General features: G+C 31.9%; 4 protein-coding genes and 1 long non-coding RNA gene across 8 annotated transcripts; 2 read left to right on the top strand and 3 right to left on the bottom strand.

The window, feature by feature from the left end:
- The first annotated feature begins 437 nt into the window (after positions 1 to 437).
- On the top strand, positions 438 to 4,485 carry LOC110651426 (heterogeneous nuclear ribonucleoprotein 1). Of its 3 annotated transcripts, XR_009148141.1 has the most exons (4): positions 438 to 826; positions 1,656 to 2,984; positions 3,454 to 3,733; positions 4,267 to 4,485. XR_009148141.1 is itself a non-coding variant. In XM_021806773.2 (2 exons), exons 1-2 carry the CDS (start codon positions 605 to 607, stop codon positions 2,841 to 2,843), a joined length of 1,410 nt encoding a protein of 469 aa, XP_021662465.2. In that variant the 5' UTR covers positions 438 to 604; the 3' UTR covers positions 2,844 to 3,186. The 3 variants fall into 3 exon arrangements, 1 of the variants encoding a protein (XP_021662465.2); XR_009148140.1 differs by lacking the exon at positions 4,267 to 4,485 and having other exon boundaries at positions 3,454 to 3,994; XM_021806773.2 differs by lacking the exons at positions 3,454 to 3,733; positions 4,267 to 4,485 and having other exon boundaries at positions 1,656 to 3,186.
- Positions 4,486 to 5,428: 943 nt separating this feature from the next.
- Positions 5,429 to 10,297, bottom strand: LOC110651425 (uncharacterized). Of its 2 annotated transcripts, XM_021806772.2 has the most exons (13): positions 9,158 to 10,297; positions 8,970 to 9,065; positions 8,166 to 8,221; positions 7,948 to 8,071; positions 7,431 to 7,493; positions 7,275 to 7,334; positions 7,020 to 7,181; positions 6,710 to 6,783; positions 6,531 to 6,624; positions 6,316 to 6,452; positions 6,144 to 6,224; positions 5,949 to 6,054; positions 5,429 to 5,775 (listed from the first exon to the last, which is right to left on the bottom strand). In XM_021806772.2, exons 1-13 carry the CDS (start codon positions 9,188 to 9,190, stop codon positions 5,740 to 5,742), a joined length of 1,122 nt encoding a protein of 373 aa, XP_021662464.2. In that variant the 5' UTR covers positions 9,191 to 10,297; the 3' UTR covers positions 5,429 to 5,739. The 2 variants fall into 2 exon arrangements, with proteins under 2 accessions (XP_021662464.2, XP_058001181.1); XM_058145198.1 differs by lacking the exons at positions 8,970 to 9,065; positions 9,158 to 10,297 and adding an exon at positions 8,296 to 8,548.
- A 21,591-nt stretch (positions 10,298 to 31,888) lies between these two features.
- LOC110657938 (uncharacterized) lies at positions 31,889 to 35,227 on the bottom strand. The gene is made up of 14 exons (XM_021815387.2): positions 35,066 to 35,227; positions 34,849 to 34,951; positions 34,647 to 34,742; positions 34,461 to 34,519; positions 34,255 to 34,378; positions 34,105 to 34,167; positions 33,975 to 34,034; positions 33,715 to 33,876; positions 33,507 to 33,580; positions 33,341 to 33,434; positions 33,060 to 33,196; positions 32,877 to 32,957; positions 32,197 to 32,302; positions 31,889 to 32,109 (listed from the first exon to the last, which is right to left on the bottom strand). The coding sequence occupies exons 1-14, from the start codon at positions 35,191 to 35,193 to the stop codon at positions 32,011 to 32,013; spliced, it is 1,386 nt and encodes a 461-aa protein (XP_021671079.2). The 5' UTR covers positions 35,194 to 35,227; the 3' UTR covers positions 31,889 to 32,010.
- A 10,525-nt stretch (positions 35,228 to 45,752) lies between these two features.
- LOC110657935 (uncharacterized) lies at positions 45,753 to 55,196 on the bottom strand. Its single transcript, XM_058145197.1, has 25 exons — positions 55,096 to 55,196; positions 54,820 to 55,005; positions 52,845 to 53,062; positions 52,625 to 52,730; positions 52,412 to 52,513; positions 52,249 to 52,308; positions 52,016 to 52,094; positions 51,593 to 51,740; positions 50,730 to 50,853; positions 50,395 to 50,575; positions 49,645 to 49,673; positions 49,183 to 49,331; positions 48,945 to 49,047; positions 48,674 to 48,769; positions 48,525 to 48,580; positions 48,307 to 48,430; positions 47,843 to 47,905; positions 47,666 to 47,725; positions 47,413 to 47,574; positions 47,116 to 47,189; positions 46,944 to 47,037; positions 46,690 to 46,826; positions 46,519 to 46,599; positions 46,167 to 46,272; positions 45,753 to 46,020 (listed from the first exon to the last, which is right to left on the bottom strand). The coding sequence occupies exons 2-25, from the start codon at positions 54,991 to 54,993 to the stop codon at positions 45,946 to 45,948; spliced, it is 2,601 nt and encodes an 866-aa protein (XP_058001180.1). The 5' UTR covers positions 54,994 to 55,005; positions 55,096 to 55,196; the 3' UTR covers positions 45,753 to 45,945.
- LOC110657940 (uncharacterized) lies at positions 54,817 to 55,332 on the top strand. The gene is made up of 2 exons (XR_002495471.2): positions 54,817 to 54,961; positions 55,051 to 55,332. It is a non-coding gene; the product is annotated as an uncharacterized LOC110657940 (long non-coding RNA).
- The last annotated feature ends 5,616 nt before the right edge of the window (positions 55,333 to 60,948 follow it).

The following is a 60,948-nucleotide window of genomic DNA, read 5'->3' as shown; positions in this document are numbered from 1 at the left end:
TTATTCAATTATTTTTTGTTAAAAATAATAAACTAAATCAATTTTTTGTTTAGTAGAATATAAATAAAAATTAATTATTTAAATTAATAGATTACATATTCAAATTAATTTGAATTAATATACTGCGTGAGTTGGTGTAACTCCTTTTGATTTTTTTTAATTTTAATAATTGAATTAAATTAAAAAATTAAATCTTTAAAAAAATTAAAATCAAACCAATTAAAAAAATAAATTAAAACAAATCCATTTGAGTTTTGGAAGATGATCAATTATCGCTAAGGAAAACTCATGTGAACTTCACGTGATCAATTTTCAAGCACTGGCGGAACATTGAAATGACGACCGCACCACTTAAAATCCTGACCGTTCATCTAAATCGGAACGCATCTTTACCCTCCAAACCGCATACTCTACGTATTATTCCTCATATTCCCTCTCTTTAACCATAAAAGTCTCTCTCTCTTAGCCCCAAAAACCAAACCCTCTGCACCAAATCCCAAACCCCAAAACCCCAATAGAAAGTGAAATCTCTCAAATTTCAAAACGAACCCATATCTTAAGCCACTGCAAGACCTTTAGCTATAACTATATAAACAGAAATTTTATGGATTCAGATCAGGGAAAGCTATTTATTGGTGGGATTTCGTGGGAGACAACCGAGGAGAAGCTTAACGACTACTTCTCTCAATATGGCGACGTTTTACAGACTGTGGTAATGCGAGACAAGACCACTGGCAGACCCAGAGGCTTTGGCTTTGTCGTTTTCGCAGATCCTTCCATCCTCGATAGGGTTCTTCAAGATAAGCATACCATCGACGGTAGAACGGTGAGAGATTTATTTTTTTGGTCGTTTTGCTGGTGTTTCAATCCAGTTTCGGTTATGGGTTGGTTTCTTTCGTGGTGTTAATGTTTCAGCGAGTTATTGTTTTTTCTATGTGCTTGTTTATCGTGGATTTATGGTTTCTATTTTTTTTCCAGTTATTTTTATTTGGAATGTGTTATTTATGGTGTTGTTTTTGGTGGTATTGAGCAGTGGATATCTGTTGTTTTAATTTTGAGTGTTAGTGAATCAGTTTCTTACCTCGTTAAATGTTATTAGATTTTTTGTTTTCTGGGTTTTTGATTTTTCGTATTAATTCAGTGACTATTCAGTGTGGCATTTTTTGTCATTGGTAATTTTGTTTGTGTTAATGTTATTAGCTTTTAGAGAACTAGGAGTTAATTGTTTTTAGTAGTTTTTGAGTTTATGGTTTTTTTTTCTTTTTTCTTTTTGTATTTTCTGCCCTACTTCTTGGTTTTTCTGTGTGTCAGTTCTTCCTACTTCTGCAAACTCTTATGACTTGTGGTTGTCACTTGCGACATGCACCTGTTAATACTCACACATTTGCTTGTTTCCTTTCTGTGCCCACCAGCTCTCAGATCAAGGAGAAGGCAAAAATGCTCACAATGACTGAGAATTTAACTCTGCGGATTGTTTCTTTGATAAACAAATGTGTAATTATAAGTGGTTATGTATATATATATAAAAGCACGCAAAGTGCAAACGTTAACTTTTTTTTTTTTTTTTGTTGCGGTTGTAGCATGATTATAGTATTATTTCCATCTACAATTTTAGTTTACTTTTGTCAGTCAATTAATTCCTCTGTTTTTTCCAGGTTGAGGCAAAGAAAGCTTTGTCAAGAGAGGAGCAACAAACAAGTGTCAGGGCTGGAAACCTGAATCCTGCTAGAAACACTGGCAACAGCGGAAATATCAGGACCAAAAAGATTTTTGTTGGAGGGTTGCCTCCCACTCTTACTGATGATGGATTCCGTCAGTATTTTGAAGCTTATGGCCATGTTACTGATGTAGTAATAATGTATGACCAGAACACCCAACGGCCTCGTGGATTTGGATTTATTTCCTTTGACAGTGAGGATGCTGTTGACCAGGTCTTGCACAAAACTTTTCACGATTTGAATGGTAAGCAAGTTGAAGTAAAGCGGGCTCTTCCTAAAGATGCTAATCCTGGTGGGGGAAGCCGTTCTATGGGTGGTGGTGCCAGTGGTGGTGGTGCTGGTGGTGGCTATCAGGGCTATGGTGCTTCTGGGGGCAATTCAAACTCATATGATGGTCGAATGGATTCAAATAGGTACATGCAGCCTCAGAGCACAGGAGGTGGCTTTCCTCCTTATGGTTCATCTGGTTATAGTGCACCTGGTTATGGATACAGTCCTGCCAATAATAGTGTTGGATATGGTGGTTACGGTAGTTATGGTGGTGCCAGTGCTGGCTATGGCGGACCTGCTGGTGCTGCGTATGGGAATCCTAATGTCCCAAGTCCTGGGTATGCAAGCGGCCCACCTGGTGCCCCTAGAAGCTCATGGAGCGGTCAAGCTCCTTCTGGCTATGGTTCCATGGGCTATGGAACTGCTGCTTCTTGGGGGGCGCCAAATACTGGTGCTGGTAGCGGTGGTCCTGGTTCAACTCCTGCAGGTCAATCTCCTAGTGGGACTGCTGGGTATGGGAATCAAGGTTATGGGTATGGTAATTATGGTGGAAATGATGGGTCTTATGGGAATCCAACTGGATATGGGGCTGTTGGGGGGCGTTCTGGGGGTACTCCAAACAGTAATGTTGGGGGTGCAGGTGAACTACAGGGGAGTGGCAGTGGTTACATGGGAAGTGGCTATGGTGATGCAAATGGAAATCCAGGGTATGGAAATGCAGGTTGGAGGTCTGAGCCATCACTAGCTTCTGGAAATTATGGGACTCCTCAGGCAAATGGACCTCATGGTGGGCAAGTTGGTTACGGTGGGGGGTATGGTGGTGGTGCTCAGACTCGGCAAGGCCAACAACAGTGATAACGAACACATTGATGCCAACTGGATCTTCATTGTTGTTTTATGGGTACCTCCTGCTTTTCTCATGAGGTCCTCCAAAGATCTCTTGTTCTCTGCCTGGGAGGAGTGGATCAAATTGGATGCGGACACTCATTGGGACCGGTTGGATTGCTTAAATCCTAGTAGTTTGCACAATCTATTTTGCTAGTCTATAATAACTAGTTCAAGGCATACTAGATGCAATGCCCTTCTTTCTTAGTATTTTTGCTGAGTGTAGTTTAAGTTTGGCGTGCTTATAATTGTCTGCTAGCTTCCCTGAAACTTTCATTTGCTATCGTAGTGTTTAATTTATTGAGCTTTTAAAGTTTGTATGTTGTTTGATTGCAGTTGAGCCTATCATTCATTTTGGCCTTTTTGACTAGGAAAAAGATTGTAAAGGGAATCTAGAATTTAGATATGCTTGATTTAGTATGACAAGTAAAGCATACAGAGAGGATTTACTGATAGCAGTGGAGCTATGAGCCACTTGGGTTGTTCACTTCGTAAATAGGTAGCAATAATCATAGTGGTAGTTGACACTTTGAAGATGTCATAATCATTTTCCCCCTGTATTTGCCCTTGTGTTGTACAGGAGGAGATGCTCGAGTTCTAAGGTGGAGTCACGTGTCCACTCATGGCCCGAGCTTCATAGTGGGTGTGTGTTCAGTGAGGGGGGTTTTTCAGCGTGGACTGGAATTTGAAGAGGGCGTAACAGTTGAAATTGTGAAGTTAACCTGAGAGAGGCTATTTTTCAGCTAGGCGGTGTCACCACTGTCAATCTTGTTTGCAGATTATTGGCATTACAAGTTATAAATTTCTCAATCATTCCAGGTCCTGGTGGCTAGTCAATTTTGTGGGGCAAACATCTTGTGGTACGTTGATTTGAGCTGTTAGATTCTCTGTTGACAAGATGTGGCATGCTGATTGTTTAGGCTATGGTGTGATGCATTGGAGTAGATATGTCATTCCAAAAGTTTAGAGCACCAGAGGCATTTTTAATAACCGAAGCGTTGGTATATTTTGGAATGAAGAAAATGACTTTAATCATGTTAATATCAATTTCTTTTAATAGAAAAGAGGATAAGCAACATGCAAATGGTCATTGCTTGTCTACTGTGATGCATTTTTTAATACTTACTAGTATGTGTTAAAATGGTTGAGGCTTTACTATAGTTACCACTACACATGAATTTCTTCATTCCAATGGCAATAGGAGTGGACATTTAGATTGTGTTCATCACATTTGGATGGGGAAATGATTTTGTTTGCTTCGATGGATACCCTGTACGGTTCGAGGATGTGTGAATTCGCTTCATTTGGGGAATAGACTTAAATTTTGTTTGTAATAGAGAAAATATATTCTCATCAGTGAGTGGGTTATTGATTAGGGTGCATTTACTAATAGGTTGCGGGAGTTCATGTTAGACAACTGGGAAGGATGTCGTGCTGCTGCTGCTGCTTCAGGTTTTTCAAGGGTTAGCAGTGAGTGCGGGCTTCTTCCTGGGTGTGAAATAGTTTTTTAATGGCGTTATAATTTAATTTTACAATGTTGAATACATATTATATTAATTTATTAGTCATTAATTATGTATTGATAATCAAATAATGCAATTAGCTCCTGATACGGATCGATGCAAGCAATAAACTTTTTAAAATTTATTTTCAAATAAATTATTTGGTTCACCTGGCATTTTTTTTCTCTTTCTTCCACAATTACTTATTTTTCTCACATATAATAAATTATTTTATTTTCCAACATTTTATTCCAACCACTATCATATAAAACTTTATATTTGTAGAAAAAATTATTATTTATAATTATTTTATATTCAACATTGTAAAATTAAATTATAACGCAAAAGAATTGATTTATTTATTTTCTTTAGTACATTAGAATATTTTTTTATGTACTTTATTCTTTTAATAAATTAATATATGCGCAACTTTTTTTTTTTCAGAGATAAAGTTAATCCATTGCTAGAAAAAGGATATAAAGCCCAATATAATAATAGCCTATTTTCACAAAGCACTCGGGCTATACTTGTGACAATCCAAATTAAGACGACCAGATTTTTAGACTCGGGATTTTAAGCTTAGGTTTGAATTTAGAACCTTTCTATCAATACTAAAATCTTAATTTGTGATTATTTGTAACCTTCCATTATTAAAAGGGTAAATAGTCAATGAGATTGATTCAATTGTTAAAACTCAATTAGTATTCTCATTAGATTTAAAGTTTGAGCATTAATAATTATTTCTTTTAATTGACTATCAGTAAACTCACTTTTAATTCTTGAATTAGATTGTTATATGTCCTAACCTAGATAAAACAGTCTTATTTTACTTAAACTTTTATTAATTGAAAAAATTAAAGAGTAAGATAAAATCGGTTTAGATAAAGAGAAACTTGCATATATATAAGTCTTCGTTAAATATATAAAACTTGAAATTCTCATTCATAGAATTCCCTGACCTAGAAGGTTCAAAATTCCAATCATTATTGTCTCATTCATTAATTAGACATTAAGATATAAACAGAGAATCAAAAGGAGAGAAAATACAAAAAATATTAAAACAATAATATTATAGATAACTTCACTCTACATAACACAATACCTTAGATGGGTATATGTAGCCCTCCCTAACCATACGTACATCAACACCTCTTAATTAAACGTCCCACATAGATTCCCAAGCACTCTACACTTATCGAAACTTCACGTATTGATCAAAGTAAACTTACTTCACGTAGAAAATTCTGTCTGGTTGTGATGTAACAGTGGCTAAATCAAGAAAGTTTCAGAACAGATTAATGACAAGACAAAAGTAACAATTTCAGCTTTCTTGGTGTGACATTTCTTGAAAATTAACCATCGCCTCACGCCACAAAGCTATCAGGCCTTGAAAAGACAACCTGCATAGTTATCAGACAATTCAGTTCGCTGCTAAACCCAATTGTAAGCCGAAGACAACATTTTCGCTTTCTTGTCAGATACGGGAACATGAACGTCCCAAGTCTATCTGCAAGCCACAGTTTTCCGCAATTATTATCAGTGTGAGGGATAGAGTCTAGTGATCCTTAATTACCTGATAATTTCCAAGCGTCTCGGACTTAAAACCAGCCGCACAATAGTCAAAATAATATTCCCATTTTCTAATGAACTTTTCGTCGAATCCCATACCAAGAATTTTGCTAAAAACAAGAATTGGTAACCTAACATCAGAATCAAGGCAAGTATATATTGCATAGTTGCGGCAATGAAGGTCTATATTCATTTTCACCTCCGGTTCTCCAGGAAACTTTTCCTCCAGCATTTCATCGTCCTGTAGAGATGCCTTCCTATATTTTCCACGCTCTCCACACTGAATATGAAAGCTTCTGTCAGTTCTTAATATTGCTGGGAATATCAGAGTAATTAATTAGATGCCAAAAAAATATATTAATGACTTATACCGTAGTTTCGATGCAGCACCCATGGCAGATGTTATCCTTGTTAAGGAGGGCAAGCATCCTCCTGGGAAAATATGTTCTGTGACAAAACCTGAAGTTCGCCTGGCCTCATCATAATCTTGTTCTGCAACCGATGAGAACTGCAGAAAGATCAACACATATAGCATGATTCATCTCCACCAAATGCATCATTCTTTATTCACACATTTTGTCATCACCTGTAGAACAAAAATGCCATCTTCTGCCAATATAGATTCACAGCAGCCAAAGAACTCTTCCATGTATTCATGGCCAACATGTTCCACCATTTCACTGAAATCTAAGCCCAATCAAACTCAAAATATTTGTTGTACGTGTTGTGGTCAGATGTTAATTTGGTGGAGCAACTGGAACTCACCAGGATAAGATTCTATCATATTTGTAAGTTTCTGGCAATTCACGATAGTCACAGAGAAGAAATCTGACACGATCCTGATAAAAACCAAATGACGACAAGTTAAAAAATGTAGACACCTAAATTAAGAGATCGAATCATTGTTTTTAATCATTTTTCAGAAGCAAGACTGAGTGGCTGCATAAATTCTATTTCTGCAATTAATGTAGATTGAGGAACTGGGATTGACTTGGTTAATAAACCTGTAGTTGATTAAAAGTGGGGTTTGCAGTTGAATGATTTCCCATTTTGCCTCAGAATATAGTAAAGATACCTGGAGGTTAGCTTCCTTAACTTTCATTTCTGCTAATTTTAGCTGCTCCTTCGATAGACTGATGCCAGTGTAGTTGCATCCTGTTTGCTTGACAACTTCAATAGCCAACCCTCCCCAACCACAACCGATCTCAAGAACTTCATGCTCCTTATTGATTTGTGCCTGGATTGGTTAACCCCAAAACGCATAAAACGCATAACTAGCATGAACAAATTTTTCAAGTTTCATGAAATTAGTAGTTGGGGAAGGACGTACCTTTTCAATCAGAAGGGAATATTTCCTCAGTTGTGCTGTGTTCAAGTCTTCATCTTCAGTCTATTTCCCCACACAAATAAATATGTCGCAGGTTAATAACACACACACACACATATATATATATAAGATTAATGACCATAGCATTGGTTGTCTGACCTTAAATATTGCACAGGAGTATGCCATTGTTTCACCCAAGAACATAGCAAAAATCTCATTGCTCTATAAACAAGAAAAAAATGAAAAAAAGAACATAAGCTCCCATTTGAATTCTTTTTTAGTTGCATTTGATTTCTAACAATCTATCAAGTATTTCTTTTTTCTTTTTTTGGATAAAAGCAAGCTTTCATTAAAAAAAATTTAATTTATCAAGTATTTCTAGCAAAATCAAGTAGTGCAATCAAAATTTATAAAAAGATTTTATTCAGGAAGAAAAAATAAATAGTGAAGAAAAATAGAATTAAAATTTAAAAATAAAAATTACCAACTTAATTACCTCTTTCTTATGAATCTCAAATATAAATATATGAGCATCATTTAATTTATGGGTAAATATATATTGTATCATAGATCGATGATGTATTTTTTCTTGCTACCAGAAATTGTCAAGAGATATGATTAAATAAATATGCATGCGATGATTATCAGATGAGATTAACATGTGATTGGGCGATACCATGTCATAATGATGAGAGATATTCCTGCGAGCTTGTGCAAGGGTATTTTGATTTAAAACATGCTTCAAGAAAGCTATTGCAGATGTAATACCAGATGTGAAAAGCAAGGGTGTCCACCAACCCCTAAAGCCAACACAAAGTGCAGTGAGATCAAAGAAATTTAATTTCTAGTAAAATCACATTGTTAGAGTCTACCAATAGTAATAATTAACGTTACCGTTTCTTATTCAATTTTGAGACCGATTTATTTGCTTCTCTATTGGCAATCAGCACCTGAAATATACATCGCCAAGGAAGATTCTCTCAAAATCAAGCAAAAATAAGTAGAATTTGGCACCAGAACTCACGTTCTGCGATGGGACCAAACTTCCTCTAGCAAACTTGGGTGTCCGAGCCTGCCAGGTATACAATACATTGTATCTCTCCGGCATCTCCTGATCATCCTAAATATCCCAGCAAGGTGATTTGTGAGATGAACGAGGGTCCTATGCCGTTATTGCATGGGAGCTCGGCGAGGCGCCAACGCTACGCCTTGTTTTGCCAAGCTAGTTAGTGGGTTCACAAAGCTAGCAAGGGTAGAGTGGACGTTTGTCGGACTCGCACATGTTGTTTGCATACATATTATGCTTACACACCGCCTACTTTGCACCAGTAAGGTCCAAGCAGGTCCACACATGGCCAACGTGCTCTGACGTGGGTGTGTAAGCATGAGAACCATACAAACACCATTGCGAGTCCCAAAAGAATCCAGTCTACCCTTGCTAGCTTCGTGAACAGGCGAAACAAGGCATAGGTAGGAGGCTCGGATATTTAGGACTAATCATGGGTAGATATAAGGTGGAGCAGCACCGGACGAACCACAATATGAAGTTGTACCCAACCCCCAACATGACCATTGATCGCAATGGAACGTCGTAAATTTAAATTAAATTTAGGTGGGTGAGACTATCGCCCACCAATTTCTAAATTGTGTGAGATGTGGAATTGATAAGGGATTTATATAAGGAAGCAATTATCTCACCAAGATTAGATTTAGCAGACCTTCATCGGTGTCTGGAAAGGAAAAATCTCCATTCATATAAGCATCTGCAAGGCCTATATCAGCCCAGGTCATTACCTGAAAATTTTTTTCAGATAATTAACTCTATGGAATAAGGTGTTAGTTATTTTTTTTTTTTATTAATCTCAATGCAGAAAAGCAAGATATACCTTCCAGTAAAACTGGGGATTGTGGACTCTCATAACAACTTTCAGGGAACATTTTTTGCTGGTTCCCTCAAAAATAAAACTTGTGCCTCCTTCCTCTTCTAAACTGTGGTATTACAAAGCAGATTTTAGTCAATAAAACACACACTAACAGAGAAGGTATGAGGTTTCTTCAACATGGGGAAACATTTTTATACTATGTTCCTGATAAAGGAATTCCATGCATATACTTCTGTTAACATTTGGAGGTTTCTTTCTTTCCCTCAGCAAATAATATATATATATGCTAGAGTTTTAATACTCTGAAATTGGTATATTGAAAAGCAAAAAAGGCATTATTGAGATGTAGTTATTGTCCCTGCAAGTTCTAAAGTCATTAATTTGACATTCTAATTTAACCCTCCCACAAGTAGCGATAGGTCATGTCCCATCTCTCTCTTTTCTTTTAGAGAGGGAATTTTTCTCTGTTTAACAATTCATCTTTCTTTCTTGGAAAAGTCGAGGGATTCGTTCTCTGGTGAGCCTTCCTCTATCTCTGGGGATGGGAAAGGCTCCCCTGACCTAGAGGATGGGTCGACCTTCCCTGCCTCTGGTCAGGGTGTACATGATGGGTTTTATTGTGTTAGTTTGTGCATGACAGATCGTGGTATTTCAATTAAAGGTCTAGTTGCCGATCTGTGTGGGAATGTAGGTTTCGAGGAGATCTTTGCTGGATCGGAGCAAGAGAGGTTTGAGCTTTGTCTGGGATGGCATTCAGCTTGGGGGTTAAACACGCTGTAGTTGGTAGGTCCTGTTATGTCATCCAACCCCCCCTGTAACTAGAGTAGGCTCTGCTTTCCCCTCTGATAGTGCCTCAATGGTGTTTTTTAGCGTAGATGGCTCAATTTTTACTGGGCTCAATGCTTTCTCAGGCGACAAAGGAGGTAGCAACAAAGGCTATTAGAGTGTCCTGCCTTAGTGTTTGGGTTGTTCTATGTTAAAACTCTGAGTTTGACCTTGATCGGGCTCTGTTTTGTTGTGGATCTTGGTTTTGTTCCGCTGTTAATGTGGTGGTGGTGAGATGGTGCTCTATAGGTATTTGTTTTGCTTATCGGCGTTAGGTGTAGTGAATCCCAGGTGATGTTTTGTGGGCTGAGTCCTTCATTTAGGTTGTCTTGGGATTTGTATTTGTTGGACTTAGACTGAGCCCTCCTCTTGTATTTTCTCAACTATTAATGAAATTTCACATTTTAGTTAAAAAAAAAAAAAAAAAAAGTAAGGATAGGCCGAAATTGAGATCACTCTCCCGTCCTTATATTGGGGTGGGGTCAGAGTGAGAACTTTTCTCCTAAGAGTGGGTGGAATGGATTATCTTGTATAAATTTTTGAGTTTTAATTCTATCATTATACAATAAAAATTTATTTATTTATTAACAAATAAATTAGAAATTAGAAATATGAATTTTTAAACACAATTTTAATAATATACACATTATTTTAAAAAATATAATATTCAAATACTTAAATACACAAAAGTAAATTAATTTTTAATGAAAAAAATAATATTATTGGGGTAGCAGATTTTTTTTTCCATCCCGTCCCGTGCAATATTGGAAAGGTGGCAACGTTAAAAAAAAAAAAAAAGAAATAACAAATACGAGGCGCTTCAAGTTAAAGTTGCAAATAATTATTTGCTATTTTGAAATAAGAAATTAATTGAAATTAAATATAAAAAATAGTTTAAATAAAATAACCACAATTTATATATTTGTGTGTAGTGAACTCACATTAAACAGCCACTAGAGATGAAGCGTCCAAGAAATCCAGTCACAAAACGGCGGGCCACAGCTTCGAGCAATGAAAGTTCCATGGCAGTCTGCAGGGAAGTAGACCTTAACTTGTATGCCTGTATACCAATATCATAAATTCTTTCAGATTTTTTATGTGGCTTCGTTCTTTGTCTTACATTTTTGGTATCAAAAAATACATATAAAAAATTTTTTGTTAAACTAAACAAAAAGTAAAATATTTTGGTGTAGTTGGTCTTGAGCCTATGCTCCTTCGTATTACCAAAGAATATCGCTAGCTCAACAGTAATTCAGGAGAGCTCAACTACTTTGCTATAGAGCTTATACACACAAATGGGGTTTTTATAATGCTTGATTCTATACAACTTGCACATTAAAAAAATTAAATTTTATTTTCAAGATTATGTAATTGTAAAAGGAATATATTCTGTAGCGTCCTTGAAAGGGTAAGGGCATTGTGATCCAATTTTCGGGTCAGATTAACGTTAAATTTGGGTCGGCATAAAGCTTTTGAAACTCGTAATAAGTCTAAATAGTTTACAATTTAACAACAAAACTCAAAAAGGAAGGCTCAAAATTTAAAAAGTAAACAGACAGAGTCCGGCAATAAAATTAACAATCTAACAGTAAAAAAACTTACCTGACCTGTAATATAAATAAAACTATAATTGGGGATAAAGAAAAATTATAAACCCAACACATGAATTCAAATACATAGCGAACATAAAATCACCTAGTGAGGGTACATTTTTTCTTTATCTTGTAGAGTAACTATAAATGTTTCCTCTTCGATCTCAAAATGACAATGCGGAACATGTACACAACTCAATCATCGTAGTTGAAATTGATAAATTGACTCGTCAATATTTATGTTTATTCACCTTTTTTTCTCCCTTTCTCTCTTTAATTTCTTAGAATTCAGATCACTTTCTCTCTTTTTCCCCTTGCCGGCATTCTATCTTACTGGATAAACTCCAATAATCTGGCCATCTCCTTCTCCTTCTTCCCTTCTCTCTTTTCTTTTTTTCTTTCTTTCCTTTTCTTTCACTTTCCCTACTATCCTTTATTCTTTCTTTCCTTTTCTTTCACTTTCCGTATTATTCTTTTTTTTTTTTTTTAAAGTTGCTGGAGAACACCTCACATGACCCAAAAGAATAGTGGATGTGCTACCAGCTGCCATTAAAAGAAAAATTACCCTTTTGGTCCTCAAATTTTTCAAAAATCCTATTTTTCACCTCAAAACTTCTAAAGCTTTTCTTTTGGATGTAAAATTAAATTAAACTTTTCTACTCAAAACTTTATAAATTATATTTCCATTTCTAATAGCAACCATATTTATATTTCTTCAAAAATTTGGTTTTTACAAAGGGAATAAAAAAAAAAAGGGGGTCTTGTTTGAAGTGAAAGATCTCTTTAAAACTTATGAAATCTTTGCTCATTGCTTTATTGTCAAATATAGAAATGTGAGATTTAGTGACTGCCCAAGTGAGCTAATTAGTTGATTTAATTGGCAATCGGGTCTAGGCAATAATTTCTCAATGGAAAGATTTTTGTTTTCTACACTCCATCTATCATGAATCCAAAACACAAGATATATGATAAAACTCAATACGAGACACATATATTTTTATCTTTATGGTGGACAAAGTATAAAAGTCCATGGTGAACCGAATTTAAGCAACAATTTCCCGTTAGTGGAATTGCCTATCATGATTAGTTAATTTGTTTCTATTTTTGCTTAAACTTAACTAGGCAATCAGGATGCTGGCCAAGTTGTTGCAAAATCAGCAAAGATGACTTGACTTCCATAAGTCTAGGGCCGCATATTATTATTATTATTATTATTATTATTATTATTATTATTATTATTATTATTATTATTATTATTATTATTATTATTTCTAAGTCCAATGTTCCAAAATAAGCAAAGTTAGTCGACTTCCAGAAGTATTGAGGCTGCGGAAGATTTTTTTTTAAGGGTAAATCAAATATGAAACCTTGTATTAATTAAAAAATGTATTTATTATTAGACTAAACAATAAGAGTGTGTATATATATATATATATATATATATATATATATATTACAAGTGTATGGATTCCTGATGGTGCATTCAAGGTTTTTCAATTCTAGAATGTATTTTAAGGGAGTTGAATTTTAATTAGTAAGGAAAAGAAACAACTTAATTAATAAGAAATGAAAACTCTTTGTTATTTTTTTTTTAATACAATTGATTTCAATTGAAACTCAAATTCAAAATCTTACAATTTTGAAGTTGACTTTTATATTATTGAGTTAAAACTATTAAATAAAAACTCTTATTTTTACAAACTAAATTAAATAAATAATCAATCTTCCGTATATCTAGTTCTAAATTGTTATTATATGATTTGTGTGAAGTAAAAGCAAGTACGTCATTACCGGCTGCCACCTTCCTTGAAAGATCGCCTAGAATCCTGATTAATGCTTATGTGAGGGATTAGATAGCTATCAGATAAATTTCAAGAATTTTTCTTAAATTTTAGGAATTATAATAGAATCATTTTTAAACTTAAAAATGTAATAAAATATTTCTTAAATTTTAAAATTTTATACAATAAAATTCTTCTAATTCTCTATAGTCGGTTTATACGATTGAAAGTAATAGTGAATTCTCTCTTTCTCTATGTGATAGTGACAAAACCAACTATAATTTTCTTTATTGATTAACTATAAAAAGAATTTCGATCGTATGAGTTATATGTATAACAATTAATTAAAGGGATTTTATCTTCAAAAAATAATAGCAATTGTTTATATCATCACTTTTAATTATTTATATTAACATGTTACTTATAAATTAATTATTAAGAGTAAAATGATTTGATCGTATAAAATTTTAAAATTTAATAAATTTTATATTATATCTTTAAGTTTAAGAATGATTATATTATAATTTTTAAAATTAAAAAATGACTGTTAAAATTATCAAATACCTGTCATAGTTTTTACAAACGAATAGCAGGCTCAAATATAATTTTTCAATAAATATTAATTGATTGCAGAGTTGACTTGCAAATGGTGAGATCGCACGGTACCACAATTTTTTATTATTCATACCGGGCACAAATTAATGACTAAAAATACTCAACACTATCAACGATTTTTTTTTTCTTCCTATAATTTGGGGCCAATATACAAATATTGCCAATCATAAATATAATTCTTAAACTTTAATTTCTTTTTATTTAAATCTGATTCACATTTTTTTAAATAATTTTGTTGTTGCTAATTAAAAAACTCAACGATTAATTTTTTTATTAATTATCAAATTAAATTGAATATTATTTAATAATTAAATTTAAAAAAAAATATAGTTGAGTGAGAGGAAGTAAGGTTTTTTTAATTTTTTAAATCTGAAGTCATAAAGAAATTATTTATTTTGAGGAATGTTATTTATGCAGAGGGATAAGTTTGCCAGGTCCAATGGATGCAAGTTTTGCAATAATTAGTTCAACCCAAGACGAACTCTACAATATACCCATAATAATTTTATGCATAATAATTCAGATATTTTATAAACTCATTAAATTATTGGATTAATTGTTCAAACAAGGAACGATGACTGACCATCCTCAACCAATTCAACGCGTTTTGCTTATATGTTGCATTCCTGATATTGATTATGTATTAGTGCTTATAATGAATATAATTTTTTAAATAGCCAATTAGATAGAAAAATTAAAATTGATAATTATATTAAAAATTACATATTTTAACCTTTAAGATTTATGGCAATTAATCTTTAATAGAAGAATGAAGAGGTTATTAAATTGTTATTTGGATTTATTTTATTATCATTTACAATAAAATTTATTGACTATAAATTATTTTTTATCTTAATTTGATTAATAAAATTTAAATTTTTATAAACTGATTTTGAATTTTGGTTATAATTATTCACAATTTTTAAGATTGTAACATATGATTCGAAATTAAAACGTTTGGATATAATTCAAATTAGTTAAAAGTTTGACATTTCTATAGATGTCTTTTAATTTCAAAGCTTTTTTTTTTTTATTTCATACTTGTCTCATTCAATATAGTTTAATAAGTTCAAAACATTGCATCAAATAAAACTTGGAAATTGAGAAAATTAACATTTGGCATTCAAGATCTCAAGGGTTAGTGATGTAGGTAATCAAGCGTGTTTACTCTTTATTTTATTGACAAGATTCAGTTCTTGGAGATAGCAATAAAAAATGTAATTTATATATGAAAAATTATTTAGTGCTCTGAGCACATGTCCATTAATAAGAAGAATAGCTGAAATTTTGTTTCTAAAAGCAGCAATAATTTTCAGTGCCCAGTTTGCACGTTAAAAAAATTAAATTAAATTTTCAAGATTATATAATTGCAAAAGAGAATATGTAGCATTCTTGAAAGGGTAAGGTCACGATTCAATTTTTGAGTTGGACTCCTATCAGAATTTGGGCCGGAATAAAGTCCTTGAAATCCGTAATAAACCTAAGCAGTCTACAACCTAATAAAAAGTTCAAAAAGGAAGGCACAAAATCAAGAAAATGAATGGACAGAGTTCGGCTGTATAATTGACAATCCAACGGGGAGAAAACTCACCCGACCTGTAACACAAACAAAACCACAATTGAGGATGAAGAAAAATTATAAACCCAACACATGAATTCAAATACATAGATTATAACCCATGTTTATACAATCCTAAGATCTTCATCATATTTGTTTCACTATTCTATCATATAATCACATGAATAACATGAACTATATAGATTAGTTCATAATCTAAATATGTACCTTATTTGCAGAATAATCAATACTTTACAAATGAATCAAGTGAAAGTCTTTTAAGGACGCCAAGAAAAAGTCAATGCACCACCACTCAGTGCATACATTTCACAGTAAACATTTTTTTTATAATATATTGCAGTATCAAGTATAGATATGTACTTTATGTTTATCTTTTTCCTTGCAACCTGTCTCTGATAAAATTATATTTAGTATCAATATGCTTTTGGATTGGTATCTACTAACCAACCCAAAAACAAAGTAGATATAATTTCATTAGCATAAGTGACTTTTCCCATTTGCTCCATTTTTTATAAATCAACTAATTTCCACACTTGGTTTGATTTCATAAAATTTATGTTTTCTTCTATTGCCTTAATTCATTCATCCTTGGTAAGGCACATGAAATCTTTGCTTATTGCTTTATTGTCAAATATAGAAATGCATGATTTTAGAGATTGCCCAAGTGAGCTAATTAGTTGATTTAATTGGCAATCGAGTCTACGCAAAAATTTCTCAATGGAATGATATTTTGTTTTGTCTATACTCAATCTATCATAAACCCAAAATACAAGATATATGGTGAAACTCAATACGAGTAACACATATTTTTATCTTTATGGTGGACCAAGTATAGAGCCTAAGATGAACCGAATTTAGGTAGGAATTTCCCATTAGTAGAATGGCCAATAATGATTTGTTAATTTGTTTTATTTTTGCTGAAAGTTAACTAGGTAACCTGGATGCTGTCCAAGTTGTTGCAAAATCAGCAAAGATGACTTGACTTCCATAAGTCTAGGGCTACAGATTGTTATTATTATTATTATCATTATTATTATTACTTCTAAGTCCAATGTTGCAAAATAAGCAAAGTTAGTCGACTTCCACAAACATTAAAGGCTGGGGAAGATTTTTTTTTTTTCTAGGGGTAAATCAAATATGAAACCTTTTATTAATTAAAAGATATAATTATCATTAGTGTAACACCCCAAAATTTTAAATTTTATGAGCATTTTTGGTATTTTAATTTTATTTAAATTTTAGAAATTTTTTTGAGATTTTTCGGATTTTAAAAATCGGGTTCGATTTTCCGAAAATATAAACTTTGATGAATTTTAAAAATTAATTTAAAGACCACGTGGCAAAACTAAAAATATATTTGGAGTCTACGTATTTTTCTGAGTTTTCTGAAATTTTTTCAGAATTTTTGGACCTCATTTTCGGTCCCGAGGCAGAGTAAAAATTCAAAATTTTGTATTTCGAATCGAACCGGCCGAATCGAACCGGACCGGATCGGACCGGTCGAATCGGACCGGCTCCCTTCCCTTTTTCTTCCTCCCGCGCGCGACGTTCCCTCTTCCTTTTCTCTCTCTTTTCTCTCTCCTCCCTCCCCTGCCGCCGGCCAGCCACCTCCCCCTGCCACCCCAGCCAGCCGGCCGCCGCCCAGAACGGCCGGAAATCGGGCGCGAATTCCCTCTCTCGCGCTCGCGGCGTTTCGGCTTCTCCAGCCAAAATTCGACCGATCCGGCCACCAATTGGACCGGGTCTTGTGTCTAAAATCATCTACTCGGCGAGAACTTTCCATAGACACCAAGAACGCTGAAATCCATCGAGCGGTTTGTCCGATTTTTGCTCAGGAAGTTTTTAGCCCATTTCGACTTTTGGGCTAGATTTCTCAAAAACCGTGAATCCCACGAGAAAACCGAGGGTACCAGCACGCTCCACTCGTCGAGAGTTTCGCGGCGACATAAATTTCAAATTTTTCCGACACCGTTTTTCGGTGGGTCCCACGGAACTTCGCAGTATTTTTCCAAGCATTTAATGAGCTTAGAAAATTCTGAAAAATTTATGTACTAACCCCCGTGTTATGGGCTTCGTGTAGGTATCCTCGAATCGCAGAAATTCGGCGATTGGCCAAGATGCGAAATTCCAGGACGGACCGTTCTGGAAAAGTCTCGGTGGACCGAGGTTTTGGCTAGCCCCATTGTCGGGCGTCGGCGCGTTCCCGAAGTCGGAATCGGCAAAGGTAAACCCGAACCCTGCTTTTTCGTAATTTTCTAGTGCTTAAATAGGATTAAAAATCCATAAAATATTCGTGGTAGCTTAGAAAATTATGATTCTTTTTGCAATAGCTTAGTAATATTGCTAAGGACCGCGGGGCAAAGTTTTAGAATTTTTAGAGCTTATTTGGGCAGTTTTTGCAAAAATGGTCAATTATAAGGATTAAATTGAAATATTACATACTGTGATGGATGATTAATTTGATGGGCCCAGGAGGGGCTGTGTGATATGATTGAGTTGTGGACATATGGATTGTGAGTATAGAAGTGTGATTTGAGCCCTTTTGCAGGTTGGGTAGGTCCTAGGTATAGGGGAGACTCTGCCAGATTTTCGACACGACTTAGGACGTAATTGGTCTTTTTCTTTGTTTGTATTGAGTCAAATTTATTAAATGATTGTAATAAAATTGTCAGGTGAGCCGGGACAGCCTTCTTCCTCCGCCCAGCCGCCTCAGTGACCACCATCAAGTCTGTGAGTAAAATATTAATTTTAATTGTAATTTCGATATTATTATATGTTCAGCATGCCCATGCATCACTTATATGCATATATTTATGTAGTTAAACTCTAGGCACGATTTATGTTGCATTCATAACTGTTAACGTGCCATGAGTGTTGTTGTGGTAATTTGGAGCAGTGTGCGTGCGTTGGCGTGCGTGTGATGTGGTGTGGACTATGGATAGGACGGGTAGTCACGGCTTGAGTTCTTCGCTGGGACCCGATCCTTCGGGGGGTAGTCACGGCTTGAGTTCTTCGCTGGGACCCCCGATTTGGTTATTAAGTGGAAGTCCGAGCTGAGTTCTTCGCTGGCACCAGGTTGGATTTAAGAGAGGCGTATAGGATCAGCTCCCATATATTATGATTGATGCTACAGGGTGCGTGAGTGCTCCAAATTACCTTTTTGATGTTATGATGTGAAAATGATGTTGATGTTGCATTTCACTCTACAGGGTGCATTAGTTTTAGATAGTTATAGAGATTATGGTTAAAATTGATATTTTACTCTCTGAGTCGAACGCTCACTCCTGTTCAAAAAATTTTACAGGCCACAGGAGGATATTTTTTGAGGTTAACCTGCTTTCTCCCTCGCAGGTCGATTACTAATGTTTGTATAAATTTGTTAAATCTTAGAATTTCCGCATGTGTTAGAAATGTTTATTTGATTTGGGTCTGTAAACTAAATTATTATTTTGGGACCTGTAAACTTAATATGCTATGCATGTTTGATGGATTGGATGAGGGAGCAGAGCTCCCATTTATTTTTATGTTGATGAGTATGTGGAGGGTGAGCTGAGCTCCCCAATTGACTATATATTGTGTTTACAGGTCGGGTGAGTCGAAAACTCCCCGTTGGAAAGTCCATTTTATGGCCGGACTCTGTCCGTTTGTTTTCTTGAAATTAGGCCCAAATGGGCCTTAGAGTTGGGTTAATGAACAGTTAGGCTTACTACGGGCCTCGGGGGCTTTAGGCTGGCCCAGGTCCTAGTGCCGGTCCGGCCCATAGGTTGGGTCGTGACAAATAGACTAAACTATAAGTGTATGCTAATATATATATAAGTGTATGTGTAACACCCCTTATCCGGCACCGAATGTAGCACACCTCGCTCAGCTACATTATAGATAGCGGTATCAGAGCCTGGTTTCGATCCAGGGACCTGTGGGTTATGGGCCCACCACGCTTCCTCTGCGCCACTCTGATTTTAGATTCACTTCAATTCCTCATTATACTCAGCCAAATCTAAATGTAACACCCATTACCCGTCTACAATGTAGCTGAGCGAGGTGTGCTACATTCGGTACCGGATAAGGGGTGTTACAGTATGGATTCCTTATGGTGCATTTAAAATTTTTCAATTCTAGAATGTATTTTAAGGGAGTTGAATTTTAATTAGCAAGGAAGGAAAAGAAACACCTCAATTAATAAGAAATGAAAACTCTTTGTTATTTTTTTTTTTAATACAATTGGCTTCGATTGAGATTTAAATTTAAAATGTCACAATTTTGAAGTTGACTTTTTGTATTAATGAGCTAAATTTATTAAATAAAAACTCTTATTTTTGCAAACTAAATTAAATAAATAATCAATCTTTCATATATCTGGTCCTGAATTGTTATTATATGATTTGTGTGAAGTAAAAGCAAGAACATTGTCATTAGCTACCACCTTTCTTGAAAGATACCCTAGAATCCCAATTAATGCTTATGTGAGAGATTGAATAGCCGTCAGATAAATTTTAAGAGTTGTCCCTCAATTTTAGGGATTGTAACAGAATCGTTCTTAAACTTAAAAATGTAATATAAGACTTTTTAAATTTTGAAATTTTGTATAGTAAAATCTTTTCAATCCTCCATAACCAATTTATGCAATTCAGAGTAATAGTGACGTGAATAATTCTCTCTCCTCTATGTGATAGTGACAAAATCAGCTATCATTTTCTTTATAGATTAATCATAAAAAGAATTTTAACGGTATGAGATAATAAAACACTAGATATGACTTCGATTGAGATTTAAATTTAAAATGTCACAATTTTGAAGTTGACTTTTGTATTAATGAGCTAAAATTATTAAATAAAAACTCTTATTTTTGCAAACTAAATAAAATAAATAATCAATCTTCCATATGTCTGGTCCTGAATTGTTATTATATGATTTGTGTTAAGTAAAAGCAAGAACATCGTCATTGGCTACCACCTTTCTTGAAAGATACCCTAGAATCCCAATTAATGCTTATGTGAGAGATTGAATAGCCGTCGGATAAATTTTAAGAGTTGTCCCTCAATTTTAGGGATTGTAACAGAATCGTCCTTAAACTTAAAAATGTAATATAAGACTTTTTAAATTTTAAAATTTTGTATAGTAAAATCTTTTCAATCCTCCATAACCAATTTATGCAATTCAGAGTAATAGTGACGTGAATAATTCTCTCTCCTCTATGTGATAGTGACAAAATCAACTATCATTTTCTTTATAGATTAATCATAAAAAGAATTTTAACGGTATGAGATAATAAAACACCAGATATGTAACAGCTGATTAGAGGAATTTTACCTTCAAAAAATAATAATAATCGTTTACGTTATCGTTATTTTGGATTGTCCATATTAGCATGTTACTTATACATCGATTATTGAGAGTTAAAAAAATTTTACTGTGAAAAATTATAAAATTTAAAAAGTTTTGTGTTGCATTTTTAAGTTTAGAAACGGCTTTGTTGTAATCTCTAAAATTCAAATTAAGACGGCTATTAAAATTATCTGATTTCCGTCATTGTTTTTACAAAATAAATAGCAGCCTCAAATATAATATTTCATTAAATATTAATTGATTGATGAGATTCCACGGTACCACAATTTTTTATCATTCATACAAGGTATAAATTAATGACTAAAATTACTCAATACCATCAACGATTCTTTTTCTCCCTATAATTTGGGGTCAATATACAAATATTGCGTATCATAAATATAAATCTTAAATTTTAATTTCTTTTTATTTAAATCTGATTAAAACTCAAATTTCAAACCTTACATTTTTTAAATTGACTTTGGTGTTGCTAATTAAAAAATTCAATGATTAATTTTTTTTATTAATTATCAAATTAAATTGAATATTATTTAATAATTAAATTAAAAAAAATATTTAAGTGAGAGGAAGTAAGGTTTTTTTTTTTTTTTTTTTAATCTGAAGTCATAAAGAAATTATCTATTTTGAGGAATGTTATTTATACAGAGGGATAAGTTTGCCAGGTCCAATGGATGCAAGTTTTGCGATAATTAGTTCAAGCCAAGACGTACTCCACAATATACCCATAATAATTTTATGCATAATAATTCAGATATTTTATAAACTCATTAAATTATTGGTTTAATTGTTCAAACAATGTAAGATGACTAACTATCCTCAACCAATTCAACGCGTTTTGCTTATATGTTGCATTCCTGAGATTAATTGTGTATTAGTGCTTATCATGAATATAATTTTTTAAATAGTCAATTAGATAGACAAGTTAAAATTGATAATTATATCAAACATTACATATTTCAACCTGTAAGATTCATGCCGATTGATCTTTAATAGAAAAATGAAGAGAGTATTAAATTGTTATTTGGATTTATTTTATTATCGTTTACAACAAAATTCATTGACTATAAATTATTTTTTTATCTTATTTTTATTAATAAAATTTAAATTTCTGTAAATTGATTTTAAATTTCAGTTATAATTACTCACAATTTTTAAGATTGTAATATATGATTCGAAATTAAAACGTTTGAATATAATTCAAATTAGTTAAAAGTTTGACATTTTCTATAAATGTCTTTTTAATTTCAAAGCCTTTTTTTTTTATTCATACGTGTCTCATTCAACATAGTTTAATAAGTTCAAAACATTGCATCAAATAAAACTTGGAAATTGAGGAAATTAACATTTGGAATTCAAAATCTCAGGGGTTAGTGATGTAGGTAATTAATTGTGTTTACTCTTTATTTTATTGATAAGATTCAACTCTTGGAGATAGCAATAAAAAATGTAATTTATATATGAAAAAATATTTAGTGCTTTGAGCAAATGTCCATTAATATGAAGAATAGCTGAAATTTTGTTTCTATAAGGAGCAAAAATTTTCAGAACCGAGTATTTTATAAATTTCCTCTATATACTAACCTTGCAAGATAGCAAGTACTCTTGCCTTTTGGATTTAGAAACTTTCTATAAAATGTTAACCGTTAAATGTCTCGTCAAAATATGGTATTTTAATTGCTATAAACATAAATTGGAATTATTGGCCGGGTAGTTTGGTTGGTCTTTTAGAGTGAGAATGTCTTAAATTCGAGTCTCTTCATTTATTTATTCTAAGATAATTTACCTTTATATGAGAATGAAATATAACTACCTCTTATATAGTTTATCAATCGCTACTAAATCCATTGAGTCTCTATTGAATACAAAAAAAATTATTGGCTCTAATTTCATTTCCAATTTCAATTATGGTCGAGTAAGAGTGCATATGCACATGAGACCACGAACTGAGAGGAAAAATTAAAAAAAAAAGAAAAAAAAAGAAAGAGAATACATATAATTAATGAAAATTTTTATTGATTAGACTTTTCAATTGAACAAACTAGCATAACACCCATGCTATGCATGGATAATTTATAATTTTTATTTTTTAATTTAATTTTTAATTACATTCTAAAGAAAATAAATTATTACTATTAAATTAATTTTTAACTAAAATTTCTCTCTTATTTAATTTAATTTGAATAAACTTTTATCTATTAAAATAATAAATTTTAATTAATTTATAGTGTAATTAATTAAAATACCTATTTAATTCTTTTTATACATATTTCTATGATTACTTCGATTAAAATGTAATAAAATTATTTTATTTAAAAAATAATTTAAATTTTATAAAATTTTTATATTTTATCTCATAAATAATAAAAAATATATTAAATTACTAATAATGAATTGAATTATTTAATTTTAATAATAAGGAAAATATACAACATTATTGTTAATTAAAAAGAACATTTTATTATATTATTTTTAAAAAATATTATATCTTTAAATTTTTATAAAATGTAATTTTTTTTATTAATCTAATATATTTTGTATAAAATAATTCTATCACAAAAATTATTATTGTTTTATATAAATTTATGATATAAGATAAAAATATTTCATAAAAATTAAAATTTTAAAATATTATGATTTTTTATTAATATAATAAATGTTAAAAAAAATACACTATTTTTCAAAAGATAATTCCATAATTTTAATATTGCAACTTTATTTTTTTTTTAATTTTTTTAACTTATAGTTAAATTTTTTATAGAATCATATTTGCATTCTATTTTTGAAATTCTACTTCTATATAAAAATATAATTAAGAGATAATTTATATATAAATATCTAGATATTTAATTAAAATTTGAAAATATTTCTGTTGAAAATTAATAATAATAAAATATGAATAATTAAAATATTAGTTATAATTGCATTCGATATATAAATGTAATGAACTAAAATATTAAAAAGTTTAAAAAATATTAAATAAGAAATTTATAAAAAAAATAGTAATTAAATAAATATTAATTAAATATATTTAAATAAATAAATTTTGAGAATGATAATTAATAACTTTTGAAAAAAATAATAAAAAAAGAAGTAAATCAAAAAAAGATTTGAGAGTTCTTAAGTGAAATGAAAATATTTTGTGAAATGAGAGTGGTTGATATGTATCAAATATCCCATATGACTACTATATATGGATAAACAAATAGAAACTATTTAAATAAAAGTTTAATTTTATAGACCTGTTGTGGTCCATGAAAATTTCTTGTGGATATTGACCTGCAAAACAAAAAATAAATGAAAAGCTAGTATGAGAGAATAGTATATTAGATTAATTAGGGAGAAAGAACATACCTCTATAGATGGTCTGATATCTTTGTATACGATATAAATAATGATTGGTTATAGTAAATCAATAATGTAATTATATGAATATTATTAGCTAGTATAATTATAGGATTATATTTCTATTTATAGTGCATAATTATAGGAATTGCTATATTTGGCAATCCTACTAATATTGTTTATCTTTAATTAAGATTATTTTCTTTTATTGAGTGGGTCTTATAGTGGTTGAATCGATTGAATAAATCTCATGTTTGAACCATTAAATATCATTAGGCTCATAGGTTATCCAAAAACCCGAGTTACTAGATTAATTATATATATTTTGAAGGGCTATATCATTAGTCCCCTCCCCCTTCCCCCCCCCCCCCCCGTGAGTACAAATCTTTAGGTTAGTTTACATGTCAACTTTGGTCATCGCCCTAATTTTTTTTTTGTTTGAGTGCGGACTATTGTCTTGATAAACTTGATAATAGTAGAATTTTCACCTTAGGTGGATTTGCACCTTCGATTTGCTTAGTTTGGTAAACTATTCCTTAGGTAGACTTGCACCTTTAATTTGCTTACTTAGCGAGCTATCATTTTAGGTGGGGTAAGCACTTTTATTTTAGCCTTGCAGACTATCGTCGTAGATGGGTTAAGCACAGCCTAGTAGACTATGTCGTATATGGGTTAAGTATCTTTGTTTTAGCCTGGCGAACTATCACCGTGGATGGATTAAGCACCTTAGATTTTTTAGCCTGGTGGACTATCACCATGGATGGGTTAAGCATCCTTATTTTATTTAGCCTAGTGGACTATCACCGTGGATGGGCTAAGTATCCTTTATTTTAGGCTGGCAATCTATCGTCGTGAATGGGCTGAGCACCCTTAATTTATTTAGCCTGGTAAACTATCGCCGTGGATGGGCTAAACACCCTCAGTGTATTTAGCTTATCGTCGTGGATGGGCTAAGCACCCTTTAAAATTTATCTACAAAAATAATGCTTGTGCAAGTATTTTTGTAAAAATAATCCATATAATGCATGTTGTAAACTTATCCACAATTTCTCAATAAATAGTATTATAAATGGAATGTATAATAAACATTTCCAGAGGATTTATCAACTGATTTTGATAAAAAATAAAGGCCTTCAAGTTTAAAGAATATTTGATAGTGATATATTATTCATAAACATATATTCATATATGCATAGTTATAAAATGAATTTTAATTTCAATCACATCTAAATTCTGCAGTATAATAAGTATGAACTAAATAAAAATCAAAAGCAATCTAGATCATAGAAATTAGAGCGATAAATTTTAAAATAATTTCAGATGTCTTCAATTACCATTCATCTTGAAGACAAACTTAGATTATAATTTAATCTAATAGAGATTATGCTATTGCCCCCAAATAATTCTAAAACTTAATTTTTAGAATCATATAATTTTTTCAAGTCCCATTAAACTAAAATACAATAATAATTTCTATTCGTTTAAAGTTAAGCAATGAATTTAATTTTGATAATAATAGAATTCTGTGTCAATAAAATTGACGAAAATTCATATAATGTTGATTGGAAGTATTTATAGGTAATTTTCAATAAAACACAGTAATGGTCCAAAATACAAAACTGAAGGTGCGGTGATGGACTTACTAAATGTGGCTCTTTTATAGCTATTAACATAAATCAAGACTGTTTCCTTACCATAGAACATTGACAATTTTGTAAAAAAATTATTAAATAAGAATTTTTATAAGTTCAAATAATTTGAAAATTCTGAAACTTCGCAATGATCTCCCGTCAATTGTTAAACTATTAAAAATATTACATAACAATTGAAAATGTGATTTTTTTTTTCTTAATGTCAAATCTTTGTAAAATAAAATATAAAAATATCATTTGAAGCACATGGATTATATATAGACACGTAACAGCAAAAAAGAAAGAATGATGCAATGATAAAGCATTTATACTTACTACAAGAAGAATGTCATTGATTGATCGTCTAATAGAATATAAAGCCCTCTGGTAAATTTAAAACAAAACTCATGTGATTGTAAATAAATTTTGTAGATTGTGCCTAAGTAAATTTAGAAATTTCTTGAGCACGATACAAAATTTTTGCCTTGATTGTTGCAAACCATAAGCCATCATTTCACGTGGTTCATTCTCCCATTTTGAGTTCAGAATATAAAGAATATAAGGAAGAGACACAGCTTCTTGCATCGTTTCCTATAGACGGCGCTACTGTTGCGGTTCATGAAAATTTTTTGTGGGTATGGACCTATAAAATAGAAAATAAATGGGTCAGAGATTTACCAAGTGTGGACTCGGTAAGGACCCTCCGATGCTCAAGTTAAAGCTAGTATGAGAAATAGTGTATTAGATTAATTAGGAAGAAAGAATATACCTCCATAAATAATATGATCTTTTTATATAGGATATAGATAATGGTTGATTATAGTAAGTCAATAATGTAATTATATGAATATTATTAGCTAGCATAATTATAGAATTATATTTTTATTTATAGTGCATAATTATAGGGATTGCTATATTTGCAATCCTACCAATACTGCTTATCTTTAATTAAGATTCTTTTCTTTTATTGAGCGGGTCTTACAATGGTTGAATCAATTGAATAAATCTCATGGTTGAACCATTAAATATCATTAGGCTCATGGGCTATCTAAAAATTTGAGTTACTAGATTAATTATATATATTTATTAAGGAGCTATATCATTAGTCCCTCAATACCTCTGGAGCGGGGCCTAGCCCATGGTGCGGATCTGACACATCAACATTGACGTCGTCTATGGGAACATGGCCATGTGCCTCTTCCCAAGCCCCTCAACTAGGGGGCTATGTTGATGCCCAGCGTCCCACATGCATTGATTAAAAGTCGAGGGGCTAGGTCGCTTATAAGCACTAGTCTCCCCTCTCTCCCCCAGAGGTGCCTTTTCAGGACAAAACCCTCAAGGGTTGCTATTACCACCAGTCGCAGGGACAATACCTTTAAAGCGGGGCCTAGCTCATGGTGTGGATTTAACACATCAACAGTTAGCTTCCTTAACTTTCATTTCTGCAAATTTTAGTTGCTCCTTCGATAGACTGATGCTAGTGTAGTTGCATCCTGTTTGTTTGACAACTTCAATAGCCAACCCTCCCCAACCACAACCGATCTCAAGAACTTCATGCTCCTTATTGATTTGTGCCTGGATTGATTAACCCCAAAATGTATAAAAAGCATAACCAGCATGAAAAAATTTTTCAAGTTTCATGAAATTAGTAGTTGGGGAAAGACGTACCTTTTTAATCAGAAGGGAATATTTCCTCAGTTGTGCTGTGTTCAAGTCTTCATCTTCGGGTAAATTTTAATAATTATCCCTGAACTTATATGGTTGTAACACTACAGTCTTTAAACTTTAAAATGTAACATAAAATCCCCTAAACTTTCAAATTTTGCACAATAAAATCCCTCTAACTTTCAATTACTGATTTTTCAGTTGAAAATTGATATGAACAGCTCCCGCATGGCTCTTAGTCAACATTTCTCTCTCCTCTCTTATTCAAATTGTAAAATTATTCTCTCTACACCTGAAAAAATTATTCTGTTTACAGTGAAAAAAAGAATGCAATTTACACATAACTTGAGAGAGAAAAGAGAAATATTGATTAAGCTCCACACTAGAACTGTTCAGATCAGCGTCTAACTGAAAAACCGACAATTAGAGGTTAGAGGGATTTTACTGTGCAAAATTTAAAAGTTAAAAGGGTTTTATATTACATTTTTAAGTTGAAAGACTATAATGTTATACTAGATAAGTTCAGGGACGATTGTCAAAATTTATCCCTTTATCTTCAGTCTATTTCCCCACACAAATAAATATGTCACAGGTTAACAACACATAAGAATATATATATATATATATATATATATATATATATATATATATATATATATATATATATATAGCATTGGTTTTCTGACCTTAAACATTGCACAGGAGTATGTCATTAATTGTTTCATCCAAGAACATAGGAAAAATCTCATTACTCTATAAACAAGAAAAAAAAAGGAACACAAGCTTCCATTTGAATTCTTTTTTATTTGCATTTGATTTCTAACAGTTTATCACGTATTTCTTTTTTCTTTTTTGGATAAAAGCAAGCTTTCATTTAAAAAAAATTTAATTTATCAAGTGTTTCTAGCAAAATCAAATCATGAATCAAAATTTATAAAAAGATTTTATTTAGAAAGAAAAACTATATAGTGAAGAAAAACAGAATTAAAGTTTAAAAATAAAAATTACCAACTTAATTACCTCTTTGTCATGAATCTCAAATATAAATATATGAGTCTCATTTAATTTATGTGTAAATATATATTATATTATAAATTGATGATGTATTTTTCCTATATACTAGAAATTGTCAAGAGATATAATTAAATAAATATGCATGTGATGATGATCAGACAAGATTAACATGTGATTGGGCCATTCAATTTCATAATGATGACAGACATTCCTGCGAGCTTGTGCAAGGGTGTTTTGATTTAAAACCTGCTTCAAGAAAGCAATTGCACAATACCAGATGTGAAAATCAAGGGTGTGCACAATACCAGATGTGTTGTCGTTTGTCGGACTCGAACATGTTGTTTGCACACATATTATCCTTAAACACCGCCCATTTTGCACAAGTAAGGTCCACGCAGGTCTGCAGATGGCCAACGTGCCGTAACGTGGGTGTGTAAGCATAAGAACCAAACAAACGCCATTTGCGAGTCCCAAAAGAATCCAGTCTATCCTTGGTAGCTTCGTGCGAAACAAGGTCGTAGGTAGGAGGCTCGGATATTTAGGACTAATCATGGGTAGATATAAGGTGGAGCAGCACCGGACGAACCACAATATGCAGTTGTACCCAACCCCCCAACATGACCATTGATCGCAATTAGAACGTCGTAAATTTAAATTAAATTTACGCAGGTGAGATTGCTATCGCCCATCTATTTCCACATTGTGTGAAATATGGGATTGATAAGGATTTATACAAGCAAGCAATTATCTCACCAAGATTAGATTAAGCAGACGTTCATCGGTGTCTGGAAAGGAAAAATCTCCATTCACATAAGCATCTGCAAGGCCTGTATCAGCCCAGGTCATTACCTGAAAATTTTTTCAGATAATTAACTGTAAAGAATATGGTGTTAGTTATTTTTTCTTTTTATTAATCCCAATGCAGAAAAGCAAGAGTATACCTTCCAGTAAAACTGGGGATGTGGACTCTCATGACAACTTTCAGGGAACATTTTTGCTGGTTCCCTCAAAAATAAAACTTGTGCCTCCTTCCTCTTCTAAACTGTGGTATCACAGAGCAGAGTTTAGTCAATAAAACACATACTAATGGAGAAGGTATAAGGTTTCTTCAACGTGGGGAACCATTTTTGCACCATGTTCCTATTAAAGGAATTCCATGCATATACTTCTGTTAATATTTGGAGGTTTCTTTCTTTTCCTCGGAAAATATATATATATATATATATATATTTTTTTTTTTTTTTTTTTTGAATGAATATAATGTGCTAGAGTTTTAATATTCTTTCCTCTATATGATAGTGACAAAATTAACTATTATTTTCTTTACAGATTAATCATAAAAAGAATTTTAACCGTATGAAATAATAAAATACTAGATGTATGATAGTTTATTAAAGAGATTTTACCTTCAAAAAATTTATGTTATCATTATTTTAAATTGTCCATATTAACATGTTACCTATAAATTAATTATTGAGAATTAAAAAAATTTTATTGTATAAAATTTTAAAATTTTAAAAATTTTTTATTATATTTTTAAGTTTAGAAATAATTTTGTTACAATTTTTAAAATTAAGAAATGACTATTAAAATTATCTGATATCCGTCATTATTTTTACAGAATAAATAGTGGCCTCAAATATAATATTTCAATAAATATTAATTGTTTGCAGAGTTGAATTGCAAATGGTGAGATCGCACAGTACCACAATTTTTTATTATTCATAAAAGGTATAAATTAATGACTAAAAATATTCAACACTATCAACGATTTTTTTTTCTTCCTATAATTTGGGGTCAATACACAAATATTGCCCATCATAAATATAATTCTTAAGTTTTAATTTCTTTTTATTTAAATCTGATAGAAACTCAAATTTCAGATCTCACATTCTTTAAAATAACTTCAGTGTTGCTAATTAAAAACTAAAAATAGTTAGTGAGAGGAAGTAAGGTTTTTTTTTTTTTTTTAAATCTGAAATCATAAAGAAATTATCTATTTTGAGGAATGTTATTTATATGGAGGGATAAGTTTGCCAGGTCCAATGGATGCAAGTTTTGCCATAATTTTTTTTTTTCAGAGTTCAACCCAAGACGCACTCCACAATAAACCCTTAATAATTTTATGCATAATAATTCAGATATTTCATAACCTCATTAAATTATTGGATTAATTGTTCAAACAAGGTACGATGACTAACTATCCTCAACCAACTCAACGCGTTTTGCTTATATCTTGCATTCCCACGATTAATTATGTATAAGTGCTTATCATGAATATAATTTTTAAATAGTCAATTAGACAAAAAAGTTAAAATTGGTAATTATATTAAACGTTACATATTTCAACCTTTAAGATTCATGGTAATTAATCTTTAACGTAAAAATGAAGAGGGTATTAAATTGTTATTTGGATTTATTTTATTATCATTTACAATAAAATTCATTAACTATAAATTATTTTTTTATCTTATTTTTAATTTTGGTTATAATCACTTACAATTTTTAAGATTGTAATATATGATTTGAAATTAAAACGTTTGAATAAAATTCTAATTAGTAAAAAGTTTGACCTTCTCTATGAATATACCTTTTTAATTTCAAAGCTTTTTTTTTTATTCATACATGTCTCATTCAATGTAGTTTAATGAGTTCAAAAAATTGCATCAATAAAACTTGGAAATTGAGGAAATTAACATTTGGAATTCATAATCTCAAGGGTTAGCGAAGTAGGTAATTAAGTGTGTTTTACTCTTTATTTTATTGATAAGATTCGATTCTTGGAGATGGCAATCAAAAATGTAATTTATATACGAAAAAATATTTAGTGCTCTGAGCAAATGTCCATTAATATGAAGAATAGCTGAAATTTTGTTTCTATAAGCAGCAATAATTTTCAGTGCCGAGTATTTTATAAATTTCCTCTATATATTAACCTTGCAGGATGGCAAGTACTCTTGCCTTTTTGATGTAGAAACTTTCTATAAAATGTTAACCGTTAAATGACTCGTCAAAATAGGGTATTTTAATTGTTATAAACATAAATAAGAATTATTAGTTGGGTAGTTTGGTTGGTCTCCCAGAGTGAAAATATCTTAAATTCGAGTCTTTCCATTTATCTATTCTAAGATAATTCAAGTTCACGTGAGAATGGAATATAACTACCTCTTATATAGTTCATCAATCGTTACTAAATCTATTGAGTCTCCATTGAATAAAAAAAAATTATTGGTTCTAATTTCATTTTCAGTTTCAATTATGGCCGAGTGCGAGTGCATATGCACATAAGACCAAGAACTGATAGAAAAAATAAATTAAAAAGAAAAAGAAAGAGAATATATATATATAATTAATGAAATTTTTATTGATTAGACTTTTCAATTGAACAAATTTATTGATGCTGTTACCAAATTCTTAAATAACAAATAAAAAGAGAAGAGCTACACAACTAGTTTGGTTGATTGGTTCATTGGCCTTCTGTGGAAGACAAGTGAGAGTATGCTGATGGAAAACCTTTGTATGGATACCCCAATGTCTCAGTGTTTCCAGTACGAGAGAATGCAACCTGCATGAATGCATGGTTTATTGATGGATAATTAACTAAGAACAGACAAGGGAAACATATAATTAACACAGCATTAATTTGTGTTACCTGATAATCCCCAAGCGTATATGACTTAAATCCAGCTGCACAGTAATCAAAGTAGTATTCCCATGTCCTAATGAACTTCTCATCGAATCCCATGCTAAGAATTTTGCTAATTAAGAACAAAAAGCAGTGCCTATTAATTAAAAATTTAATTAAAATTAGGTTTTAAGTACATATTATGATGATGAATTTATAATGAATTAACTTGTATCCAAGAAAAAGTCAAATTACCGATTCTCAATTGTTTATATATACCATATAAAACCATTCTAATCATTTTTTTTTATTTTTAATGTTAAACCAGTTCTTTTAGGGATGAATAAATTAATATCTTGTGACTATCAATATCAGTGACAAAAGTTGTCGAAATAAATAAAGAAGTAGCTATAAACAGTCGTACTCGTCGTTAAAACTTTGAAAAAGAGTTTGGTTTTTTTAGCGAAGAAAAGAATCATCGCAGTGCTTTTTAACTTTTTGCGACGAAGCTGTTTCAATTGAAACACCTATTAGGCTATGAGATGACTTTTGTGAACAAATTCTTTGGTCGTTGAATCGGAGACTTTACAGGTTTAGATATGATCAAATACTATTGAATTAAAATTTATTAATAACAATTTACAGTTTTTATTAGTGAAAAATGTTCATAGCCTTTTTTTTTTTTTTGTAGTTTTGAAGAGCTTTACCTCTGATTGTCCAAGAAATTTTTTCTCCAGAGTCTCAATGTATGGTAATAATGACTTCCTATATTTTCCACATGCTCCACACTGCAGAAATATTATTTTGTTAGAATTGCGAGAAGGATAAATAGCAGCCTAAGTGAAAGTTAGTGAATGGAGCTACTATCTCATAACAGTAGTGACTCGTACCATAGTCTTGAGGCAGCACTCATGGCTGATATTACCATGCTTAATGAAGGCACGCATGCACCAGGGAATATATATTCCTTAATAAAATCTGTACTTCGCCTGTATTGCTCGTAACGTTCTTCTGGTACTGATGAAAACTGAGGGAAAGAAAAATTTTAATGCAACTAAGAATTTCTGAATGCTGACAATTTAGCAGTTAAGCATGGAATTTTATTGCTGAAATCATGATATTACCACTCAGAATAAGTTATTTATTCTGTTGGTTTCCATTTTGCCCTTACCTGTAGAACGAGAAGCCCGTCTTCTGACAATAATTTGTCGCAGCAACCAAAGAATTCCTCCATGAATTCATGTCCAACATGCTCTATCATTTCACTGAAAAAGGCCATTCAAACTGAAAATTTTGTTTTGCTTGCAAAGATTTTTGTGGTTATCGATTGAACTCACCAAGATATGATTCTGTTGTATTTACTAGTTTCAGGCAATTGACGATAGTCACAAAGTTGAAGCTTGATATGGTCCTGACAAAAGAATAGGTTCGTAAGTTTCTAAATTAAGATTTATTAAGGTATCGCACAAACTTGGTAAAAATTTTCAGTCATTTCCACACAAAAATCTGTAATACAATTGTACTGTATCTCTTGACACTTGCTACCTGTAAGCCAGCTTCTTTCACTTTCATCTCTGCAAATTTCAGTTGCTCCTCAGACAAAGTGATGCCAGTGTATTTACACCCAGTTCGTTTCACAACTTCAATGGCAAAGGTTCCCCAGCCACAACCTATGTCAAGAACTTCCTGCTTCTGGTCAATTCTTGCCTAGGTTGGTTCAAGGTGAAGCATGCATACAGATGTAAATTAACATCATAAAAAATTTTGCAAAAGAAATTGATGAAATATTTGTGGATTGAGCTCACTTTTTCAATCAGAAGAGAAATTTTCCTTATCTGTGCCGTTTGCAAGTCTTCATCTTCCATCTGTAAATTAATTAATTAATTCCACTCATAAATAAATAATTATAATAGATGGATGAGATTACTTGTTTACCTTAAATACTCCAGAGGAGTATGTCATTGTTTCACCCAAGAACAACGCAAAAATTTCATTACTCTGGAAACACAAACCACAAAAATAGAAATAAGCTTCTAGTTGAGAGATTAGTTTAATCCTGACATAAACGAATAATTATCTGAATACCAGGTCATAGTGACGAGAGATGTTCCTGCGAGCTTGTGTAAGAGTATTTTGCCTTAGAACATGCAGGTAGAATAATTTCGCGGATGTAATAGCAGCTGTGAATAACAAAGGCGTCCACCAACCCCTGAAACCCATCCCAACAGGAGTACTTAAACATACAAAGATCCAACAGAGAACTACTACTAAAGTCAGATTCATTGTTTTACCTTTTCTTGTTCGATTTTGAAGCAGATTTATTGGCATGATCTCTATTGGCAATCAGTAACTGCAATATAAAATCGAAGCTTTTAGCTGAGTGGTGCTGGACTCGTCTCTTTAAGTCCGTAAAATCTTGAAGCCAATTGTAAAATAATAATAATAAAAAAATAAAAAAAAGCAATTATATATCTCACCATGATAAGATTCAAGAGTCCTTCATCTGCATCAGCAAAAGAAAAATCTCCATCAATATAAGCATCTGCAAGGCCTATATCTGCCCGTGTCATTACCTAACAAAAAATTTTCAAAGTCCTTGTCAACGTGGTGAGAATTTTGTGTAAAATAATTTTCTACTTGGCAATTGATGAAGAAAGATTCCGACAGAAGAATACATGCCTTCCAGTAAAACTGGGGATTGTGAACTTTCAAATGAACTTTTAGAGAACATTTTTTACTAGTTCCCTCAAAAGTAAGATCTGCGGCGCCTGCTTCCTGTAAACTGGAAAATGCAAAGTACATGATCAGAGAATATATACACATGTTCAAGTTCGGTATAAATTTTACATATAACATGATATGTTAAGCAAGACCATAGGAAAGGGTGGAAATATACGTTACGCAGCCAGTAGAGATGAAGGATCCAAGAAATCTAGTAACAAAACTCCGGCTCAGAGTTTCTAACAGAGAGGGTGCCTTGTACATTGGATTTCTCACAGCATCAAAGCTTTCTGAAGTGGCCATGCTAGACTTCAGAGAAGTAGACCTTATCTTGAATTCGATTGTAACACCCCTGATTTTTTATATATTATTATTGGGCTTCGTGTAGGTATCCTCAATTCGCGAAAATTCGACAGTTATCCGGATCTGTGAATTTCCGGCCAGACAGACCAGCTACCGGAAAAGTCTCCGAATTGGATCGAGGTTTTGGCTACCCCACCATTGTCAGGCATCCCGAGCGCGTTTCCGAAGTCAGAATCGGCAAAGGTAAACCCGAACCTTGCTTTTTCGTAATTTTCTAGTGCTTAAATAGGATTAAAAATCCATAAAATATTCGTGGTAGCTTAGAAAATTACGATTCTTTTTGCAATAGCTTAGTAATATTTCTAAGGACCGCAGGGCAGAGTTTTATAATTTTTAGAGCTTATTTGAGCAGTTTTTGCAAAAATGATCAATTATAAGGACTAAATTGAAATTTTACATATTGTGATGAATGATTGATTTGATGGGCCCAGGAGGGGCTGTGTGATGTGATTGAGTTGTGGATATATGGATTGTGGATATAGAAGTGTGTTTTGAGCCCTTTTGCAGGTTGGGTAGGTCCTAGGTATAGGGGAGACTCTGCCGGATTTTCGGCACGACTTAGGACGTATTGGGTCTTTTCTTGATTTGTATTGAGTCATTTGTATTAAATAATTGTAATATAATTGTCAGGTGAGCCGGGACAGCATTCTTCCTCCGCCCAGCCACCACAGTGATTGCCGTCAAGTCTGTGAGTAAAATATTAATTTTAATTGTAATTTCGATATTATTATATGTCAGCATGCCCATGCATCACTTATATGCATATAATTATGTAGTTAAACTCTAGGCACGATTTATGTTGCATTGATAACTGTTAAAGTGCCATTAATGTTGTTGCGGTAATTTGGAGCAGTGTGCGTGCGTTGGCGTGCGTGTGATGTGGTGTGGACTATGGATAGGACGGGTAGTCACGACTTGAGTTCTTCGCTGGGACCCGATCCGTCGAGGGGTAGTCACGGCTTGAGTTCTTCGCTGGGACCCTCGATTTGGTTATTAAGTGGAAGTCCGAAATGAGTTCTTCACGGCACGAGTTGGATTTAAGAGAGTGTATAGGGATCGGCTCCATATATTATGATTGATGTTACGAGTGCGTGAGTGCTCCAAATTTACCTTTTTGAGGTTATGATGTGAAAATGTTGTTGATGTTGCATTTCACTCTACAGGGTGCATTAGTTTTAGATAGTTATAGAGATTATGGTTAAAATTGATATTTTACTCTCTGAGTCGAACGCTCACTCCTGTTCAAAAATTTTTACAGCCACGGGAGGATATTTTATTAGGTTAACTCGCTTTTCTACTTAGCAGTTGTTTATCAATATTTGTGTAATTTTATTTACTCCTAGAATTTCCGCATGTGTTAGAAGTATTTATTGATTATGGTCTGTAATATTATTATCATGTTGGACCTGTAAACGTATAATGATATGCATGTTTGATGGATTGGATGAGGGAGCTGAGCTCCCATTTATTATTATGAGGATATGAGTATGTGGAGGGTGAGTTGAGCTCCCCAATTGAGTATTTATTGTGTTTACAGGTCGGGTGAGTCGAAAACTCCCCGTTGGAAAGTCCATTTTATGGCGGACTACATCCATTTGTTTTCTTGATCTGGGCCCAAATGGGCCTTAGAGTTGGGTTAATGAGCAGTTAGGCTTACTACGGGCCTCGGGGCTTTAGGTGGCCTGTGTCCTAGTCTTGGTCCGGCCCATAGGTTGGGTCGTGACAAATGTGGTATCAGAGCTTATGCTCCATATTCATAGGGAAAAATTATCTAAGTGTTGGGAAGAGTCTACTAGGAGTCACATGCGAAGTATAGGATTCTGTTTCGTCTTTTCCTGTAATTCTTTGTTTCTAGATTCTACGTTATACCTCGGGAAATATAAGATTACCTCAGTTAGTGTCTTGATTTTCATGGAGTACACAGAAATGTGAAATAGAGTTAGTAAACATGTGAGATCTATCATGAGGATACGTACTCCAAGAAATGTTATATTTTTGTCAGTATGGGTTTAAATGGTGTGCCCATTTCGTGTAAGACACGAGTACATAAAAGTGAGTCTTAAAAGTACAGTTGCCCTAGATAAGGATGAGGATACCACTACTGGCAATCATCAGTAGATGACCCAGTCAGAATAAGTTTGTGATAATAGAAGATTCAGGAGAGATAAGAAATTAGGAGACCTAGTCTGTCAGGACGTATCGTAGTAACTGTACAATGTTCTCGATGTCTGCTCTGTAAGCTGCAGATTACAGTACCGACATGAGATTATTGTGTAGAGCTGTGTGCATCCCCGTGGTGCTCCATAATGAGGGTGTTTGAGATGGCTTTTGTTTTGGTACAGTTATGCCAGAACAGAGTTCTATATTTGCAGAGGAGTTGGGAACTCCTGGCTAAGAGTCTAAAGTTAGAATATTGAAAGGTCACAGTTGGGTGATAACTAGAGTCAGTGACTCAGTTACCCCAGCATGAGCTAGAGTTACATCAAGAGTTGCCATCAGACCAGAGGTTTCGGACTAGTTGCAAAGTAAAGGTGACACTTATAGAGTGAGAATAGTATACCTTGTGTGTATCAGTATGGAATAAAGTACAACTCTACTACCTAGAGAAGGTCGAAACTATGAATTGATGATTTATAGAGCTATGATATGATAAAAGAGTCATTAACTTGACATGGTTCTGGCAAGGTGGTAGATGTAGTACCTTTGTTGCAGCAAGTTAGGACATAGTCCTATCTTTTCAGAATGGATCGAAGGTTATTACTAATAATGATGACTTATGGAATAGTGTCCCAGATGGGACTGTAGAGTGTGGTAGAGAGTAGTTGGCTCTGGTATCCTGGAGAGGATACAAGTTCCATTATAGGAATCATATATAATCAGATCACGATGGATGTAAATCCTTTGAATTGGATGACGGGTTTGGGTGCCCGAAATCTTAAGTTTTGGAATTGAGTAAACATGGAAAATAATAATAATAATAATAATAATAATAATAAAAATAATAATAAATAAAATTACTGCAGAATCAGTTCTCGAGGTAGTAAGGGTATTATGTAAGCTAAAGGATAAGAATAGAGATCATACAATAAAAGTATGACTGTAATTTGCTGAGTTCCTTTCTAATTTCAAATTATTCAAAATAATAGTATAATCTAATTATAATAGTGTTAAGAGTAATAAATTAGCGAAGATAAATCACAGAAGGCCAATGGATAAAGAAAGTGCAGAATGAAAGTTTGGGCAATTGATTGCAGATGCAATATAATCTAAATGCTAGTGGAAGTACTAGCTAGAGTAGTCAAAGGACCAAATCTGAGTAGCACAGACATATGATAACGCGATAGAGACTCTGAAAGATATAGTTAGCAAGTACAGCTATTATGTTAGGAAGAAGAATGGAACCAGGGATAGAATAGTCAAGTTCTATTTTGGGTAAGACAAAAGAAATAAATGAAAGGACAACCTAAAGAGCGCATAATAAAAGGAACAAAGTTAAGATATAGGATAGGCTAAGTGTTATTCTTGGCAAGGAGAATGACAAGGATGGAAAACCCAAAATGGGACCACATTAGTGAGAAAAGTGATGGAGGTATGGAATACAATAATAATGAGTAAATGTTAGAAGGTGTGCGATGGTATTGCGGACTACCTAAATAGGTAGAGAAAGAGAAGTTAGTAAGCGATAAGTTGAATAAAAGTCGGTCTAAGGGATCAAATAGGTATGATGAGAGGAAAAGAATGATAGATAATGACACATAGGTTTTAGGTTAGACTTTTGAGATAGTGAGAAGGTAGTTAGAGGTTCGTTATGAATGTCGCAAACATTTTTAGTGTGATCAACGAATCACTTTGTAGTGAAGCAATAACGACCGGCCAATAGTCGGGGTAGAACGAAAAGTGACAAGTCTGGATGGTTATAAATCACTAGAAAGTTCAAGGATCAAATTAATGACCCTAGATAAGGGTGGAATTAGTGTTGGAAGAATTTATTAGTGAGAGAAATCTTTCAGCAATCAACAAAAGTTAAGGGCACAATAAAAACGATGATAGATATCAATCATAGGTCGAGTATAAGTAAAGTTAATAAATTATAAAATATTATGTCAAGAAGGAAAATGGTACGGTAAAGGGTTCATGCAGATGATACCTTATAGGTAGAGCATAATTGTGCGAGGAGCTGGTGAAATTTGGAGAGAAAGACCAAGAAACTTAGGTGAAACGTTATAATATGACAATCGGGTGTAGTTGAATATAAGAGGATATTTTCTTTCTTTTCAAGTTTAGCTTGTGCTTTTGGTTCTAGAAGGTTATATAAGGAACAGTAACTGAGTCAAGGAGACCTAGTTATTGAGAGTTTAGTAGGCACAAATTCATACATAATTTCCTGATATGAGAATGACAGTAAGTGCATACCTAGTATTAAGTATGAAAGGACGAATAGAGTAATGACAGGAGTTAAATTGAGTTAGCTACTAAGGCTTGCAACTGTTTTAAACTATGAGCTGGAGGAAGTACTATTTATGGTTGAGATTCAATAGATGAAATTGTTGTTGATGGGTAATTTGAGGTTGAAGTTTAGAAAGCTATGGGCAGTATATATGATTATATTAAGGAGAATGAACACGTGAAGTATCTTGTTTGGAATTAAGGCATGACACATATTTCCTACAGTAGTGTTAGTTCGGATGGAACTTATAGTTTATGGGGCTCATATTCATCCAGATAAGCAATTTCCTACTAAGGCTGATAGGGAATGATAATGTTACGATAGTTAAGTTGGAAAAAGGGGATACAAGAAGAAAAAATTTTCTATGGGTAATTATAAGTGTTACATAAGGTGAAGAATGTCTTTGGTAGGAGTAAATCATAGGGTTAGAATTCTTGAAGTAATGAAACTAGTATTCAAGATAAGACTAAGAAATAAAAAGAAAGTTAAAGTTGATGATGGGATAGACATCTTTGAAGGAAAAGGTGTAAGGATGAGATAGGACTAAAATTAAGGAATAAGTACAGCAGGTTGAAATGATACCAACAATACCAAAAATAGGAAAAGGGAAGTGGATAAGATGCAAAGGACAGGAAGAGAGCTCGATAGAGTCAGTTATAATGATGAGGATAAGGAGTGTCTAACCACTGCCCCTGTGTTAACACTACCTATGAGCGGTGAAGGATACACTGTCTTGTGGACGCCCAGAGTTGGCCTAGGGTGTGTTTTGATGCGGAATGGAAAAGTAGTGGCTTATGCTTCAAGGCAGCTGAAGAGGCATGAGCAGAACTATCCCACCCATGATTTGGAAATGGCAGCTGTAGTCTTTGCACTAAAAATCTGGAGACACTACCTGTATGGTTAAGTGTGCGAGATATACACCGACCATAAGAGTTTGAAGTACATCTTCCAACAGAGGGATTTAAACTTGAGACAGAGGAGATGGATGAAGCTTCTGGAAGATTATGATTGCCCCATCCAGTACCACCCTGGGAAGGCCAATGTAGTAGCAGATGCTTTAAGCAGAAAGACTGTTGATTCAGGAGGTACATGAGTTGATGGATCAAGGTTTAATCCTAGATCTTTCAAATGAGGGGGTATTGTTGGCTCACTTTTCAGTGAGGCCAGACTTGAGGGACAGAGTTAGAGTTTCCCAGCACAGAGACCAACAATTGATGAAGATTATAGAAAGAGTACAGCAAGGTGAAGGTGGTGAGTTCGGATTTGCCAATGATGGCGCCCTAGTGCAAGGTTCTAGGATATGTGTGCCCGATGTGGACAACCTCAGGAATGAAATCATGCGAGAGGCACACTACACACATGCAGATGTCCACCTGAGTTCCACCAAGATGTACCATGATGTGAAAGATAGCTATGGGTGGAATGGCATGAAGAGAGACATAGCAGACTTTGTGTCCAAGTGCTTGACTTGTCAGAAGGTGAAGTTTGAACACTAGAGACCGTCAGGGAAGCTGCAAGAGCTCCCTATCCCAGAATGGAAGTGGGAAATGATCACTATGGATTTTGTGACTGGGTTGCCTCGTACCACCCGAGGATATGATTCGATATGGGTAATTGTAGACCGCTTGACCAAATCAGCTCACTTCTTACCTGTAAAGACTACATACTGCGGGCACAAGATGCCCGGCTCTACATTCGAGAAATAGTCAGATTGCATGGAGTTCCGCCTTCCATAATATCTGACAGAGGACCCCAGTTCACTTCTCGGTTTTGGAGAAAGTTGCAGGAGGCACTTGGCACACAGTTGAACTTTAGTATGGCTTTCCACCCTCGCATGGATGGACAGAAAGGACAATCCAAACATCGAAGACATGCTTCGCATGAGTGTTTTGGATTTTGGTGGTCTTTGGGATGATCAGCTAGCTTTGGTGGAGTTTGCCTACAACAACGATTATCACTCCAAAGATAGGAATGGCACCCTATGAGGCACTATATGGAAGAAAGTGTAGGTCTCCTCTGTGTTGGACAGAAATGGGGGAAGCGAAGGTGCATGATGTAAACCTAGTGCAGTACACTTCAGAGATAGTTCCTTTAATCAGGGAACGACTGAAAACAGCTTTCAGTAGGCAGAAGAGTTATGCAGACCCCAGACGGAGGGATGTGGAGTTTGCAGTGGGCGACTATGTATTCCTGAAGGTTTCTCCAATGAAGGGAGTCATGAGATTTGGAAAGAAGGGCAAGTTGGCACCTCGGTATATTGGACCTTTTGAGGTTACTGATAGAGTTGGAGCAGTTGCCTACCGGTTGGAGCTACCACCCAACCTCTCTCACGTTCATCCCGTGTTTCACATCTCCATGCTCAGGAAATACATTCCCGATCCTTCTCATGTACTGCAGCCGGATGTGATAGAGCTAAAAGAGAACTTGACATTTGAGGAGCAGCCTGTAGCCATAGTGGACTACCAAGTGAGACAGCTGAGATCAAAACAGATCCCTATGGTTAAGGTTTTGTGGAGGAGTCAGTCAGTGGAAGAGTGCACCTGGGAGTTAGAACGGGACATGCGTAGCAAGTACCCTTATCTGTTCAATGTATAATCATGTGCTTTATTCTGCCTTGTGTAAAATTCGAGGACGAATTTTCTGTAAGGGGGGAAGAATGTAACACCCCTGATTTTTTATATATTATTATTGGGCTTCGTGTAGGTATCCTCAATTCGCGAAAATTCGACAGTTGTCCAGATCTGTGAATTTCCGGCCAGACAGACCAGCTACCGGAAAAGTCTCCGAATTGGATCGAGGTTTTGGCTACCCCACCATTGTCAGGCATCCCGAGCGCGTTCCCGAAGTCGGAATCGGCAAAGGTAAACCCGAACCTTGCTTTTTCGTAATTTTCTAGTGCTTAAATAGGATTAAAAATCCATAAAATATTCGTGGTAGCTTAGAAAATTACGATTCTTTTTGCAATAGCTTAGTAATATTTCTAAGGACCGCGGGGCAGAGTTTTATAATTTTTAGAGCTTATTTGAGCAGTTTTTGCAAAAATGATCAATTATAAGGACTAAATTGAAATTTTACATATTGTGATGAATGATTGATTTGATGGGCCCAGGAGGGGTTGTGTGATGTGATTGAGTTGTGGATATATGGATTGTGGATATAGAAGTGTGTTTTGAGCCCTTTTGCAGGTTGGGTAGGTCCTAGGTATAGGGGAGACTCTGCCGGATTTTCGGCACGACTTAGGACGTATTGGGTCTTTTCTTGATTTGTATTAAATAATTGTAATATAATTGTCAGGTGAGCCGGGACAGCCTTCTTCCTCCGCCCAGCCGCCACAGTGATTGCCGTCAAGTCTGTGAGTAAAATATTAATTTTAATTGTAATTTCGATATTATTATATGTCAGCATGCCCATGCATCACTTATATGCATATAATTATGTAGTTAAACTCTAGGCACGATTTATGTTGCATTGATAACTGTTAAAGTGCCATTAATGTTGTTGCGGTAATTTGGAGCAGTGTGCGTGCGTTGGCGTGCGTGTGATGTGGTGTGGACTATGGATAGGACGGGTAGTCACGGCTTGAGTTCTTCGCTGGGACCCGATCCGTCGAGGGGTAGTCACGGCTTGAGTTCTTCGCTGGGACCCTCGATTTGGTTATTAAGTGGAAGTCCGAGCTGAGTTCTTCGCTGGCACCATGTTGGATTTAAGAGAGCTGTATAGGGGATCAGCTCCCATATATTATGATTGATGTTACAGGGTGCGTGAGTGCTCCAAATTTACCTTTTTGATGTTATGATGTGAAAATGTTGTTGATGTTGCATTTCACTCTACAGGGTGCATTAGTTTTAGATAGTTATAGAGATTATGGTTAAAATTGATATTTTACTCTCTGAGTCGAACGCTCACTCCTGTTCAAAAATTTTTACAGGCCACAGGAGGATATTTATTCTGGGTTAACCTGCTTTTCTACTTCGCAGGTTGTTTATCAATATTTGTGTAATTTTATTTACTCCTAGAATTTCCGCATGTGTTAGAAGTATTTATTGATTATGGTCTGTAATATTATTATCATGTTGGACCTGTAAACGTATAATGATATGCATGTTTGATGGATTGGATGAGGGAGCTGAGCTCCCATTTATTATTATGAGGATATGAGTATGTGGAGGGTGAGCTGAGCTCCCCAATTGAGTATTTATTGTGTTTACAGGTCGGGTGAGTCGAAAACTCCCCGTTGGAAAGTCCATTTTATGGCCGGACTCTGTCCGTTTGTTTTCTTGATACTGGGCCCAAATGGGCCTTAGAGTTGGGTTAATGAACAGTTAGGCTTACTACGGGCCTCGGGCTTTAGGCTGGCCCAGGTCCTAGTGCCGGTCCGGCCCATAGGTTGGGTCGTGACATCGATTATCAGCGACACACCAAGTTGAAAAGTTAATGAGAAAACAAAGAAGATATATGCTAAACTAAGAAGCTCACCTTCAATTATATGATCAAGCTCAAGTGGGGCTTTTCATGCAACTATAGATGAGAATGTGAGTGACTATATAGGAAGAGGAGAAGAAAAGAGAAGTAGCTATGGGAAATGGAAAGAAAGATTATTCTATGTCCCTCACACACACCAAGAGATTATTCTATGTCCCTCACACACACCAAGGTAAACAAGCACAGAGAAAGAAACTACCAACAGGCAGAGATTTGTATTTTTATGGGTTAATTTAAAAAACATAGAGAAATATAGGAAAACCTGAGGTTTGCCTAAAAACACTTTGGTCAATATTTCCGACTGATTAAAGTTAATTTAAAATTAAATAATTTAGCACTCAATAGTTTAATACATTTAAGAAATTATTCTCTATCATCAGAATTTTAGTTGAGTATTCTTTAATTTTAGTATAAATAATTAAAATATCTCTAATTTTATTATAATTTAAAAATAATTTAATCTCTAAAATTTTATTTTATTAATAATTTAGTCCCTAAATTTTTATTTCATTATCAATTTAATTCATATATTTTTAAATTGTGATCCATTAAATTGAAAATTTTAAATTTAAACTATAATTATTAAAAATAAAAATTAATTACTTAAAAGTCTTTAAAAATTTTTATTAATTACAAAACCATCCATATATTTTACAAACTAATCTTAAATATTATAACTTTTTATAAATAACTTTTATAATTTTGTAAAATTTTATTTATGTCTTTATTATTTTAATAATATATATATTACTAGATTATCAAATTTTCTTTTTCCTTTCTTTGTAGCATTTCCAAATTCTTATAGATTACACCGAGCCGCAAGCCTGTTTGAGCTAAAATCAAACCGATTTAAACTAAAATTGAAAATCAATTAAAATTAACATTGAATCAAATTAAAACGGGTCAAAATTGACTTGAATCAGAATCGAAATCATAGATGAAACCGAGGAATTTGGATCCGGTTCTAACTTGGAATAGAAATGAATTTTGAATTTGAAGATTCAGGTTGTAGAGGTGTTGTTGCTTCTATTCTCTATGCTGCTGCTGCGGCCAGGAAAAATTCTCATTCTTCAAAGGGAACACCTTGTTTGTCAGAAATTTAATTTCAATGGCAAGTACCAAAATTCCTGTTTGGCTCCTGATTTTTTAAGTACTTGAGTTTTCTGATCTTAAAACTGCAAAATTTTCATTGTTCGTTCTTACTTATTGTGCTTAGATGCGGCCAAGGGGTTAAACTAGACCAATGATTTCAGTCTACGATTTACGAAGACTGGAAAAATGCATGCCTCCTGATTTTAGTCTGATTTCAGTTTGATTTTGATTTAATCAAATCAAACGGTTCAAAAGGAAAAAAACCAATCTTTAGCCTGGAACTGAATTGACGGTTTCAGTCCAATTCAAATTCTATTTTGGTCAATTTGGTTTTGACCAGTTTCGATTTCAAGTTGAATCGGTCTGATTTCAGGCCGATCCCGTTTCTGAACCTGCCCTTGGTGGGGTTTACTGGTGGTTAATCAGGAAATCATTTTATTCCTATAAATGAAATTAGTATATGAATATTGGGAAGAACTTGGAAAACTCAGATATTATATATTGAGGTCTGAATCCAATTACAAGCCGACTGAATTCATCAAGACTCATTTATTCCTCTTAAATCTTGGGATTGATATAACTGAAAGACAGATTAATTATAGGAAAGCAAGGAACTAGCATTTGTGCGGGCTTCAGTGAGATGATACTTTGTCCCTTATGAGCAGATAAATTTAATAAGATGCTGTAGGAAATCCTTTGTATGGATTGCCAAGAGCAGCCACATTGCCAGGACGTGAAAAAACAACCTGCATTATGGGACAATTTGAGAATTTATTATTACTTCTGAATTTTAAACACTACTGCAAAATTTCACGCTGTTTGAGCTTTCTCTAGTTCTTGATATTTTTTAACGACTCCTTAACTTGAGAACACAGTACAGAGGTGGAAATACCTGATAATCTCCAAGTGTATGTGTCTTAAAACCAGCTGCACAATAATCAAAATAATACTCCCATGTTCGAATGAATTTTTCATTGAATCCCAAAGCCAGAATTTTGCTGAGAAGAAATTGATACACCAGCAGAAAAAATAAAAATAAAAAAAAGATATTAATATCACATTTCCTTTCATGATTCTGTCATATGTATAACAAGTCTACAATGCATTTAAACTGATTGCTACTGCTTCAGTATAAATCTACCCTAATACCTGATTTTCACAAAGTGAAACGGGCATAAAATGTATTTCCCAAAAGGGAGAAAAAAAAAAAAAAAAAAAAAAAAAAAGAAATATATATTTTTTACCTTTGCTTCTCCAAGAAATTTTTTCTCCAGTATCTCAGTGTTTGAAAGTAATGAAGTCCAATATTTTCCACATGCTCCACACTTTAACAGAAAAGTGAAGTTAATTTTGTAGACAAAGAATAAGAAGAAAGAATAGGGATATGCAGCTATAAAATCAAATTAAATTTATACCAGAGTCTTGTTGTAGCAGCCATTGCTGATGTTATCCTTGTTAATGATGGCAAACATCCACCGGGAAATATATATTCCTTAATAAAGTCTGAACTTCGCCTGTACTCTTCATAACGTTCTTCTGGTATTGATATGAACTGGGAAAAAAATTACTCTTCACATCAACTGCTAAATTCAACCCTTTAACCACGATATTAGAAATTAAACTAACAGAGACATGGAAATTCTTTTGTTTCTTATCATTTTGTCATTACCTGTATGACAATAAGCCCATCTTTTGCCAGTACTGAGTCGCAACATCCAAAGAACTCTTCCATGTATTCATGGCCGACAGCTTCTATCATTTCACTGAAAAAGCCATTGAAACTCGAGCTATATTTTAGGCATTCTATGGTCAGACATAATGTTGGAGGTGGAAGATCTTACCAGGATATGATTCTGTCATATTTATAGTTTTTAGGCAACTGGCGATAGTCAGTAAGCAGAAATCTGATACGGTCCTGATACAAGAATTTGTTAAGGTTTAAAATGAAGTCTCTTGAATCTTGACCATTGAAGGATAATATTTTCTTAATGTTTCATATGCAAGAATAAGTTTTATCATAAATTATCTGCCTATTATACATCCCAGTGTTGCAATTAAAATTCAAACTAGCCCAGGCATAAATACTTTTAGGGCAGTTTAAGGGACATAACAATTGCAAATATTCTTCAATTTGATACCTGAAGGCCAGCTTCCTTCACTTTGCTTTCTGCATACCTCAGTTGTTCCTCAGATAGAGTGATGCCGGTGTATTTGCATCCAGTCCGTTTGACAACTTCAATAGCTAAGGCTCCCCAACCACAACCGATCTCAAGAATTTCATGTTCCTTATCGACTCTTGCCTAGATTGGTCAAAAGGTGGACATGCAAAGTGAATAATGAATATCAGGAAAATCTGTAACATTTTCTCAAATGGCTAAGGAGCAGACTCACTTTTTCTATCAGAAGTGAAAATTTTCTCATCTGTGCATCTTTCAAGTCTTCATCTTCCGTCTTCAAAGCAACAGAACAAAAAAAAATATATGTCACAAAGTTATAGCATATGATTGATGCAATTACTAATTTCAAGGTCTGTTTAAAACAGAAGTACCAATGGGTAGGGTTTCTTACCTTGAATACAGCAGAGGAGTATGACATTGTTTCATCCAAGAACAATGCAAAAAGATCATTACTCTAGAGACAGAAAAAAAGAGAGGATGTAAGCTTCACTAGCCATACCATAACTACCATCACCTATGAAAAAGGAAATTATAATCTTCTCTACTCTCTCTTTAACTTGATTACTCCTGTCAAATTTTTTTCAATTTTTTTGCTCAATCTGTGCTTCACTCACTAATAATTCAAAATAGAACAAGAAATAATATGCACCTTTAAACAATCCAAACTTCTGAAAATTAAAATTTGACCAGTGTTTTCATGAAAACATGCACATATGTACTTTAGTAAGTTTACAGCTTTCGCTGTTCATTTTGTAGATGCAGAGCCACAATTCATCAACTTCCATTCACAATTATTTTTTAAACATTTTAGAAGACACCAAAAGAATAAGGAATTAACTCCACAGGATATCATACCAGGTCATAATGACAAGAGATATTCCTTCGAGCTTGTGTAAGATTATTTTGCCTCGAAACGTGCTGGATGAAAAATTTTGCAGATGCAATACTAGCAGTGAATAACATTGGAGTCCACCAACCCCTAAGGTCAACATAGAAAGAATTCTTGATCAAGTAAGATTCAGGAAATATCAAGTTGTAATATCATATCCTGAGAGTAAGTTATTGCAGCATACTTTTTCTTATTCAATCTCGATACAGAATTATTAATATCCCTATTGGCAATGAGAACCTGCAACAATAAAATTTTTTTTTTTAAAAAAAAAGGTTCCATTGAAATTTTATATAGAAGAATTGTCCATAGGACTTGGATCAATTAGCTCACCATGAAAAGATTTAGAAGACCTGCATCTTTATCAACAAAGGAAAAATCACCATTGACATATGCATCTGCAAGGCCTAAATCAGCCTGTGCCATTATCTGAGAAAATTTTTCATTACTGTTAGTGATGATGACAATTTTGTGCATTACACTAAGTTACCATTCTAATCTAGAATATGCAATGCTTGTTGACCTAATCTTTACGTTCAAAATTTTCCCATTAGTGATGATGCATCATGTGATCGCTATAAAATAATACCAGCAAAGCACACACCTTCCAGTAAAACTGGGGACTGTGAACTTTCAGAACAACTTTCAGAGAACATGTTTTAGCCGTTCCCTCAAAGGTAAAAATTGTGCCTCCCTCCTCCAATATACTGTCATGTAACGATTTATGTTCATCAAAATCTCCACATACTGTTAAATGTAGTTCAGTTGCAAGACAAGGAATCATCTTGGATGAGAGCATAATCATACAAGAAGGGCTGTGGTTATCTTATAACTGAACTCACGTTAAACATCCGGCAGAGATAAAATGTCCAAGAAATCTGGTAACAACATAGCGCGCACCAATTTCTAACAGAGAAGGTACCATGTGCTTTGGATTGCTTAGAAGAGCACAACTTTTTCCAAGAAAACCATGTGCAGCAAGCATGCCAGACTAAAAAAAAAATCAGTTGTGAGTTGAAGAGCACCCAATTAGTGACTCATTGAAGAAAAAAAACTGGGGGGAGGGGGGAAGAGAAGTTCCTTATTATTATTTTTGTTTTCAGTCTTGCAGTATCCAGAAAACGATTTGGAAAAAGAACATTATAAGAAACGTATTCTTGAGAATTTTTACCTGTTTTCTTAAGGACAGTTTTCTAGAGGAGAAAGTATATGGTTCCATTGAATCCTAAAATTATAGTCCTTTCTATATCTTACCAAACATATCTGTGCTTATATTAATAAACATGAGGAGCACTTATCAGTACCTTCAGTCCATCCTCATGGAAACCATAACCTGAAAGAAATGAAACATATTGCATACAGATGATCAGTAAATCATGAAGCTAATTCAGAATTGTAAAAACCAAAATGGCCCTGAAAGATGTAATCTAAATTCTCAGGGAAATTTAACAAGAAAATAAAGCATGACATCTGCTGCTGAAGAACAAAAATGATGTCAGTGACGGTACAAGCCGTGTGATTACCTTGCTACATCAGATATATCAAATGCAACAAACCGAGATTAATGTGAGCAAATCCATCCAATTATTTTACCGGTCTTTGAATTACTCTATCATCCAGAAATAATAACTCCTAGTGCTTGTAAAGTCATTGTCATTCAGTTCTTATATAATGTAATTTTCCTATATGAAGTGCTGTTTCATTTGATTGAAAGTTGTCATGCTGGTTTTCATCTGCCACTGCCATGTGCAAGAAATTACAGCCAAATGGAATTGATCTGCATTTACTTCATTCCTCTCATTTTATTATCAACAACTAATATGATAAGATATATTCACTTGTGTCCTACAGCTTCTAGATATGAAAAAACACACCAAGACCTGGACATACAAATAAATAAATTTTGTATCTAGACTAGTTCCAATAGAAACTTGAGCCTTTAAAAAGTTGATGGAGGAAAAGGATGTTGTAGCTGATCCCAACTCCTTAGGAATTATTGGAGTTGGGTATGTCAACATTGATGTCATTTCTTTTATATATGCAAGAGGAATTACCCTGGTATGCTCCACAAAACCAAAGTCCCCTCTTCCCTTGAATATTTTCAAACTCAAGTGAAGCGTTTGTTGCAGCTACAGATGGGACTGGATGGCTGGTTGTCCACTTAAGTAATGTGTGGTCTGGTGTATGATCTGGATTGAGCGTCACTAAAAAAGGTGGACCAGTATCACCAAGATTCTGCAAGAGTTTAAAGCATTTAAAACAACATAATTAAAAAAAAAAAAAAAAAAAAAAGGCATGAGTGCATTAGCCATTCTACAAAGTACTGACACATAAATTATAAACCAGCACCAATACAAGTTCATTTTCCATAAGAAAACACAATACAAACCTGAAGCACATTCAACCAATATGTCAGGCATACTTTGTTGTCATTACTCCCTAGGAAATTCCATGCACACCATGCTACTGGGTTTTGGGGCATAAATTTTTCATCGCGGTGAAGGAAGATATCACTGCAACAGGAAATTAAAGAATTATTATACATTTGGAGTAAATAAAGTTTTATCATAATTGCATCAACTTCTTGAACTTGAGAACTTTCATAAAGCATTAAAAAGATGGGTAAAAAAGAGCCCCTAAACAATCAAAATTTTCTATGCATCTCCTATTGACATTATAATTTTTTCCCAAATGCATTTGTAGTGGGCAAGCACTCAACTCAACTCAAATAGCCACAATCCAAACTAGTTGGGATGGGCTGCATCAGTTTATCACAGAGAATGAATATAAATTACCTTCTTCAATTCTAGTGCCTATAAAACCATTTTAGTGTCAAATAGACAACTCCAACTCCCAAAGGTTTCATGCTGTTTCTCACTTTTTACTTGTAATTGTTTAAGATATGGTGAATTTGTGAATAATTTCTACACACTATTGTCCTGTTTGGCACTGCGTTTGAAGGTCAAAACTGCTTTTCTGAATAAAAATATCATTTTAGATGTTGTTGAAAAAAGCAGTTTAGAAAACACTGTTTTGTTATTTTAGTATTCTCATGACTAAAACTTATAAAATTTAATTTTAAATTATTTTTTAATACTCCCTAACTAGTATATCTAAAAAAGTGATTTTCTCAACTGCAGTTCCAATAGCAATATCGAACAGGCCCTATATCTAGATGATGTGCTTTCTTGTTAAGATATCTGTTATAGCCAAATAATGATTGATAATCAAAACAGGAGTAAAAGCTGATACCTGTACACATACTGGAAAGCACCGAGTATTCTTTTTTCATCAAATGTTGCTTGCTCTCCTAACATTTTCAAAGTATCCGGGGCATGAGATGTTATTATGCAACCGTTGAACATTTCTTCAGAACCATCTCCACCGAATACTCTGCAACCTGCTTAAGAAGTGTTCACATTTACTACTAAATTTACATCGGAAGAAGTTTCACTGATTAACTAGATAATTATTCTTATAATGGTTGAATCATTTTCTCTGTATCTATACAGGTATTTTCCAATGCTCTTCAACACCTTGCTGCTTCCAATTCAATACCAGTGTAAAGTAAAGTTTGTTAATATATAATTAGATAGATTATGCAGAGAGAAGTTTACTATTTGATATCTTAAATATATGCCACTATGGATGACAACAATTACTGTTAAAGCTTACCCTTTTCATCGGTGGAAACCGAGAGTACCTCACAGCCAGTTCTGATTTGACAGCCCCAGCTTTTCAGCCTTTCTCTGACCTGATTTATTTGTTTTCGAAATTTACCAGAGATTGATTAGAAACATATAGTTATAGTTAAATTCTAAAAACTATTATATCACACTTGCTGAAAAGATTATTCAGTCAAAATAAAGACTGAAACATGCAACATTCTAAAGCAATTAAGCAAGCACCTTGTTGACATAAGTTTGGGACCGCCATCTGACAGTAAGCCACTGCGGGCGGCCAGTGAGCTGCAGAGAGAAGCAAATGACATTCAATCAAAGTTTTAATAAACCCACCAAAGGTGTATCATCTACCTTTAAACAATCTACTTGTCTCAGAGAGAACATGTACCTGAAGTAAATGGTGATTACGGCAAAATGAGAGTATGGAGTAAGCTGAAAAGCTCATAACTTTTTCTGAATGGCAGGACCATATGGAACCGCACATTGGAATCTTACATTACATGTACAAATAACAAACGGTAAAAAAAAAAAAAAAAAAAAGGGCAACAAAAATCACAAGGATGAAAGAATGAGACACAGCAGAATGTGTCAGAGATCTCACAAGATAAGCATTCTGAAATACATCAGAGTAACCCCTGGACTTGATAAAAGCCCCCAGCGTTTCATTTCGATCAATGTCAGGATTGTTTTCGAGCATCTCAAGATAACTGGAATGAAAAAATAAAATTAAAAAACTTGTCGGCATCAAGACAGAGGATGCTCAAACTGTTATGCTAATGAGCTACTCAGTGATACTTCCGGGAAAACAAAAAAAGAGTGACCTGAGGACATCATGCTTAAACTTGACTAGTTCTCGAAGCATTCGCAAGAAGCGTGGATTGACAAGATTCTTCTTCTGTGCAAACAAAGCTGACAGGCCATTTCTGGTACCCCATTCATAACCCTTGCCATGGTCTAAACTGACTGAGAATGACATATCAGACAACTCCATATCCACTTCAAGACTCTCAAAGAATTCCATCATATTTGGATATGTTACCTATAGACGGAGCCAAAAGTGCATATATCCATTATCAACCTCCAAAGAAAGAAATTGCCCACAAATACTGCCATTAAAATCCATTTTTCTCTTCCAACCAGATTTGGAAATAATAATAAAATTGATAATAGTAGTGATGCAAGAAGGCTAAATCTCTATATAAATTGTTCTTTAAATGACATAAACCATTTACAACAGTTAAGCGAAGAAGTCTAGACCAAATATAAAATTTAGAACATAAATATTTATTTATGAGACAAAAACATTCATCCACTCTCCCTTTGTCCATTTTATATCTTCTCTCTATTAAATATAATAAATATTTATATAAAAAATAATTTATTAAAATAAACAGTAATTTAATTAATTATTAATATATTTTTATAAAAATGAGATTACACAATTATTTTCTCAATCAACGATCATACAAAATCAAAATACCGCAAATAAAAATAGATGAAAAGAGTAATAAAAAACAGTTTTTTAATGAGCACAAATGTGCACCCATCAAAATTTATTTGATGCACCCTATTAATGTGGGGAAAAACTATAATTTTAACGATAAATGCAATTTTCAAAACGTATTGAATAAACTTTAATGGCATATTAACACCCATTAAAAAAATTATAATAAAAACACTTTAAAAAGTAAAAAAATATGGATAGATTTAATATAAACTCAATTTTATATATAAATTAATTAAATATTTAATAATTATTAAATTAAATATTTATATTAAAATTTATAAAAAATTTAATTAAAATATATCATTTTAATTAATTTTGATATATTTTAATTAATTTTATATAAATCTTAATACAAATATTCCCCTAATAATTCCTAAATTCATTCTCACGTGACATTGAGCGTCCGAGAAGATGCAAGCGCCACGCAAAATGGCATCAGTTGCCAAGAAATTGTTGAAAGTAGAAATGCATTGATTAATTAATTAATTAATTAATTTTACATAATATTATTTATAATTTAAAATAATAATAAATAATTAATAAAATTATTTATTATTATTTTAATATGACACAAATAAATGATATATGTATACATGTTTTTCAAAATTTAATAAGTAGTATATATAATATTTCTTTATAGAGTATTACCACATTGCTGATACATGATATTTATGTGATATTTTTTTTAGTATTATTATATAATATTTTTTATTATATATAAATTATAAATTATTTAATAATTATTTTATTAATATTATAATAAATAATAATTATTATAAAATAATTTATAATATATATATTATTTTTATTATGAATCTTTATTAAAAAGTTTAATAAATAAAAATAATAAAAATACAATTTAACTGCTTATTTAGAGGCAGCGAGGAAGACAAGTGTCGAGCCAAGCAACACATATTTGTCATATTTTAATTCACACGTACAACCCAAATATTATGAAACGACATCGCTGGGCGGAAACGCATTGCGAACTGGCACTGCCACAGTGCTGAATACCCTCAACCTTTGGGCTACAGACAATAATATAAATCACTACCATCACCGCCTCACATTGTTTATCAGCGGGCTGTTACTTAGCCAAGCAACCAGAATCATATCAACCCACCAAGCCAGATCCCTGTTTGCTCAAATCAACAGGGAAAATGACAAATGCTCTAGCCAGTCACCCTTAAAATATGCTATTAAAAGCTCCGGTGAAAGGTCGTGGAAAGATATCGGAGGTAAACAGAGCAACAGCAAAACAATGAAGAAAGAAAATGGTGGTGACTTACCCGATTGAAGACCATGAAACCCAGGTCAACGTCAACGCCATCAAAGCTAACAGTCTTAGAATGGCCACCAAGGTAGTCTTCTTTCTCGTACAAGACAACCTCAACTCCAGCTTGTGCAAGAACATAAGCCGAAACAAGCCCAGTAATCCCGGAACCAATCACTGCAGTCCTCATTCTTCTTCCCTCCTTCAAAAAATGAAAAATCCTTAATCTTTTTTATTAATTTTGCAGCTATTACAGGAAACAGATGCCTATCTCTTTTTACTCTCTGCGTACCCAAGAAGAACAAGAAGAAGAAGAAGAAGAAGAAGAAGCGCAGCGCGTGAGTAGATAAGCCAAGTATGGAATATGGCAGGTCTGCTGCCTGCAAGCGTATTTGTAGGTACAGCGCACGTGATGTTATTATTATTATTATGATTATTGTTATTATAAAATTAAGGGTAAAACATTATTTTTTCAAATTTCACATGAAAAGTTTGATTGCTTGTTTTCATCGTGAGATTCACAGAAAAAGCTGTCTAATTAATGAATTATGCAAGCAAGTTTCTTATTTTTAACAAATTTCTTTCTAAAAAATATCCTAGGAAATCATATCATTTTAACCAAAAAAAGTGTAAAATCTCTTTCTGTCTAATTCTCGTCGTATATATGAACAATAAATCTCGTCGTACAAATTACAAATTTGGCGACAACTTAATGCTAAAAAATAAAATAGCTTTAACTATGAAAATTTCATATGACAAAAAATTAAATATTTATAGATATCTAATCTGATATAATTTTAATAAGATAAATTTAAGTAAAATATAATTAAATTTATAATGAGTTTAATTTTAAAATTTAGTACTCGACTCGACTCGTGTTTGTATTTTATATTTATTATATTTATTATTACTAGATATTGTTTGTACTTTATAAATAATAAATAATTTTAATTTTAAAAAATATTTTAAATTTATTTTTAATTATTTCATATAATTTTTAGGTAAATTAAACTCTTTTCTCATATTTTTTTAATAAAAATTTAATAATATTATAAAAATATTTTTAAGAAAAATAATAAAATAATATAATATAAATTAAAAATAAAAATACATATTAAAAATATAGAATAATTTGATAATTGTTAAATTACATGATATTTTTATATTTTAAAATATAAAAAAATGTATATCCATTTAATATTTTAAAAAATTTAAATATTATCTTTATTAATATTATTCTAAAAAAATGCTAATAATATGAAAAGTATATTGATAACAAGAAAATTAAAAAATATAAATTACTGTACTATATAAAGCTTAAAATGTATGTTAATATGTATTAATGATATTAACTTAAAGCTAAGTTAATTGCCTACTATTATATTTACAATTATTTATATCATAATAATTATGGTTTTCATACTTCTACTGAATAGATACAAGTAAAATAATAAAATAGAAAATTAAATTTTTTATTTTAAATAGATAAATAATTATATATATTAAATTAATTAATTATATTTAGCTCATATATTATTATTATTATTCAAAATTTTAAGTGATAATAAGAAATTTATAAAAATTTTAATGATATAATAATAATTATAGTTCGAAGTGTAATGATACTGTGCTTAAGAATAATTATAACATAAGTCATCTTATAAGATTCAATAAACTCTTCCTAATATTATGAGAAATCAAAAATTAATATAAAATATAAAACATTTTGAGGTTGAGATCAATAAATTTTTAATAAAAAATAAAATAAAATAAATAAATAAAAAAGATTTGAGAATGAAATATGAGAAAAAAATAATTAATATGTCAAATATCTCCAATAATTTATTATATATGACCAAAAATGAAAGCTATTTAAATTAAAATTAATTTTATCACTGAAGATTTTTCCATTTATAATGGCCAAAGTTGACCGTTTGAAATCAACAGCCATGACCTACATTTGCCATATCTTACAAATTATTAATTATTATTTTTAAATTCTTTTGAAATAACTCCAAAATTATGAAAAAAAATGTTAAATAATTCTATATGGCACATAAACTATATTTTTTAAATAAATTACCACTTGATATAAATTTGTAATTCTATGTGAGAGTATCATAAGAAAACATGCAACAATTTATTTATAATTTTTATTATATAATTTTAAATTTTTAAATAATTTTATAATTTATTATACATAAAGTTTTATAATAGAATAAATATTAAATATTCGAAAAATTAAAAAGGAAACTTGCAGAAATTTATTAAAATAATTATTTAAATTAAGAAAGTTCAGATGATAACGAAGATAATAAAAATATTTAATTAAAAATTAAAAATAAAATTAATAACCTAGAAAAAATTTAATAGAATACAGCTGCGTCCGTCCCCTATCTACGTAGTACCTCGTACAGGTCAAACAAGCACGTGCATTGCTTTGTGTTTTGTGTCATTGCACACTTTCACGTGCTAATATATAAAATATTAAAAACGTTAAAAATATTTTAAAGTCTATCACTCGGCTTTTTTTGACCATATGAGATAAGCGTTGATGAATGATTTTTTTATCCAAGACCAAATTTTCAGTCAAATTGGAGTGTCTGGCTGATCAACACTAAAGATTTTCAAGTTTATAATCTATCACAATGTTCAGCTTTTTTCAAAAAGACATAAATTAATTTTTTTTTTTTAATTTTACAAACTAAAATCAAAATTAAATTGAAATTGAAATTATATATTTTATTTTGCAATGTTTCAATGTAATTTTGTTTTAATTGTTTGATTTTGGTTTTTGGTTAAAAAAAGTTGTGAAAGGTTTTAAAGTTAATTATCATTTGATCAATTGAATTTAATTTAATTAACTTTCACATTTTAATTTCTTAAAATTTATAATTCAATTTTGATTCATTTAAAAAATTAATTAATTAACATAAAATATGACATGATAAAATATGAATTAGTATTTTTCTCACGTGTTCTTAATAAATCAACGTTTATATATAAATATTTTTTAATTATTCAACAATTTAACGATCTCTGTCCTAATAAAATCTTAAAATAGTTATAGTTAAATTATATTTGTTTAAAATAAGAATATAAACTTATTTCAACTATTTTAAATAATAGAATTAAAATAAATTCTTTCATTTAAATTTTATTAAAAAAACATAAATTTTATAACAAAATCATTTGAATTAAATTGCAATTACAACATGATCAATTAGATAGAAGTGATCATTATTCAGTTTAAATCTAATATAATTAATTAAGAAATTTAGTTTGATTTTTGTAAAAATTTAATTTGGTTCAATTTTTTACTTTTGAAATTTTTGGTTTATACGATTTGACTTTGGAAATAATATAATTTTTTCTCTCTCTTGTGAAAATCGAACTACTTAATTAATTATATCATAAATCAAGTAATATGATAAATTAAATCATAATTAATTAAATCAATCAATTGAGTAATTATTAATAATTAAATCAATTAATCAATTAATATTAGTCAAATAGATCATAAATTAAGCAATTATTATCAAGTATATCATAATTAATTAATTAATTAAAGATGAGCATTATTTGATTCAGTTTTAAATAATTAACTAGACTAATTTAATTTGAAAATTTAATTTAATTTTTGTACAAATTTAATTTGATTCAATTTTTATTTTTAATTTTTTTTTGTTATTCGATTCGATTTTAAAAATAATATAATATTTCCCTTTTTTCTTATATATTGTGAAAATCGAATCGTGTCTCCCATTATTACCGTTGAAGATGAAGGATGTATGAGAATAAATACATCAAAAATATATTTCAAATAGATATAGAGTCTCTTATTTAAGAATAAATTATGAAATTAAATGTTAAAATATGTTATTATTAATTAGAATAATGATAAATTTTAATAGGTTAAAGAAATGATGAGTTTTGATAGATTAAAGAAATAATGATCTCTGATAAATTAAATATATGATGAGATTATTTTTTATTAACCGAATAATTGATAAAATATAATAAGTTAAAGAGTTGATAATATTTAATTTGATGAGCAATAATAAAAAAATATATATAAATTTTAAAATTTAAATTAAAAATTTTTATAAAAAACTAAATAAATATTATAGATTAAAAAAAATCATTAAAATTTATTAAATTATTCCATTTATAAATTTTTATGCACAAATTTTCATAAATCTAATAAAGTCGTTATTTTAAAGTTGAAATGTTTCGTTCCGTAACGGTTACGTAAAAAGCTATTCACAAAATGATAGCTTTGAAGACTCTAAAGCATCAAGCTGAGCCTTTCAATCCACTTATAATTTAGAGATAATTTAAGTATTATTAAGCTAAAACACTAGGTTAGAGGAACTACCATGGAATTTGACGGAGGAAGCTTGGGATACACGCGGCGATGGGCGCGTCTTGAGCAGGTTAAGGCTACACCATAAATCAGTAAAGGTCCTCGAGCATTTTCGTCCCAAAGCCGCTGGGTTCTGTTATTGTCCGCTAACTTTTGGTTTTGCCTAAAGAAATTATCTTCTTGTTTTTTTTCGTTTGTTTAATAAATGGAGCTTCACAGCTTTTGGTTGCTGTTATTATTATTATTATTATTATTATTATTATTATTATAATAAATTATAATTCAACCCTTAAAATTAATAAAATGTATAATTTAATTTTTATATTTTAAAATTAAATATTTTAATTTTTAAAATTTAATAAAAATCTAAAATTTAGCTCCTGAAATTAGGATTTCATTAAGTTATCATTTATTAAAAATATTAAGATATTTTTATCTTTATTTTTAATTAAAAAAATTGAATTCTTAAAATTTTATTTTTTTAATAAGTTATATTTTTAAAATATAAGTCCCATTAAATTTAAAAATTTTAAATTTTAATTATTAAAATATAAATTAATTACTTTTATAATCCTTAAAAATTTTAATTAATTACAATATCATCCATATATTTTAGAAATTGATCATTAACTGTTATAACTATTTATAAATAAGTCTTTATAATTTTATAAAATTCTCTTTATGTCTTTATTATTTTAATAATATATAAATAATTATATATATATATATATATATCAATATATAATATTTATATATATTATATTATACTATATAAAAAAAGTATGGACGATAAAACTTTAAAGACTAAAATATTTTTAGATTGAAAATAGAATTGAAAGTATTTTAATATTTTTACTATAAATTTAATGGGAAGTAATCATAATTCTAATAGTAGAGACTAACTTGTAGGTTTATTAAAATGTCAATTATTAAATTTTTTTAGCTTTAAAATTACAATGACTAATTTGTAGGTTTAACTAAATTTTATGGACTAAATTACTAATTATTTTGTCAATATATGCAAAATTGTAAATGATATAAGTTAATTTTGATAATTTACGTCAATTTTAGTTTATTAATTATAATTTTAACCAATTAATTAAAATTTGGCTTCCAATTTTATGAAATTTGTTTTTTTTTTTTTTTGTCAATAAAATTATAACGAGGAGAAGATGTTGATAATTATAAGCTTAATTTTAATTAATTAAATAAAATTAAAATTTTAATTTTAATCAAATTGATAAAATTATAATTAATATACTTAATTTTTCCTTAAATATTAAGTTAAAATAATTGAATTAAACAATAATTATGAGGAAAAATTTAATTTGTTTTGTGATTAAGTCATTATTAAAATTGTAATTAATTGACAATTACTAACTTAAATAACTGATTGTTGATTTAAACGAGTCACCTAACCACGTGCATCGTAAATCAAAATCATAGACATATGGACATTAAAAATTAATGTTGACCACCACCTACCGACAAGTGGTAATATTAAAATCAAATCAACCTTTTGTATGGTTCTTCCTTTAGATTCCCTTTTAAGAGTTTGTAGATTCGTTATAATTTGTCTTGTCTTTAGTTATAAGAAAAACAAAACAGAGAGTTTAAAGTGTTTTTTTAAGAAGGGAATACGAGAATGATGTCTGTCTGAATAATATATATTTAATTAAGTTTTTTTTATAGAAAATGATTAGTTAAGTTAATATTATAATACAGACTTAATTATATAGTTTTATGGGTGATTAAAACTCATAATCGAGTAATTCTAAT

Source organism: Hevea brasiliensis, chromosome 4 (genome assembly GCF_030052815.1).
Source record: "Hevea brasiliensis isolate MT/VB/25A 57/8 chromosome 4, ASM3005281v1, whole genome shotgun sequence".
NCBI classification, from domain to species: Eukaryota; Viridiplantae; Streptophyta; class Magnoliopsida; order Malpighiales; family Euphorbiaceae; genus Hevea; species Hevea brasiliensis.
Note: the sequence above shows the minus strand (reverse complement) of the source record. Positions and strands in the feature narration are given on the sequence as shown.

Bases quoted from the DNA above. Each gene is read 5' to 3' on its own strand.
- LOC110651425 (XM_021806772.2), bottom strand. From the start codon at position 9,190: ATGAGAGTCCACAATCCCCAGTTTTACTGGAAG. The intron at 6,784-7,019 runs GTATCTTTACTA...GGTTTTTATCAG, and splicing joins TTAAGGAAGCTAACCTCCAG to GATCGTGTCAGATTTCTTCT. The intron at 5,776-5,948 runs GTAATTAAGGAT...ATAACTATGCAG, and splicing joins AGACGCTTGGAAATTATCAG to GTTGTCTTTTCAAGGCCTGA.
- LOC110657935 (XM_058145197.1), bottom strand. From the start codon at position 54,993: ATGAGGACTGCAGTGATTGGTTCCGGGATTACTGGGCTTGTTTCGGCT. The intron at 52,514-52,624 runs GTGAGATCTCTG...ATGTAATGTAAG, and splicing joins TATTTCAGAATGCTTATCTT to ATTCCAATGTGCGGTTCCAT. The intron at 49,048-49,182 runs GTGAGTTCAGTT...GTTACATGACAG, and splicing joins ATCTCTGCCGGATGTTTAAC to TATATTGGAGGAGGGAGGCA.
- LOC110657938 (XM_021815387.2), bottom strand. From the start codon at position 35,193: ATGGCCACTTCAGAAAGCTTTGATGCTGTGAGAAATCCAATGTACAAG. The intron at 34,743-34,848 runs GCATGTATTCTT...ATTTTTTGTTAG, and splicing joins ATCCCCAGTTTTACTGGAAG to GTAATGACACGGGCAGATAT. The intron at 33,581-33,714 runs GTAGCAAGTGTC...TTCTTTTGTCAG, and splicing joins TGAAAGAAGCTGGCTTACAG to GACCATATCAAGCTTCAACT.
- LOC110651426 (XM_021806773.2), top strand. From the start codon at position 605: ATGGATTCAGATCAGGGAAAGCTATTTATTGGTGGGATTTCGTGGGAG. The intron at 827-1,655 runs GTGAGAGATTTA...TGTTTTTTCCAG, and splicing joins ATACCATCGACGGTAGAACG to GTTGAGGCAAAGAAAGCTTT.